Genomic DNA, 72,089 nt, shown 5'->3' on the forward strand with positions numbered 1-72,089 from the left:
TTGTGGGGTGGCAGGTGGGAGGATGTTGCTAAAAGGGGCAAAAGGAGGGGAGAGTCTGAGGGTGTGGGAGGAGATCCCTGCAGAGGATGATCTCTACGCAGATCTTGCAGGCTTCTAGGCCTGCCTTGGAGTGCTGATCCCATCCCTTGTTGCATCCCATCCCAGTCAGCTGATGGGTATCTGCATCCATGCACTAAACAAGCCTCTCCCTGAATGGGAGAAACTAAAGGCAGATTGGGAAATCCCAATTGACCTCCTGCCTCCAAACCCATCCCAAAACTGAACCAAAAATCCTACCCATTCATGTGCAAGAGTCATATGTTGCTGACAGCACCCAGCATTCTTATTTAACATCTTTGGGAAGAAATACATATCTCATAGAATCATGCAATGCAAAAGGAGACCATTCAGCCCATCAAGTCTGAAGAGACAATACCACCCAGGCCCTATCCCCACAACCCCATGCACTTACCTCAGCTAGCTCCCCTGACACTAAGGGGAAATTTAGCATGGCCAATCCACCTAATCCACACATCTTTGGACTGCGGGAGGAAAGCAGAGCACTTGGAGGAAACCCACGGGGAGACACAGGGAGAATGTGCAGATTCTACATCGACAGTGACCCTGAGCCGGGAATCGAAATCGGCTCCCTGGCACTGTGAGGAAGCAGTGTTAACCACTGTGCCACTGTGCCATCCCAATTCTCCTTGGAAGAATTCGGAATTAGGTGTATCTGACAGCAACTGTAGTTTGTGCTCAACTCTAGACCTCTGGAAGCATCTTAAAAGTGGGAAAGAAAGCATCAAAAGAGTCGTCCTTGAGACTGAAAAGAATTCAGGCAGCCACCTTTTATTTGTTTGATGCACACAATGCAACAGTATCATTTATGTCCAAACATAGCAGTATATCATGAAAATGCAATTGTGTTGGTTGTGCATGACCTCCTCCCTAGAAAAATACCAAAATTCTGGCTCTCCCCTCTCCTCGCCAAGAGTAACAAATCTTGACACATAAATGGAGTACATAGAACATAGAACATTACAGCGCAGAACAGGCCCTTTGGCCCACGATGTTGCGCTGACCAGTTAAAAAACAATGACCCTCTAACCTAAACCAAACCCTTTCCATCCAAAAACCTATCCACGGATCTCTTAAACGCCCCCAAACTAGGCGCATCCACAACTGCAGCAGGCAGGGCATTCCAATCCCTCACCACCCTCTGGGTAAAGAACCTACCCCTGACATCCGTCCTATAACTACCACCCCTTAATTTAAAGCTATGCCCCCTCGTGCTAGCTTTCTCCATCCGAGGAAAAAGGCTATCACTGTCCACCCTATCCAAACCTCTGATCATCTTATATGTTTCAATAAGGTCCCCTCGCAGCCGCCTTCTTTCTAAGGAAAACAACCTCAAATCCCTCAGTCTCTCCTCATAGGACCTCCCCTCCATACCAGGCAACATCCTGGTAAACCTCCTCTGCACCCTCTCCAAAGCCTCCATATCCTTCCTATAATGTGGGGACCAGAACTGCACACAATACTCCAAGTGCGGCCGCACCAGAGTTTTGTACAGTTGCAACATGATGCTGCGGCTCTTAAATTCAATCCCCCTACCAATAAACGCCAAGACACCGTATGCCTTCCTAACAACCCTATCTACTTGATTCCCAACTTTCAGGGATCTATGTACACATACACCTAGATCCCTCTGTTCATCCACACTATTCAGAGTCCTACCGTTAGCCCTATACTCTACACAACCATTATTCCTACCAAAGTGAATTACCTCACACTTTTCCGCATTAAACTCCATCCGCCACCTCTCGGCCCAGCTCTGCAACTTGACCAAGTCTCCCTGTAGACTAAGACACCCTTCCTCACTATCTACCATACCTCTGACTTTGCCTTGTCATGAAGTGAATAAGTCAGATGATACTGAAAAAAAACTACCCCTATTAAACTTTACAATAGTTTAAAAGTGCACAACTGTGTGCAATAAGAGACCACTGCCACAAATTTGACCTTCATGGATTCAGGTTAAAATCTCTATCCCTGATTTAACTCAACTGGTGGCTGAATGGATATACTTACTTTTCACGTGGACCATTTTCACTGCAGGAGTGCATGTAAGTTCCTTGAGTTCACTGTTCCTTCCCATTTTCCCTTTAGACCCCTGCACCTTTCCTTCATTTGAAAAGCTTTGCAAACAGTCACAGGTGTTATTGTATGCAGGAACTTGAGTTTGATCTCAAGTCATACTGTTTTGTGATTTAATATGTTGGCAGATTGGCCCACTGTGCATCAACAGATGTAATGGGGATTATTAAAGGAATCCAAGTTTTGTTGCATACTGCACAGTACATGTCTATTATCCATCAGTCCTTAGGTCCCTAGCTGCTCATTATTAAACTGGCATTGAAATTCTACTTGACTTCAGCACATAAATTATTGGCTGTTCTAATTACCAAGGAATTCAAAGTGCTTTAACAATATTCCTGTTTTCTAATTGATTTAATTTTGCTTTCTCTTTAGTGTAGTTTTTAAATGCCTTATATTCATGATGCTATATTGAATATCTTTTATTATTTAAGTGAGTGGCATAGTGGTTAGCACTGCTGCCTCACAGCACCAGGGTTGCAGATTCGAATCCCGGTTTAGGTCACTGTCTGCATGTGGGTTTCTTCTGAGTGCTCCAGTTTTCTCCCACAGTCTGAAAGATGTGCTGGTTAGGTGTATTAGCTAAATTCTCTCTCAGTGTACCTGAACAGATGCTGGAGTGCAGCGACTAGGGGATTTTCACAGTAACTTCATTGCAGTGTTAATTTAAGCCTACTTACACTAATAAATTAGTAACACTAATAAATAAGCTTTAAACTTTAACTATCCATGAAAATAGAGCCCAAGGTTACCACAATATACTTTCCAATGAGAAAGTTGGTCTAAATCATTTGTAACAACCCAACACTTCCCTCATTGCAGCCTTTAGTTATTTCTTGAATAATTCCAGCACCTTTTCCAGAAGTTTGCTTAAAGTGTTGCCCACTCTCTGTGTCAACAAGAATCTCCCGTTTCATTTTGTTACTTTGAGTTTACATGCCTTTACTATCAAGTAGTATTCTGGATTAACCTTTTCCATACTATTTATTATCTGACTTACCTCTACAAGATCAGCATTCAGTTGCCACTCCTGCAGGCTAAAGATTCCAGTACTCTCCAGTCTTTTCTCAGAATGCAGATCCCAATTGTGGGGATTATTTTGTTGATATTCTGTGCATCACCTCCAGTGCTTGAGTCTCAGAAACCAAGACTACTCACAGTTGATCTGCTCAGAACCTATACAGATTGACCATCATTTCCTTTGATTTGTAATTCAGTATTTTGGGTTATGAAGCAGATGCTGCTTTTCATTGACTGGGCACATGTTTAGTGTAAAGCCTTTTCTGGTCTTAATCTATTTCATCTTTAGCTATTTCTGCACCATTCATGAGGTATGCATGTTGACCATTTTCCCTTTCTATGTGCCTTACCTCATGTCTATCTGATAGAGCATGAAAACAATGGAAATGGAGTTAGCTCACATACTGTGGATTTTTAATTCCACACTTTACAAATTGAGACCCCAATGTGTTCCCCACCCAGAAGCAAGCCTGATTAGCAAGCTTGATGTTCAATCAGGCTGGGAGAACTTCCAAAGAGACTGGAGGATTAGCTCGGCCCAAACCTGAAGTGGGGTTCAATCACCAACTGAGGGAGGAGTGGGTCTGATTCTTCATATCCAGTGTAGGGAAAAGCAGAGCTTGTATGGGGGATGGCACACCTGCTCTGGATGATAAGGAATGTGTTAGAAGTATTTGCCTTCCTCTTGAGGCTGTCAAGTTTCATGGTTGTGTGTGGTTAAGTCTGCAAAGCTGGTTAAATCTGAAGTTTTCAGGTTCCTGAATATATTTATAATGCCAACCCACCTCCTGAGAACGGGAGGCCTGTCCAATGTCCTGCCTCAGTAAAAACTAGACGTGCATGGTTTAGAACCAGCTCCTAGGCGTGCTCAGACTTTTTGTTAACTCTCTACCCTTGTTCAGTCCTACTCACCCATGTTAAAATTCTCCAGATACTTCATTCCTGTGCTACCAATCCTACCACTGAAAGTAATCGTGTGATGTGGCTACACTCAATTCAAAATACATACATCCAAAAATAGGGAATTTTCCTTCTGGCTAGTCTTATAATCCACAGTCTTTCCTATGAATTGATGATATTTTATATGAATTTTTATAAGAAGTGGACTTTATCAGAAGGGCATAAGGAGTAGATGTGTATATCAATCTCACCACGTATTTTATTTAAGCTGAATATATTTTGCAATTATGTAAAATCATGTGAAAATCGTCTTTCTAATCCAGTCATTTTCTCCTTTTTTGAGCAGACCTACCATGACAGACATGAGACAGATGAATATACCAGTCACAAACCACGCCAACTTAGAAACATATCCTTTCCACCGTTCCTGGCCGTTTCTTCACTGTTGCTGGGTCAAAATCCTAGAATGCCCTCTGTACCAGCGCTGTGGATGCACCTACACCACATGGACTGTCGTGGTTCAAAAAAATGGGTTACCGTCTTCTCAAGACCTGTTAGGGATAGGCTATAAATGCTGGCCTTGCCTGTGACTCCCACGTCAGGAGAAGGAATAAGAGAAAACACTGGTGATACAATAGCTTTAATTAAATGTGTACAATGGCTCATGGAAAAGGATAATTGCAACTTGCACATGTGTATGTGTGCCATTGATATCTGTAATTTGCTGAAATATAATTTTTAATCTTCCACCATTTATGCAGCAAAAAGTAATCTTTCGGAGCCAGCTCAGTGGTCTTGATAACAGAGGATTTCTTACATCACAAAATTGAAAGATTGACCTTCCTTCTGGCATCTAAAATTGAGTAAAAGAAAACCCATCTCTGACTAAGTTTGAGAGTTGATGTCAAAATTCAATCTGGAAAGCGCATAGGAAAGAATTTGTGAGCTGCCTTGAATCCTGTATAAAAAAAAATGCAATGAGTAAATATTTTAAATTAATTTATTCTTTTGGGGGAAAAGGGAAAGCTAATATTGCAGCATAACTCAAATGTAACAAGCACCATTGAGAATGGTCATAGCAATGTGATGCAAATACTCTCTGACCCATATCTTCCAATCAAGATCAGAGCCCCCTATTTCTGACACTGAAAATGCACAAGTACCTGCCTCCAATTGTTCTAGGCAATCTTCCAGTGGGAGATCCTTCACATTCCTCCCAGCGCGGCCAAACTTGTAGAAAGCATTGCAGAGAAGCCATGATATCCTTTGCTGACACAAACTGCTGTATTTCCAATAAGTGAAAGGCTTAAATGCCCCAAAGTTGCTTTGAAAACAGCTACAGGAAGTAAGTATGGAAAGTAAGTGGGTATGGGAGTAGAGCAGGCAAAGAAGTAGAGTGGGTGAAATAAATGGGTAACGAGGTAGAGTGGGTAAGGTAAATGAGTGAGGGAGTCGAGTGAATAAGGGGATAGGGTGGGTAAGGCTGTAGGGTGGCAGGTGGGTAGGGTGGCAAGGTGATGGGTGGGTCCAGTGAGCAGGCTGGCAGGCGGATGAGAGTGTAGGTCAGGGCTAATCAGGTCAAAGCGTTTTGGAGCAGGTTGGGGGCTAATCAGGTCAGGTCAAGGCTAGTCAGGTTGGGTTCAGGAGAAAACGGGAGCTCAGGAATTGTCAGATGGTTGGCACTAGCTAGATAAGTTCAATGGCTAGTCAGGCTGGTTGGGGGGAGATAGGGCTCGGGAATCATCAGTGATTGGAGCTGCCTAGGTCAGTTCAGGGGCAAGTCGGGTGGGGAAATCAGTGATTGGGGGTTGTCAGTGTGGTAAGTCACGGGGGGAGGAGAAGTGGGGGGGGAGCCTTCAGTGTCAGTGATTGTGGAAGGTGAGTTGTTTAGTTACCAGGTGTTAGGCTAGGTTTGTTCCGTTTAGCAATTCCTAAGTAACTCTCCAGGTAAATACCGTGGAACTGTCTGAAGTTCCCAACTCAAACTCAAAGGTGAGGACATTTTCTGAGGGTCATGGGAAGCAGGAGAATTGCTTTTTGGAATTTCAAACTCCCCAGGCAATTCCCACAGAATCCTTGCATTGAGGCAACTGAGCATCTTCCTGATGTGTCCAGTTGCTGGCAATCCAGAGACCAGGCGATTTGGGCCTATGTTATTTGAATTGTTAGCCATTTAATTCCCCTGTACATTTATATAATACTTCCCATCATTGTGAACTCTCAATTAGGAATTATCAATAATCTCAAATACAGGACTGTGTCACTTAAGCAGACACCTGAACCCATTCACAAAATCCCTTTAACTACATGTGCTGTTTAAACATTCCAACATTGAATATATCTCATTGTTAATGATCCACAATGTGCTGATTATAAATTTTTATTTTTAAAAACGTTCTTTAACATGAGCCGAAACTGGTCTTTGAAAGGGGTACTAGTTTTCTGGCTGGAGGGCTTTTCATTTTAATAGACTTGCATTCTTTCCAGTAAACATAAATATTATCAGTGTGAGTAGATAGCTCATAAATTCATCTCCATGTATTCTGAAATTGTGCGCAAGATCTTATTGCAGAGATTACTCTATCTTCTATGTTTTCTTGCGTTTGTGTTCGTCAATGCGAGGATCGACAGTGCTGCAGGAATGAAATGTTTTTACTTTGCACATGTTAACAGCATCGAGCACAGCCAAGAAATATATGAAATGAACTAAATGCAATTAGCAGCTCTTTCTGCATTGTTATGACAGTGCACTTAGATTTTATACATACATACAAACAGACGCACACATACACAGTTACATACACAGATGCACACCGACACACACATTCAGTATTAATATAACTTTTGCATCTCTTACACAATTTGTTGTCATTCAAATTCACAAATTATACAAGATCTGAGAACAAGTTTCTGCTGTGGACTTGATACCGACCATTTCACTTTGGAGAAAATAAATATTTGTCCTTTCTGATTAAGCTAAATTAATTAAAGTTGTCCCTTAACCTTAAATTAATGGTTAAGGGACAACTTTCAATATACAACTTCCTAATAAAGTTTTAATAAGAAATATCTTTTAACCATTGCTCTATTAATTGCACCATTTCCCCAAAATGTCACTATTTGCAGCCTAGGACTTATTTTAGGTAGTGCTTAAATTCTATTTGAAACTAATGCTTCCTTTTTAGCAGCCTGTTATAAATTTAGGGATGATTTATTGAATTCTGACTTTGCTGGTCTCTGTCCTCAGACCTTGGACTGTTCTGTGACTATAACCACAGATCAAGGGAAGGAATGTGTAAACAAGAAACTTTAACATTCCATTTGGTTAATTGATCCCAAATGCTGTCTTATATTGACTACTAGCACATACACATTTTTCTCCATTTATTTATTTATGTTTCCTGATCAACAGCATTTACGAATCCTCGGTTGCTTGGTGTTGCCCAGCCGTCCATCCAAAAATATCTTGGAAGTAAATAAAGAAGCATCAGCACCCTTTTCTCTGTGTTCTTGTTCCTAGATTAAGTCTTTCCCTATCAACATAACAGCTGAACCAAAGAAGCCCTGACATGTGAATGCACAGAGACATGTAGGTTTGCCAACTCTGGTTGGTATTCCTGAAGGGTTCATCGCATAATCTCTTGCTCCAATCACCCCACTCAGTTAAACAGCTTTCTTGAAAAGCAAGCCCTTTCCTAGCTAATAAACAAAAGTGAAAAATGCACACGTTTTTAACACTTCAATGGTTTTTGCTCTTGAGATTCATGGAGATGAATATTTCATTCCTGAAGACTCCAGGGCAATCCAGGATGGTTGCGAACCCTAGAGACCAAAAAGGTCCAAAGAACTTATTTGGTTCAATTTAACATAGTGAAAATAAACACTTGAACAAATTCAAGTAATGTTGGTCTAATGAAAAATCTGCAGAATATCTAATGAATTAATTTTCTGATTCCAGATAAGTGCAAGAGGCATCATTTACTTATACATACACTGATATAATCATATTCATATTTTGCATTAAATATTGATCATTCTGTGCACAGTAATTCAGGTGCAATCTCTGGCTTTTCTGAAACTTGTCTGGAAGTACCAACAGGCATACATTCTAGAATGCCTGCCATCAGTGGCCATTGCCTCTGAATCCCTGAAGTCCTCATTAGAATGAAGCTGCCTCAAATTAGATCTACAAACTCAAACAATCTTTCATCTCTTTTGAATACTTGTGGAAGTATTTTTGTTTCCTGGTAACTTCTATTGTGTCCAGCATTCTGTGACTAAACCCGGGAGAGAACAAAGTAAACCAAGAGACAATTACTTTCCTGCATCATATTTTTAAAGAAAATCTGACAATTACTGCTATAAAGCTGCTTTTGACCATAAATAAAGATTTAAGTTTGATTTAGGATATATCCAAACTGACAGAGCCTGTGATCTGCACATGGATTGCTAAGATATATAACTAAGAACTAAGGAAACCACAAATGATTTTGCTGTGGCTTAAAACATATTATCTAAACCATTTTATCCATTATACCTATGAAGACAAATTTTCTTTACTGGGTCCTGAGTTCCCGTCTGTATACATTCATACTTTAACATTTTCAGTATAATGCAGGAAAGTAAATCATTGCTGCTTGAGAACAGCAGCTCCTTAAAAAAGACAACTTATAAACAACATTTTAAAAAATGCTCAACCTGAAATATTGTGAATGAAATAATACTGTAGCCCAAAGCTATTTATGTAGAGGAACATGTATTCAAAGCATGTTTATCTGCCTTTACCACATATGATTCCTGTCAAGGTGCACGATAATGCAGTATGACATTAACTTCTAATGCACTGCGTTTGTTACTGGCCGGCTCAGAGACTAGAGAACTTATTCCCATGGCTTCCAATTTTCTGTGACAGTGAGCATGGAATAAGAAGTCATTTTTTTAAAATCTCATAGCTTGATCTGCTTGTGTTTCGAGCTTTCTATGATACGTTTAACTTTAGCTCTTGCCCTGGTTAGGTCTTCAGTTTTGTGGGTCTTGCTGAATGCTAAAAATGTGACCATTTTGAAAATGCAGGGTACTGGAAACCTGTTAACATACAGCTAAGTCTTTGTTAACTAAATATTTTGATTGCAGTTTCACAATACAGTATCCAACCAACATAGCTTGAAAGTTCCAAGCTACAAAGGAATCCAGTGCTCATAAAGCAAAAGAACTGCAGGAGGTTTAAATAAGCCAGCATCTAATACCCTTAAACAATCAAATTAGTTTGTTTGTGTTAGAACTCAAATTGTCTGGAACATTTGCCAAACAAGCCCTTCAGACTCAATACATTATCACATTGTTTTTTGAAATATCTCAGTCGTGTAGACAATTGCATATGAAAATTTAATTGCTTAAAGGCATGATGGTTAACTGATGTTTATTCTCTATCTTTGCTGTTTGAAGACTGCAGCAGTGATCTGACAACCTAAAACAGGAATACAGTAAATAATGCTTTGTACTTTCTCTCCTCTGGCAGCTTACTGTTGATATCCTTAATATGGCTCTTTGAATGTTAACATTCAATGATAATTTGCTACCTCCTGTATATAGGAATATTGTAAGGTTAATGTGATGGAATTGATAATTCGTCATTTTATGCACTAATTTTGATATGATGTTAACAAGTCATTTTGGTCACCATTAGCAGCCCTGCATCCAACTGCTAGGTACCAAACTTTGAAATCCTCTCCCTGAACCTTACAGCCTCACCACCTCTCTCTGTCATCCTTTAAAACCCACCAAGCTTTTGGTCACTTATCCGCATATGCTACGTGGCTAGGCATTAAATTGTACCTGATAGCATTCCTCCAAAGTGCTTTAGAATGTTTTGCTTCTTTCAAGGCACTATATAAAGCAAATTGTTGTTACTGTTGTGAAAGTCCAGTGTGGAAAACATTTTAGCCTGATTCTGAGTGGACAGAGACCCACAAATTAAAATTTAGTGCAATTGCTGTGAAGTTGTTTAGAGAGACCAAGCAATAGCTATTGTGCAAAGTGGGAATACATCACACTGGTGTAATTGGACATGCTCTTCTAAACTGGGTCCAGATGCACATTATTGGACAGGCAGTAGGGAGCTGTATTCTTTATCACAACACCCTGAGCATTGGTGCTGACATTGGTTCCCGAAATGGAAAGTTATTGCACGAGCTAAAATTTTTGCTTCATGATCAGAAAATAACTGTTTTGGAACATGTCCCAAGGAGCTTCTCTGGGGGTCCTTTCCAAGATGAATGTGATGACCATTACTTTGGAATGATGGACATTGTAAATGTCTGCATTACAAACAAGGAAAGGAACTGGGACTGGGTTCAAAAGTACATTCCAAGACCAATATGTCTGACACATGTCATTTGATGATCCCAAGGTGTACAAAGAATACAAAAAAATTGAATGTAATTAAAGAGTATTGAGAGGGGGACAACAAGAAGTCTCATAAATATATACTGGAGTATCTAGTAAAATGAACAAAAATATCCAGCTGGATTGAAATCACTGCTGAACATTCAGAATGTTATCTGCGTTTAAAAGTTCAAATATTCTATTTGATATTTACTGTCCAAAGATAATGGAATCTATTTACATTCCACAATATACCAAAATATATATGTAGATGTATGGAATTTTTCCATGTTTTTTCACGAAGAATTTTTTTAAAAAGACTTTCATTGATCTATGGAGATAGGAACTTGTTCAAAGTTATTGAAATAAAGCTATACCTATCTTTTAGAAAACTGTCCAAGGTAAATAATTTTTGCTAATATACATTGAAGAGAAAAGTGACTTAAGTTTCTGAATGTTTTGCAATGTTCCTTGGCATAAGAAATGTCAGCAGAAATGTGTGCTTAAATTGTCATTTTAATTACTGACTGTGCCATGGACAAGGATATAATTTTAATTACCGATTATACCATGGACAATAACTTTTTTTTCAGTGAAATATCAAATGGTACTTTACGTCGCTTTGTTCCTAATGGAATTCTGGCAGGGACACTGATAAAGAACAGGCTGATTACTGACATATTGGTCTTCAAAGGTATTCAAAACTGCAAAGTGTACGATGTGCAACTTAAATCGAAGTGTTGCAATATTATGATCAGCGGTCACACAGAATAGACTTTCTTCTTAGCACATGCTGCTGGCCCCAGGCTGTATTTCACTGTCCAAATATTGCTCAACAATGGAATTCAGCATCCTGCAATTTCATTACGACCAAACTTCCGGTTATACCTAATTTGTTATTTTACACTTCTCTCTTCTATAACTCGCTTTTGTTACTAAGGATTGTTGTTTGAAATTAAAGCATTACCTTTTTTTCGCATTATTATCCAAACAACATGGCGGGACTGCAAAAGTGCAGCTTTGCAAGTAATTTAACTATTTCATAATTCATGCTTTATTTTACTTTTCTAAGCAAAATATTTGAATGCAATCATCCTCTTCATTGCATGCTAAATGTAAACAAACTTATTATTTCACACATTCGTGCATATGGGAAATTCAATTGCAAAATTAACATTCATTAGTTTTGCAGATGGGATATAGCCAGGGATGTATTAGGCTTGTAATTTGGTGGATGAATGGGGACATGTTGAACCAGTTTAAATTCTGCATGGCTGTAACACTTACTATGGTTAAACACGTCGCTTTCAAATGTAAAAAGGATTGCATAATAATTAGATTATCCCATGAGTGAAATTTCCGAACTGAAGTTCAACAATTTAAGAGGAGAACATATTGAATCTTCCGCCTCTAGTGACAGATTGACATTGACCCCACCTTGCCTCGATAAGAATGGAAAGAAATTTCACAGGTGCGATATCCTCTAATGCTTTATGTGAGAAAATGGGTCAGTTTACGGACTATGACCAATTTCATTACTGTATCCAAATTGACTCAAGTTGGCCAGAGACTCTGAGATGGGACAGGAAGTCGATTGTTAAAGTGCTGGAAATACATTGCCTGGTTTCTGAAATAATCAGACTACAGTCAGATTTAATTAATTAGATTAAAACTGGGGTATCAAGGAAAATGCAATTGGCATTTTAACCAGGCATGGTGCAGTCTAGAATGGTTCCTCTTCTTCGGAGAAGTCGGGCACGCAATCCTGAGAACAAATAAAGAAATGTTTATTGTATAATCGAGTTCACCATCTTAAAACATAATAGCTCATTATAGAATAACTGTGGAGGTAAATAGATATTGTATTACGATAAAGCCACAGAAAATACATGTGGGACACCTTCCTTGGTGTTTCTGCCTCCCTTTGGGCAATCCCATTGATCTAATCTTGCACCTGTTAAATAAATTGTATAAAGAGGTGATCGCGGGCTCCATAATTTTAACGCAACAATCCAGAAGCACATTTCACAATTTGCAACTGATGCACATCCACGCTCTTAAGTATTGAAGCGTGCTGTAAATTGGCAGACGATTATCTTTATAAGAACCCAGCATAAGGCGACCTCGACCTTAAATATATCGATGTTTTAAAACCTGTCGTTTTTAAACAAAATCTTGTCATTGCATGTACCTCTGATAACATCTTACATTTTCATTTCAAGTGAGGGCCAAGTGCAATTTGGGCTAAAGAGGCTGGTCGGATACTGCAAAGGAAGCCTGCTCTCTAAAGAATATGTGACCATTTTTAAAATAAAATACTTCAGCACAGCTAAAACATCCCTGGCATTTGCCAAATGTATTCGTTTCTTTCCAGCGATGGTAACAATAGTCACGAATTAATTGGGAGAGAGAGAAAAGACGTATGTTCCAGCTTTAAATGAACCATGGTCAGAATGATATTTGAGTCAACATAGTTGGACAAAAAAAAAGCTGCATTCAATGCCCAATTTGCAATGAAGTCTCAGATTTGTGTATAATGAATTCGAGTACTGTACTGTTAAGTAATCCTTCTCTGTTATATTGCATTCTGTGCCAAAATCTCAGCAATACAAATTGCATTTATTCAAGGCTTTCTATTAAGTTATAAAGCTTCACATTCGCACAAAATATCCCATTTTCCATTGTGATCGCTAATCCAAACAGATGTGATACAATTGCTTTTATTTGTGCCCAATCAGGAATATGTGAAAGGCGCAAACATGTTTGGAGGTGAAGTGATGCGCTGAATTAAACTACAGTTTAACTTTCCATGCTTGATTTTGTTTTCTTCCCCCTGCCCTAATCACTTGCTAAGTCAACAGTTATATGGAGGTCGTTGCAAAGCTAGAGGGCAGGACCAACGCATCTTAAAGCAACATTTTACAATGGATCTCAGACCCTATTCACTATCTGTCATGGAATCAATTAGCTAGACTCACAACACTATATTCAAATAACTTTTTTAAAAAATATATGTTTTTCTCGCTATAATGATGCTGACACTTCACCCCCGCCCCCCACCCCCACCACCACCACCACCCGTTCCCCCACTAACCCTACTTCAAATTTCATACGGCCATCTCATATCATTCTACTTGTCTTGCAATATCAAAATGCTTTAAAGTCCAGGAAATTTGACCTGGGCCTGAGCTGGAACTTCTGAGACAGGTACTCCAGTGAACGGCTGTGATGGAGGAGCGGCGTATGAGGTGTCAGCCACTTCTGTGAATGCATCGAATCTTACAATGCATATGCAAAGTTATTATTCTATTACACACTTTACCGCCGGCTTTTATTTTGGTCCCTAAACTCCTGGCATGAAGGATATGTTATATTTTCTCCTTACAGCTATTTCCATCACCGAAGAAGGAGGTAGTTAAATATTTCTGTCGGCTGCTTTTGATCATAAATCAGCGATTTGAATGATGCTGGCTTAGAATTAAAGGGTAAGCATAATATTTCAAATAAAGCAACGGGAATGGGGCGGGGGTGGGAGGGGGGGTGGAGGAGGTGGTGGTGGTGTGGTGCTTATCCATTTGACATAAATGCAAGGTTTGCCCGAAACAAGAAGTCAAAAGTAGCTCCGTTTGGAACAGACATACTTTAATTATCTCACGAAGCTGATTTCCTACACAACATAATTTCAGATTTTGGAGAGGGTGGGGGAAAAATTACTAATTAAATCTAGTATCCGAGGACTGGAGATGTTTGATAACTAAAATCTTCATCAGCAATTTATCTTCCTGCAGCATAAATTTGCTGCAAAGCTGTGCTTTCATAGCTCTGACGAGTCCTATTAATCTTCTTCACCAAGTTTTCGATAGGAGTCTAGAGCTATTTGCGCCATGTGATCTGCTAACATCTAAATTGTCATCTAGAAGGGCAGAAGGGAGCTTCCAGCTTGAGCTACTCCGCCTGCACGGTCCCAGGAAGAGCATAAATAACATAGAATGCCAGATCTATTTAATTCGAATTGATCAATACTTTAATATTACACGGAAATGTTACGTGTAATTTAAGTGTCATGGTGGGTGGGGGGTTGTGGAGGGACTCTTCAGGCTAGGTCACTTGATGCCCACAACATTATAGAGAAATGCAGAAACAAAACTTAGCTATTATGCACCATGGAGATTTATTGATCAACTAGTCCGTTTATGTGCCAACATATTAGCTGGAATAATTAGGAAGAGACAAGATTTCAGCAAGTAACTCTGGGCAATGGGATCAAGTAATTAAGTTGCTTGCATTAGGGAAGAATAAGGGGGGCTGTGGGTGGGAGCTCGCTCCTGGCCAGTCACTTCAGATAGCAGGACGTTTTGAGTCATTTTTTTTTAAATGACCAAAAATGGGGTTTGATAAATTTGCCTGTATCAGCGTATTGTTCCGTTTTGTTCACACTCTGTTATATAATGTCAAGAATCCCTTCCGATCCAATAGTTATTCGAAAATAAGTTGAACATGAAAAATATATGCCAAACTTTAAAGTGACTGATTTTGCATTTGGCATGTAAATAGTGTCAGGAATAGGTGGTTCACACAAACGCCTTTGTTGCTGAATTATAAACAAGCACCCACAGACATAATAAATTTGAATGTAAAGTTCTGATCAGATAGCTAACAGTCATTTTATGGAGATAGGAAATCACAGTGTAACCCTATTGCAATGTCACGCCACGGCAGAGTCAAACGTATCTCTTACTATTATCTCCCTTACGAACTACATCTACTTTGGTTGTAAAGAGGAGAGGGAAGGGGGAAAAGGAAGAGATAGAAAAATGCTGGCGTTCTGCCTAAAGAGAAATCATTGAAACAAATTAATCCTTCGCCGGTTAAATTGACATGGCAATCCATCATCTCAGAGCCAGCCTCTGAAAGCAATCTACTGGCTGCATGTTCTCAGATTGGCCCGGAGGGCACAGAGACAGATAGAGAAGGGGAAAGAAGGGGGGGGGGGGGGGGGGGGGGTGGTGGAGGAGGAGGGGTGGGGGTGAGCACGCCTGTAGCCTGCACCTTTAAATGAACAACAAAGTGTTTATGGAAGAAATGCGAGGACAATAAAAGAAACCTAAAAGTTAAAGCAGCACCCACGTCGGTGATTAATGGAAGTTAAAACGAACACTGAAACTGACTGTTCACAGAGGAAGACAAGATAGACAGCAGGTGAAATGTCTGCTCCCCACATCTTGTGTAAACAATATGGTACTTTGGTTAAAAAAAGTGACACTGTCCCAGAAGCGTTAATTAATAGCAAAACTGAAGTTTTTTTTTGAAAAAAATGAAGCGGTTAGGACATCTATCCATCTTTTAACACATAAAATAAGCATAGAATAATCATATTTCAAAATAAGCCATAAAATGTCAGTTATCTAAAAGCTGAATTGGAACCAGTTGCAAACAAGGGAAACCCCAACTGATTGACTAACAAATAGGAGTGAGGGGAGAATGCAAATCTAATTTCGCACCTATATTACTGCGGTCTTGTTGAATTTGGGGTGGGGTGGTCTGGAGGGGGTGGGGGAGACTAATCATTTGCTGTAATACTTTATTGACGGCTGGACCCAGGTTTAGCACAAACTTGTAAACGTCGCGCTAAGAGATCGCCGAATTCGAGAGGTGTGTGAAGTTGTGTGGCGAGGAAAGGCTATCCGGAGACGCGAGTAAAAGCCTTTAAACAATATATTAAGAGGAAAGCTGTAGAACCCTAGCGTTTCCCCAATAATTAAAGCGGACAGTGACAAATTGGTTTACATCGGTAATACAAATCGTGTCTGCAGCAGTCTAGAAGCAAGTACCAAAGTTTAAAAAAAACAGCTTTTCGTAGTAGTTTTTTTTGTTCTGAAGAAAAGTTGAATTCTCTGCGCTCCAAATAAATGTGCCTGTTTCTCTTGTCCAGCCAAGACCAGACTGGACATATATTCACGACACAAATGCCTCTATTAAATTCTATTTGCTCTCCGTCCCTAACCCCAAACTCAGTCCTTACAATATCCATCACTCTGTTACCCAAACTTTTACTTTCTCCGCCTCAAATCATCTTTCTGACACCCCCTGTTGACAGCTCTTGTTTCTTGTTTGTTTCTGGGGGTCGGTGAGTATCGATCCCATTGCTTCGCTACCTTTCAGCATCATTCATCCTTGCAGCGTGAGCGAGTGCAAAGTGCGTCGCAAGTTGGGGTCGGTTAAAGGAAGCATTCGAAATGGACTTGAAGTCAGAAATCTGCATGAGCTGCCAATTGCCATTTGTAACCTGGGTCGGAAAATGTGCGGTTCTTACTGTGAATCAGTGTATAAACATGCAATGTGTAAGGAAAGGCGAGAGGAATCTCTTGTGCAAACAATGATTGCAAAAAAAAACTACCCGACTAAACAAAAATCAGCAAAATTCACAACCTGCGATTTCACAAGAAATCAAACACTTGTCAACTATTTCTGAAATTCTAATAGCCCCGACCTCTACCCAGTTTTTAGCTAGTCTTGTCATTTAATCCTCTATTGTCTGGTATCCTCGCATCAGACCATATCCCAGGGAAGTTTATCACCAGAGAACTATATTATTTCCCCTCTCTCCAGCCAACGAAACGCCAGTGAGTTTCTAACAGGACCCTCTCCTGGTCTAAAGCTTTCCGCCTCCCCTTCAAACTCTATCAGATGTGTTTTACGTGTTCATTAGCCTGGTTAACCTTTGCTATATCTTGGGCCGGGATGGGTTAATCAGGGCAACACCGTGAGGCCTGGGGTCAGAGGCGACCATCTTGAGCTTGGAGTGTGGGATTTTTGCTTTAAGGTGAGGGTGCATGCATCCTCTCTTTCTCTCTCTCTCTCTCTCTCTCACACACACACACACACACACACTCTCTCTCTCTATCACTATCATCCTCTCCACCTGCAGCTCTCAGTTTATCTCCAGGGAGTGCAAAACAGGAGATGACACTCTACAAATCGCTAATTAGACTTTCCCAGATACCTCGGGATGCGGTTTGCCTTTTCGCTTCTATGCGGCTTTATAGCTAAATATAGATAGAAGCTTAATTTATTTAAAAATGTTAACACGCAGCTTTGCTTCGGCATCCTGCTGTTTTTTAAGTGTATCTATTTACATCAATGTTATGACACCTAGTATTTATCTGTGTATATGCATTGGAATGTATAGATATACTGTGTTCTTATATTTTTTCATCCTTTCCTTTTTTTTGTATTTACATTTCAGCCAAATGGTAGATGTTATTCACTAATACTGGAAGCTAACACTGACACCTCTTGTCCTTTCTCGTTCCTTTCCCATAATTTTCTATGGCAGTCTGCTTTTTTAAAATATATATCCTTAACACTGCACTTTCCCCACCGTCTGAAATCACCTCCTAATCAGTGTCTATCGATTTTCGCACCTCTTTTTATCCGGTTATCCCAGCATCTGAAACATGCCTTTAAAACCTCTCTCTCTTTACACACAGTGATTTACCCCCTTGCTCTCTGCTCACCAGCGGAAAAAAACAATCGATATGCCCGTGTTATTTGTGTGTGATCAGTAAATATTTGGTCTGGTGACATCTTCAGCTTTCCTCCCAATCGATACAGGACCCAATAGGAGGCGTGCTGCAATCTGTAGACAACTACTGTCTCCATGGTGTACCTTTCTAGCCCTTCTCGTTTTTTCTCTCTCTCTCTTTCTCTTCCTGCTCTTCTGTTAAGATCAATTTCTTCTTGACTCAACCCCTGAGTCACGCCCAGTATCCCTTTAATGCGACACGATTGTTAATAAGCTAGTTGTCTTGTTATCATCAACTTTCCATTCATAAAACGGAGTGACTTATTAAGTCTAGAGCGTACATAATCACTTAATAGCACAAGTATTGGCGCTAACCTGATTTCTCTAATGCCATGCATTCACAGGACACCCCGGCAATGCAATGTTGTGCTTATCTTCAACAATACCATACATTTTAAATCGGTGTTAGTTCTATTTTTCAGTTGCAGCAGAGTTCGCGCGTCGACCATCATTTGAGTGCCGATGCTTTCTAGAAGTGAAATCAATGAGACATTTTATGTTGAGTTTCAACGCTGCAGTGTTAACTTTTTTTTTAACTTATTGACAAGACTTGGGTTACAACCATTGCATCTGACCTTTTAAGTTTCAGCTATCCCTTCCCAATTAGACCACAATGTTATTTGCTTACATGTTAAGCGTACGCCGCTGGACTTCACCGCCGCCCCTACCCCCCTCCCCGCCACACACACACACACCCAGTTAACTTTAAAATGTATTTCTCTATACGATGCTTAATTGAAACCAAAAGGAAACGTTTTATTTGTTCGAATTGGACAAATTTCAGTTGTGCGCTGCAATTACTTGTTAAGCGGCGTCCTTACAATGCAACCACAAGTCCTTTGAGAAAGTGCATAAGTTATATATGTCTGCAGACATCAAACACCTAGGACATGTCCAGTTAGGTTTTTATTTAGCATCATTAACAATTAAAATAGGGTTTCATATACAGGAATGACTTATGTTCAAATGCACTTTAAATTGTTCTCCCTCGTTTAGGCATTTCACTTGCAGGTTTGCCTCTTATATACCACACAAAAAAAAATCAATACATTTCTGATGAGCAAAAGGCGTTTTAAAAACATATACAGATGTATCCATAGAAATGTCTATATCATGTTTAGGTTCTCTCACCTATTACTCCATTAAAAATGGTTGTATGGAAAAGTAGTGGAGCGGCTAATACTGGCAAGATCTGGAAGTGCACATATACTTAATGATTTAATTGCGGCAGATTCCTACCCTAGAATCCGGAGAGTGAGCAGTATTTAGCTGCAATCAGGCCAGAAATGTTGCACAAGATTTTTCTCTTGAAAGAGTGCCTATGTGTCCATTGAAGGGCGCTGATCCGAAAAGACAGAGCGGACAAATAAAAATCGATCTGAAGCGACCCTGGCCGTCCTTTTCACACGATTCACACACAATCCCCTCTCAACTCTGCCGAGACAAAGGCCCGAGGGCTGGGGGGGTGGGGGGGGGGTAGTGTTGTGGAGGAGAGATTCTCCACAAGCTACAGATACCCTTTCCAAAACGCGCAGATAATTTTACACTGGCCACAAACCACATTCTACATCAACAATTCTTCTCAAAACCTCAAAGCAATATTAGCTCTTAAGTCAGTGCGTTGATGGGGTAAAGCGGGGGGCGGGAGTGAGGTGGGGGGGGGAGCGGTTAAGCGTTGGAGAAAATCATCACCTTGGTAATTCTGAGGCTATGGCAAGTTTGCAGAAGGAATAAACTACAGACAAATAAACTTTGACAACAAGAAAGTTGCCCAAACTCCAGCGAGCACACGAGTCTATATTATTTGGGGATGTGTGTTTAAAACAAAAGATTTTAATTCAATTATTCCTCTCTCTCTTTCTCCATCTCTCTCTCCCCTTCCTCTTACTTAACTAACTCAGGGGCAAAGCATTTCTGGTTTGAGGCTGAGAGTTCCAAACTAGCTGCTGTACTCTTGCCTTCCACGTTTGCCTCTTTAAAAAAGGAATTAAAGGAAAGGGAATTTTAGTAAAGAGACGTGGAACTGATCTCAGCAAAAGAGTCAAAAATTGCTAAGAGTAATCGCTCTTGTATTGCTCGGGGGGTGCTTTGACCGCTCGCATTCCGGTGCACTTTGAATAGCTCGGGCAGCAACGCCAGTCCCATAAAGTTTACCACGAGATGGGGCGAAAGTTAAATTGCAAAATCGAAAGTGCTTCACTTGTTTCTGAGTATGCCAAATGCAAAGCTTCTCGCCAAAGGTTAGCCTTTTCTTTATATAAAAATATATATATCACAGTTTACACTATCGGTCGGGGCAAACAGATGACGGTCGATGGAATGAATGATTGTCTTCAATAGACAAATAGATCAGGTGAGGAGGAGACAAACCCTCCTTCTGTTCACCTGCCAGAAAAAAAAGAGATTCATCTCACTCAGTAATTTCCAACTCAGTTCCGCCAAGATTCACAACTTCCTGTGTCCAGAGAGGAGACTCGAACCCACCACGACGCAAATAATTTCGGACACTGAACAAAGACAATTGCAAGCAATGATGTTTGGTATGTTTTTAATAAATATATATGTATATATATATTACTTAGCTTGGGGGGGGGTTGTTTTTTTTTTCTTGATCAGGACATAATCGTTCTTAAACACCTGTATTTATTAATTAATCTATATTATTTTGACATCAAGCAGTTTAGAATTTCAACACTCGGAGGATATTCAATGTCCGTTCAAATAATTACATTTGGGGCTTTAATTCATTTGAGTTTTTTTTGCTTTCTCTGTCTGTCTTCGAAATGACATTAAATCAGGCTGGTGTTTTATATTTTTGCTCTGGCTATTTTTGACAATTGAGCGAACAGCCCTTGCGGTTCCGCGTAGTTGTGTGTATGTCTCCCAGCGCAATAGCCATCACCCGTCGGACATTCAATCGCACCCGCGTATGGGTCGCGGTATCTCCCCACTGTGTAATATTAGCATTAGACAACAGAAGGTCCCGCAACAATACGAATTCGCCAACTTAGAAATAAACGGGGGCTTCGAATCTTTCTGAAACGGCTTGCCCCGTCCTGGAGGTAGAAACCCAAAGCCTCTTTGCCCCTGCGTTTCAATGAATTAGATTTGTTTCCTCCCCCCCTCCCCATTCATTGTCAAATTGTAATAGTGTAATAGTGCTCTGATTTACAATGCTAGGCTGAGCTCATTTCTAAAACTTTTTAAAATAGATATGTAAAGCACAGAATCGCCGCAAATAAGAAATTAGCCATTACTACAATCAACAGATATAATATTTGAACTGGGCATTAGAAATTGGTACTCACCACTTTTCTATCTAGATCCACATACCCATCTGATGATTTGGGGGCAAAGGCGAATTTATTTATAGGGGGGTAGGAAGCAGCCGTCTTCGATTTAGCTTTACGGCGTTAGAAGAATCGCTTTAGAGAGAGAGGGAAGAAAAACAAATCTGTTACCAATCGGTTGTTTTGGAAAAGAAGTCTTAACGCCAACCATCTAAGTCAAGCAAGCGTCCGGGCAGATCTGGGTAAAATAAAAACACAAAGCGACGGAGATCAGCAGTCCCGCTCAGTAACGTCCGAGTCAATTAGAGCAAAATCCTAAAGAATTAATCACATTAAAGGTGCAGAAGTTTTTTTTTCGGGGTATAAAGGGCGCGTTGTGAGCGAAGAGGCGCCGCGATCCTTTTGAAAGGCTTTTCTCCTCTGGAGTTCTACAGCGACACTCCATACGCTAGGTGGCAGCCAGATACTGTACAAGATTTTGACAAATTCTCCAGCATATGCTGCGATTTAGCACTGTAAATTTTTCAGGAGCCCGCTGCACTGACAGCTCCCGGTGTCTATCAAAGTGCCACAAGTCACCGCTTCAAAACTGCAATGACTTTGAGATCACCGGGACACAATGGGAACCACTTTCCCTATTCATCGTGTTGCAATGTAGTGTGTGTGAGAGAGAGAGGGGAGAAAAACCAGGGCAAAATCACAGGGAACTCAAATTCAATAGATCTAGCTGGTTATCAGAGAACAACTGAGAAGTAAGTGGCAACCAGATCGTCTTATAAATAGGTTACTCTGGCCATGCTATGGTTGGCACCCAATGCAATATTCAATTAACCAAATACTATACGTTCCCTCATCTTTTTTTAAAAAAAAGAAATACATTTAAATGGCGGTTGCTGGTTTGCTCCAGAACAAATCCGAAGTTACTTCTGAAATTATTGCAACCTGTCCATTTGTAATAAAGAAAACAATGAGTACATTCTGTTCCAGAAAACCTACAAAATCCAATCTTGTGAGGCCGGGGAGGAGGAGGTGGGGAGGGGGAACTCACCTATACTGGCTTTATGCACATTTCACCAAATAACGTTGATATCCTGGCACGTTAGTTTAATTAGCAACATAAGATATTTCCTTCATATTTCTCAAAATTGACCGCATGTTGCATTTTGGATTGTTGAGTGTCAATGCTTCATATTATCTTTTCCTCTGACACTTTTTTTAAAAAATCAACTGTTACGTTTGAAAAGATGCATGCATTTTGCAAATTGCAATTGCTGAAGATGCTTTATGCTGAAGGGTTTTGCCCATTCTTTGCTAATGTGAGTGAGCGTGGTTTCTGTACGATTGCATCAAATGAGCATCAAGTCGAACTTGAGTTTATTCACCCTCCAAGTAACCAGATTAATAGTGCGTTATAGCTTTTTTTTTTAAAAAAAACACTTTATTAAATTGTAAACACATCACCAAGAGATTGCTCCCACAGACTATCGACATTCAGGCAAATTTCTGAAAGAAATTCAAAGCAGCAGAGAGGGGGAATAATTGTGCCGAGTAACGGTATTTGAAGTACTACCCTACTTGCACCTCAAATCGAACACCTGTTTAATGTCATCTTTCCCTGGACCCGTGTTCTTCCCTCGAATGTTCATAATTTCACATTTTATATGTTAACTGGCAGTCGTCGTTTAAGCGTGTAAATATTGGACCATTAAAAGTAACACGTACTTTTAGTTTTCCACAAGTGAATTGCGAAATGCACAGGGCTCCTCTAAAAATGTGCAGTAAAGTCCATCTTTTTAGAATGTTGGATACTGTGAAACTTGCGTCTGCAACTCGGCGCCAGCGAATTCTTAACACTTTGCAATTTCCTACAATAACACAATACGTATTCTTTTTTTCTCTCCAAACATCAGTTCATTTACATCTACTTACTTAGCTGTCTAGATAAATTTCGCAAATCACCCATTGCTACAATTAATTATAACCCTAAATGCGACCAGAACCTCCAAAAACCAATGAATATACCTGAGCCAGTATATTTCTCACGAACATAATAACATTTGTCAATTTTGCTCTGTTGAAACCATCACTTCTTAGTTAATTCTAGCAGCGCTACCAATAGACTAACCTCAACCAACCCGAGTGACTACTGGATGTAATGTGGTGTAAATGCAAAATAAAGACATTGGAAATTCGAATCTATGATCATTGAGGGGCATGAAGGGGGGAAAGCGTTATCGGGGCAGCCCGGTTCCAAAGATTCGCCGCTCTTCCACATTGTTTTGGGGGAATTTGAAGCGAAATTATTCATCAATCTGCATGCATCTCTGTGTATCTCTGTCTATGTGTTTCTATGCATCTAGCTAAGTGCACGCACACTTCAAAGCTGTTTCCACTTTTAAGTATTTCAAAGTAAACGTGATATTTATCCGTATTAATAATGGTTCATCAGATGAATGAGACCCTCTCTAACATTCATGGCTTCTCTCAGCCTACACACCTTCTGCAACCCGTACAGGAACAATTCTCCTTCATAAACCAGCCGTGGCTGATTTCTGACATGGTTGGTCCTTAATTTTATTTGGATACTTTCATTTTAAAAAAAATCTTGAAATAATCCTTGCCACACTTTCCCCAACAACTCCCGTCAGGACATCTCAATCAGTGCAAAAAAAAAGCCTCGCCGCCAATGTTCCATCTTTCAGCAGCAACTTTTGTCCTTGACCAGAAACTGATTTGTGAATAGTGTGTGTTTTATTCTCTGGTATTGATGGGGTGGGGGTGGTGATGGGGGTAGCATTTGTGTTCGAGAACCTGCTTGCTAAAGAACCTTGGGGGGGAAAGATATATATTTACCTATTTGCTCATACAAGCTATAGGGTGGATTCTTTATTAATATCAAGTTGGCATTGCAATATTCCACCTCCAATAAAAAAAGACGAGCTTATACATAATTGGGAGTATTCAGTGTGGTTGAGAATTTCTGCTTTATTGGATTATTTAATATACATGTTGTTAATTTGTGATAGCAATATTTTAAAAAAAAGAAAATTGAGTTATTGCCCATTTTATTAAAAAAATGAAGAAACAGGGTGTGGGGGGTAGGGTGGGAGTGGGCTGATGGGGAGGGAGGGAGGGAGGGGGAGAGAAATAGAAAACTTATTTTTTTCCCCCCAAGTAGACCTCTGCGCATGGATGTAATGTAAATTTGTTGGCGGCCAGGACGTGCTGGATAATAAGTAAGGCGACTGTCCAATGCGGTACAGGGGGCGGGCCAGATGTCCCAGCCCCCCGAACCTAAAGCTCTGACCAGTCGCCTTTGATTGTCAGTCGCCAGCAGCCGCCGCTTGGCTCCGTCACTCGGCAGCCCCATATAAGGAAAGCATCTCCATAGAAACGTGTCAGTTTCAATAGTCGTGTCAAAGTTCACTATATACAGCCATCCGCGCAGATTTCCCCTTTCAGAAAAATTACTCCGCAAGCCCGCTCGTTCAAATCGGATTCACTTCCAACCCCCCTTTTTGCATATTTGATCAGTTCGATTCTCTCTCCCTTCCCTTATTTTTCGCCTCCTCTCGCATGAGAGAGGTTCTATAGCTCCCCTTTTTTTTCCACGACGTCGACTCCTATTTTTTTTGTGTGTGTGTAGTCTCTCTCTTTTTTTTGCTGGCGAGTTGTTGAGTCTCTTCCTCTCTGTGTGTATGTGTGTGTATGTGTGCAGTTCCCCTACCAGTACGGCGAAGAATTTATGATCAGTTGATGGTCGGGCACTTCTACTCCGGATCGTGCATTTGCCTTCAAGAGTCGATCCCCCCTCTCTTTTTTCCTTCTTTTTAATCTTTTAACCTTTCGTTCCCCCCCTTCGTCCTTTTTTTATGGGTTTCCTGAATGGCTGACTGCGTGCTGCCCTGGTACTGGCCCCCCGACACTCGCTTCTTCTCTGCCGATCGGATTTGAGCTCCTACTCTTTCTCCCTCTCCCTCCCCCTCTCTTTCTCTTTCTCTCTTTCTCTTTCTCTCTCTCTCTCCCCCCTCTCTCTCCTTCTCTCCCTCCCTCTCTGTATTTTTTTTGGGGGGGGTTGTTGTCAGCTAATCGACTCTTCCTCCTTCGTTTTGTTCCTGATCTGACGATTCCAAGACAAGACAGGTTTTGTTTTGTCTGATAACACTCTTGCCCCGAGATATGGCAATGGTAGTTAGTACGTGGCGAGACCCGCAGGACGACGTGGCCGGAGCGCAGGGCACACAGCCACCCCCGCCTCAGCAAGGACCGCAACCGCCTTCTGGAGCACCCCTTACCCCGCAGACCCCAGGGCAGCCGGGAGCCCCGGGCACCCCGGCCCAGTCCAACCAGCAGAACCAGCAACAAGGCGAGAAACAGCAGCAGCATATCGAGTGTGTGGTGTGTGGCGACAAATCGAGCGGCAAACACTACGGCCAGTTCACCTGCGAAGGTTGCAAGAGTTTCTTTAAGAGAAGTGTGCGCAGAAACTTGACGTACACATGTCGTGCCAACAGGAACTGCCCCATAGACCAACACCACCGCAATCAGTGTCAGTACTGCCGCCTGAAAAAATGCCTGAAAGTCGGCATGAGACGGGAAGGTATTGAGAATTCATTTATTTCCAAATGTTTGCGCTTACTCTAAACCAGCAACCCACCCTTTCCAACCCCAACCCACCCACCCACTCCCACCCTGGCAGAAAGGGAGCTGAACTGCTCAGACTTAATTCTGTAAAGTTGTAGTGTGTGTGCTCCCTGGCATGCCAGTTAAAATCAATTGAGTCTGTACTTTAGAGGGTGCCTCTGGTTGAGAAAGTCCTCTAAGTATTCTTTGCAAATGATTTTGATCTGTGTGTGTGTGTGTGTGTGTGTGTGTTGTCTGGGGGGAGAGAGAAAGAGAAAACTGTATGTGTGTGTGTGAAAGAGAAGGGGGTCTTTTGAAAATAGTAAGATGCTGAAAGAAGTGTGCTTTGATTGTAATCTATATTGAAAAAATGTGTTATGTTACCCACGAAACTTCACACGAAAAGAGAGGAGGGTGTGAATAATGTCCTGTGCAAGTTGGAACAGTTTGCAGAGTGAAGTCCAGATAGGGAAATAAATCAGCCATTGTTGTAAAAAAAAGATTCAATCAGTTTTTTAACACACGCTGTAGGGAAATGACATAGCAAAATGGCATGGCAGTGTTCGGTTTAAAATATGCCGGCTAGCTTTAATACACACAGCTTCACGTTGTACAGCCGGTGGGAGATTTTTTTTGTCTTTAAAAAATGATAGTGTATGCAGTAGTTATTGTTGTTGTAAAATGGCTCAGGGGTGTGTATTGTATGCAAACTGTCTGACAATATGGTAAGATGCAGGTTTTAATATCTGTAGTTTGTTCTTTTCGCACTGCAGCAGTCCAAAGGGGAAGAATGCCACCTACACAACCGACTCCTGGCCAGTTCGCCTTGACAAACGGAGACCCACTCAACTGCCATTCCTATTTATCGGGATATATCTCCCTGTTACTGCGGGCGGAGCCATACCCGACCTCCCGCTACGGCAGTCAATGCATGCAACCGAACAATATCATGGGCATTGAAAACATTTGTGAACTGGCCGCTCGGCTGCTCTTCAGCGCGGTGGAATGGGCGAGGAATATCCCTTTCTTCCCGGATCTTCAGATCACAGACCAGGTAGCTCTACTGAGGCTGACCTGGAGTGAGTTGTTTGTTCTGAACGCTGCCCAGTGCTCCATGCCTCTCCATGTGGCTCCTCTCTTGGCCGCCGCCGGGCTGCACGCGTCCCCTATGTCTGCAGATAGGGTCGTAGCCTTCATGGATCACATAAGGATCTTCCAGGAGCAGGTCGAGAAACTCAAGGCTTTGCATGTCGACTCGGCAGAGTACAGCTGCTTAAAGGCCATCGTCCTTTTCACTTCAGGTAGGCGAATATTCATTCTAAAATATGGCTGATCTGTAATCAGAACAGCCATGATATCAGGTCAGAATGAGCATACAGTCAATTACTAAGCTCTGATCTCACTGTAGTGTCATGTACCCTTTATATAACATCTATATTATTATAAACATGGCTCCATGTTTTAGCACTATGTAAGTTTTAAAATATAATTGAAACAATTACTTAAAAAAACACATTTAATCACGATTAAAGGTTTCATCTCAAATAGAGTTACTACAAAATTTCCAATGTTTCGCATGAGATCCCATCCCACTAATATTATTTTAAAAATAAGTGCAAATGAAGACCAGGGATGGTGATGAAAATATTGTTATATTTTGTCATTTTGCAAAAAAATTCAGTTTGAGTTGAATACGCTTTCATATAGTGTGCAAAATTGCTGCATTTAACTTCGAACAGTAGCGCAATCATTCATCTGGGGTTGGGATAAAGCGTCCAGGGGTTGATATCAGGAAACAGAAATGTTCAGTTTCTGTGGGAAAGCGGCTCACAATCCTTCCCTTGTTGTGTTAGGGTGATCTGGGTATCCAGAGGACTCTCTGGACCCCTTCCAGTGCTCGGGTCGTGACCCGAGCTTCCTTTTCTATATTATTACTTCACACATAAAAAAAACCATGCTTTTCCAAAATGTCCTTTTTTAAAAAACCAAACTAATCAAATTAGAAGCGAACATTTAGTTAGAGGGAAAAAAATATCCAGGCGGCTGAGCTTAAGTGGGGGTGACGTGTTGTGTGTTTGCTTTAAGTTATCACATGCCAGTTTTTGTGAAGTACTATTTTTCTTAGTCTTTTTTTTATACTTGAATTACTAACCGACTTGGAAACACTTTTAAATGTTATGCGGTTTATTTTGTTTGTTCAGTCTACTTGATCCTACTCAACCAAGAGCAATCGATGACATTACCATAGCAGTTAATTTATTACTATTTGTGAAATGTCAGGCCTTGTGTGCAGTCAAGCAAACTCACTGTTTTGTGAGCACTTTGCTATTACATGCTGTTGGGGGGTGGATATACATACGCATAAATATACAACGCTACATGCCAGAGATAGTAAAATCTGGTTTAAGTTTAGGAAACCCCCAAAAAAGTGAAATGTGGTTGTGAATGGTTGCTGTATCTGTGCATTGTGTTTTCTTTGATGACTATAATAATATGCGTCTGTTGGGCTGGGTCTAGAACATTGCAAGATGCAATGGCTAGGTCAGGTCATAACCTATGCTCTCTAATTAAAGGTCCTATGCACGTATGGGTGTAATTTATTTAATCCTGCACTTTTTTTCTCTAATATATTTCTTTTTATTTCACTTCTCCCTTCGTGCCTAATTTCCTTAATGAAGATGCTTGTGGCTTATCTGATGTGGCCCATATAGAAAGCTTACAGGAGAAATCGCAATGTGCTCTGGAGGAATATGTTCGAAGCCAATATCCGAACCAACCGACCCGCTTTGGGAAGCTTTTACTTCGTCTCCCTTCTCTGCGCACCGTTTCATCCTCTGTCATCGAGCAATTATTCTTCGTCCGCTTGGTAGGTAAAACCCCCATAGAAACCCTGATCCGTGATATGTTACTATCCGGGAGCAGCTTCAACTGGCCTTACATGTCGATTCAATAAATAGGGAAGGGGAGGGCAAAAGAAAAGGCAAGTGACATTATTTTGCAAATTCCTTCTCGTAAGGGAGGAAATAAAAGGCTGTTACAAGTTTACCTATGTGACACACAAAAAAATGAAGAGAGGGAAGAGAAAAAAAGGACTGTGGATTTCAATGACTGTACAAGAACTTTAAAAAAAAACGCATTCAGAAACTCTCCTGTGTCGTTCAGAACAACTTGCTACTTATCATTTTTGTAACAAAAGGAAATTAGTCTTTTATTTTGGTTTATTTTGTAAACTTTTGAGAAATATCGATATAAAGATAAGTGCATTTAAACAAGAATTTCAAAATTAGGAGGAAAGAAAGAAACATTTTCCAAATTATTATAAATTGTCCTGTGTCTATGTATCTATAGCTGTTTTGTATTTTTCCTGGTTTCAAACCAGTCTCCTCTGTGATTCTCTACTAATAATTTTGATATAACCATTGCTTCTTATCAGATACGGTGTATCACGTAAATATGTTCTGCAAGAATTAAAACTGAATCCACTAAAAAAGTTAGACGAAAGGTTTTATCGACAGGATTGAAACTTAATGCTGGAAACGCACTTATAGTGTTAACTCATAAGACGTTTAATTTGGGGGAAATGGACTGCAGACCTGTATTAAATGATACACACTTGTAATTTTAAAAAATCCATTGTTGAAAACTGGTTAATATTGACATGTTCGGGGGGCGGGGGGGGGGGAGGAGTACTTTGTGGGTATATTTCTGAAAGCAAAAATCTTTTATGTGTCCAAGACACAGTACAATTTTGTTTCATTAAATTTAAGAAATTTTTAGTGATCTGAATGTGGCTCCATTTAGTTCCTGTTGCAGTATAGAGTCCGACCAGGCTCCAAAAATTAAAAAAGCGCCTGTTTGTATATTTCCAGCCCATTTGTAACAATTATCAACCCATTGCCCTTTTAAAGGAAAAGTAATGCCACAATTTCTTTTCTTGGATTCAGCATGGAACTCTATGTCGGCACTTACTATTTGACATGTGGTTAATTAAGTATCTAGAGTTTACAAGTCGTGTATACAAGCTGAAGGTTTTTTTTAAGTGCAACATTTCTGTACTGTAAAGAGTTATGATCGGATTGTTTGGTCAGTCTTGTGTGTTATATTCAAGAAAAAAAATGAAAGTATTCGGAGATTATAATATTATTTGATATATGGAACTTTTTCGCTGTTACAACTGTATGTTCACCCAAGGGAAAAAAAAATCTCATTACAATGGTCAAACATCGCAGTTTACTGGAGTCATTACAATTCGTGGATTATTTGTCTTATTTACTCAATATACCTGTATGGTTTACTACCACTGTCTGTAGTAGTGGACAAACCACATGCTCTTTCGATGAAAGGATAAACCGTGGACTCATGCTGCTCATTGTCTTTTGGGTTTAGCAGTGACACCTCAAAGATACAGTCAAAAAATCCCCAATACGAAACGCCGTTCCCCCTCCTCTTTTAAATTCAAAATGCCATAGGGATTTTGACCACCGACCCTTATTTAGTTCTAACTTAAGTGCCTGTGCAACCAATGTACATTAGACAGGTGTTAGGAAGCATGGATCATTATGTGTTTTAATGGTCAAGATTTTGTTTTGAAGCTTATTGTGTCTAAAGTTCACGCACAGAACACACTTAAACAAGCAATTGCTACTAGGAACAGTGTTGATTGTAAATAAAATATATTAAATGAGATTTATTCATAAAAAAGTATGTCTGGAAAAATGTGGTTGCCAATTTTTGTTATTGGAAGTTCTTCAAACTGAGGATGATGTGACTGACGTTTGATGTGTAGCACTATAAGTGAGCCTGATTTAATGTATATACATATAAATTCATTTGAATTTTTATATATGGGAATAGACTGTGAGAGCATGGCCACAGGTCGCTAACACATTTTACATTTGTTACATACATGTAAATGTTGGATTGTATAGAGGATATACATTTTGGCGAATGTTTGCCTTCAGTGCTCCCATATACCCTTGTATTAAAAACAAAACAAAAAAAAAACAACAGAGCGAGCTGGTTTGAGTTGGCCAAGCCATTTGTTCTAAGCTTTTCTGGTAGTGCTGCTACCTACCTACACTGCAGTGTGAAAACTTGCATTTTGTCCCTTTTTTTAAAAAAAAGACAAAAAAAAACTTTTTTGTGTGTGTGGCTGTCCGGCCACATACTACATCATGTTGTGGTTACACACAAAAAGAATCATTTTGTATAGTTGATGGAACAGTGATCTTTACCTGTTATAGAGACAGATCTGGACCAGAAATGATGTATGGTTGTGATTATTAACACGTTTGCAGCTGACCCACGTTTTTTTACTTCAGGGTATTGCTCCGCTGTTCTAACTTATAGATCGAGCCTTCTCAGATGTTTTTTTTATTGCAAGTAATATGTGTATGGAGTTACTCCGCCAGACTCCTGTTTGTGTTAGCTATTGTATACAGCGTTTTTGTTGTAAATTGTTATTGGTATTAAATTATAATTTATGGCTTTGAATCAAAGGCTCTCACTGTTTTATTCCCTATTTTCTTAATTTAAATATTGATAAGCGGGAGGCCTTGACCATAACCAGATATGATGCAGCATGGTATCTAAGAATCTCTGTACAGTAAAGTTTTTCAACTGCAGATCGCTTGATTGCCTATTCTACAATTTAGATTAGCCTAGTTTATAAATACTGATACCCTAAATCCGTCCCCACCCACCCCCCTCACTCAAAAAGTTACCCCCCAATCTAGCTGCTTTAGAACAATGAAATTAACCCGGGGGTGAAACTGACAAAAGGGATTGAAATTGACGAGCTTGTCCTTTAACTGGCGAGATCTGAGGCTGTTGAAATATGGTGACGCTCGCCCTGAAGTGTCCATTTATTTTTCCCGCGGCCTTTTTTTATCTGATCTTACCTCGCGTTTCTGTGCGAGGGGTTAAAAAGAAACCAGCCAAACATGATCTGCAAGCTTGTATGGCTCCGGCGTGCCGCCCCCCTTCTCTCTCTCTCTCTCTCTGTCTTTCTCTCTCAACACACTTTTTTTTCACAGAGAGTGGAGGGAGGTCTGTGCAATATGACTTCACTCGGCTCCCTCAGTAATCCAAGCGATCTCCCTTTAACCGCTAATGATCAAAATTGTGAGGGGTGAGGGGAGATCAGATCATGTTTTACAACGCGGCTTGGTGATATTTAAACTGCAACAATAACACACACACAAAAAAAAGCCCAATTAAGCGGATACAACTCAATATTACACCATCTGCACTGCACCAAATCCAGTGCGATTTCTGAAGGTTGCTTTAGAAAGGGACGCGGGTGGCGTTGTGTTAGAAAGTTTTTTTTTGTGTGTGTGCAGCCTTCCTCCTTGTGTGTTTAATGGGAGTTTTATTTTTTTCTTCTGGGGGAGGGGGATGGGGTGGGGTAGGTGGGGGTTTATTTGTAATCGGAGACGGAGCGTGTGAAAGAATGTGTTCAGTCGGCCGGGTTCTCAGTATCGCTGTTCGCAAACCCAACATGGCGGCGTGTAATATGCTGCTGTTTGCAGGCAAGCCCTAATAAGAAACACATTTCAAATCCCCCCCCAGCCCCCCCTTTTTTTGGTGCCATTTGTGTACAGAGCGGCTGCAATAAAACTATTAACAGCAGGATAGGTGTATCAGCCTTATCTATTTATTTATTCCTTTGCAATCGTAAACCAGAATGGTGGTGGGGGTTGTGTGAGAGATGAGGAATCTCGGGTCTGGAAGTGTAGTTGTTTCTGGAGCCGACCAGATTTTTATTCCTCGCAGTCCTGGAGATATATGTATATATATAAAAGGCCCCGCGTTTCATGCGAACCCATTGTGGGTCTGGCATTTAAATATGCAAAAACAACACACACACACACACACACACATACACAAATCGCCTGCCTTTCAATTCAATCGTCTGTTTTTTTTTTAACCAGGGTGCAGTGTATGGGCTTGTACACAGTACCGCAAAATAATAACGCATATTTGCATAGATAGTTGTCTCATGAATGATCTATTTACATTGCTGGACTCCCCACCGCCCCCCCCCCCAACTCCCCCCACCACCTCCCTGCAGAACGTGCTCCTCAATTTATCCGTCTCAAGTCTCCCTCTCTCACCGTCGCGAAGACTGAATGGGTTAAAATTCAGGCTTGTTCGGCTTTTAATGGTGCCAGGACAAAGCTAACCACAAACAACACAAAAAAACGCAAGTGTTCTGACAAAAGTCTGAATTGGCCGCGCCATCGACCTGAGGGGGGAGATGTATTAAACAGCTTCCGAGACGCAGAAACCTTCAGAATCTTTAAACTCCCTGTGAGCATTTATTTACTTAAAACTGGTCTGAAAAGTTCCCTCAAGATGATTCTGCACCCCTCTCCGCCTCCTCCTCCCCACCCCCCCAACCATTTTCTCGAATTTCAAAGCTTCCCTACTGTGTTGTTGGTCTAATTAATGGTGAGACGCAACTAAAGCTAATTACTCAATAATTTTAAAGTAGTTAATTCTGGGCGTTGGGTGTAACAGGATTCGAGGTTGCCGAAGACAAAGTTTGATCGTTATGTGTGGCTGTTAATCCCATCCGATATAAATGTATTTAATGGCTAGATTGTTACTTAAAACTCAGACCATGAGAAGCCGGTGGAGTTATATATTTATATAGGGGTAGAAAACATAAAGCACAAAGCACAATATTGAAGAGATGTGATTTTTTGCAAAATTTGTGTTGTGCATCTTCCATTCATTTTAATGCCGCTTGCAACTCATAAGATGATTGTCACTACACTTGAAGGGACTAGGATCCAATTTTGCAGCAATTTCTATCATGGTTCTAGGGGGCTGATTCCAGTTGACAACGCGTGTGCTTGGTTTGAACTCTATAATTTGCACTTATGTCCCCGTATTAGGAGCGTACAGCGAACTAATGAGCGCTTGCTTAGCCGAATGTCAGCTTTATTTATTTTCTTCTGCAAGAAAGTTTGAGAAAGAGCCGAGGGTTTGCACGCCGTCGCAGCGTTCCGTGGGTACAGCACCGGATAACTCCATGCACACACACATACATACACTATCCACACACTTTTGTCTTCAAGGAAGGAATATTTATTTTTTTAAAAACAAGAAGGGAAATGTCATCTTGAATGGCGCAGCGTTCTGTCACTTATTGCACTGGTGAAATGGAAGTATAATCAATAATAGAACCGTGTAAGCATGAAACTGCGCACACACACATACTTTTAACTAGTCGGAGTATATGTTGACTTTAAAACGGTATGTAAAACATTGATATTGCGGCGGGAAACTGTCTGGATTTTAAATAAAGTGCGATTCGCCATGAAACCCTGTTGCAGCGAGTGACAACACAGACAGACTTCAATACGTTACACACAAGGTTTTTTTTTCATTCCTCCCCCACCCCTCGCCAGGAGGTTGTTCATCGTAAGCAGTTTTTACCTTTTGAGGGAAGGTAATATAAATTTCTTGTCAAGAGAAGTGTTATTGATTACATTGTGAGCACACGCGGATTTTTTTTATTGTTGCCTTCTGTGTAGAACATGTTGAAGTCTGGAGTAAGTTTTTTTTGCGGGGGGGGGGGGGGGGGTGCTGGAGGCGGTGTGGGGTATGAAGACATATTTAACCGGGAGACGCCAAACTGCATTATAAGAGGAATATTAGGCGCTCCTATTCCAGGCGTTTTATCTGGGCACTCAGACGCTATCCCAGCTGAGGTGTGTGATTGAAAACGATTATCCTGTCATGCCAAAAAAATGCTGTTCATTCATTTCCATTTGAGATATATATATATATTCAGTTTGATATGGCGAAGTAGGACAAACCGATTACTACTAACTTGCGCCTTTGATGCTTCGTTTCTAAGTTTCTGTAATTAGGCGCCCCACGCGCTTTCCAAAGTCATTTAATAAATGTCTATTAAAGCGCTACAAAAACGGGATAAATTTACTGTAGATGCCGCCTTACAGGAAATAAATGCTAATGATGGATTTACCACCAGGGATTCGCCTTCAGCTCAAGCCGGCTGATGTTCGGAGCCCAGTCCCACTAAAACTCAAAAGCTTCCACACTATTTATTTTCGGTTCAAATTGACATTTCTTGGGAGGGAGAATTAATTTATTGACAGCCCCGGCCGAATAATGTTGCCCTTCACCCACAATCTTTACTTCTGCCATTTTTCTTCATAAACGCGTGATTTGCGAATTCCTTTGTGCAAACTTTTACAGGCTTCATTGAGATGTCTATGTTCTGCATGTCTGTCAAGTTATCTCTATGCACACAAAGAGAATGCTTCTAAATGGACTTAGTGCTCAGCGTGTGTGCTCGCTAAATGTTAGAAAATTGTGCCATCTACCCGTTATTCACAGAATTGTCACTTAAGACCTACTTCGAGTTTCAACCACAAGTTAAACACGACAGGGAGAAGAATGATTGTAAGTGGGGGAAAAGGCTATATTATCTTAATGCCTGCACTCAGACAGAAGTTAACCCTGTTACTCAATTCTCTCCCCCCACCCCCACCCCTACGCCCCCTCCCCGTTTCTCATAATTACTAATCTTCACCTTATTAAAATCTGTCCTATGTTACCCACCTGTTAGACACAAGTCTCAAGATTTCGGAAGGTTCCCTGTCATGGTCACTGTTTGTGGGCCATGTCAATTTCCGCAGATGCCAATATTTGACCACACATAGAGGGCCAGAGAAAGAGGAAACACTGGCCTATTTTGCTCCAACTTTTATCATGGGACATCCCTGGCTTTGTAGCCTGGGGCCGGATCCTATCTGCAGAAATCAAGTCTGGTATCATAGATGGTGGAAAAGTGTGGAGAAGGGATATGCAGAAATCGTGCACAACCCCACACACACATGGATGGGGATTCGTAGGCTGTGAGGGGGATTACATTGACTGCTCAACAAATAGGAAGTTAAAGAAACCATCCACACATTAGTAGAACGTGTTTGTCCGTTTCTTTGTTTTTTTGTGTGTGTTTATTTCCAGATATATTTCTACTTCCATTTAATTGACGGGGAGGGAAACTCCATTATGGGGCGATTGCTATTAAACAGCTATACTCGTTTTTACAGGAACTGGTGTCAACACACACTCACACACACACACACATGGGGGGAACAAGACATTACTAACGAAGCCAGTTTTGTAACTTTACTCTTGCGCCTATGGTTTGGCTGCAAACACAATTTGAGGACGCCGGGAGCCTCACCAACTAACTGCCCGGTATAGCCGCACGGTGCCTCCAAGTTTTAAATGAAATAACAGGGAGTTAATCATTAAATAGACACCCGGGTCTGGATGGGGACTTGCAAGCAGAGGATCATTTTCTGTCTGTTTATCATTGATGGGCGAGAGAGTGCGGATGCTTGGGAAATGTAACCTGGGCTGTTAACAGAAGTCGCTGGTTGGTTTGCAGCTCCGTGCTAAAGATGAGGTTGATTATATCATTGCCACGCCGCATAAATGAGACGTCTGAGAGACCAGGATCAACCATCGATCCCTTCCTATGTAACGAAAGGACGGGTTAACTTTCACTCATTAGCATGTCCCATTGCACGACAGCTAACACATCTGTTCCTTGCTTATTTTTAAAAAAAGCTTTCCCCCCATCACAAATAGCGAATCTTATCTACGTTCTCCCCCCTTTTTGTCTTTGGTGATTCGTAAACAGACACACACACATAAACAACAAGCCACCCAATCAATTTCCCCTTTATCTTCACTGATTTTTTTCTTAATTCCTCCCCCACCCGATTTCCCCCTCTTGTTGTTTACTATCTCCTTTTTTTGTTTTCTTTTCTGCCCCCTCCCCCTTTCCCCCCCCCCTCCCCCGTTTCTCCGCCGCCCAACTATATTTCGTCAACTTCTAATAACCCCGTTCCTCTCTCTCCATCCCGGAGCCGTGGTGCATTTGTTTGTTCTGGGAAGTAGGCGAGATTTAGCCGACACCGAAGTGGCAAAGTTCAGAATGAGGGAGAGGGAGAGGGAGAGGGAGAGAGAGAGAAAAAAACTCCAACCATGAACAAAAGGATGCCTAGGCTTGGAAACTATAGCAGGGATATGAAAACCGCAGTCTCGACTGGTGTATGTATGCGTGTGTGCGTGTGTCTGTGTGTGTCTGCATGTGTGTGTGTGTGTGTGTGTGTGTGGGTCTGCGTGGATTTTAAAGGTTCCTTTGAACTGCCTTTGTGCTGAGTGGGCGCTGCTTTTGCCAATGCAAGTCACGGTCGTACGAACTTTGTGTTAACCTCTTATGTCGAATGATTCTTTTCATTCGGAAAGCCATAAATCTCATTCCGTAACTCCTTTTGTGCGACACGCTACGACTTAGTAAGCCAAGTGTGCGTTCAACAACAACAGAAAGTGAAAAAAAACTAAAAAAAAAAGTTGCGACCGATATCAAAAAAAGTATAAACTTTTTTCAAAAAAAAAGCACAGATTCCAGTGTAAAGTGCGGAACTGGCTGCTCACAGGAAGGGGATCCTGGAAGCGATCGGACTGGAAGCGGAGCACACACATAACACAGTAAGCACGCTATTTTCTAAAAAGCTCCTTCAAGGTTTACAGGGGAGACGGTGATTTATCATTCCGAAACGGGTCATTATTTTGGTGAATTTCAAGTAGTTAGAACCTGCTGTGATTTGAGCCGAGTGGGTAGAAACGGAGCGAAGGGCTGAGGGGAGGGGGTGGGCAGGAGAGAGGGAGGGAGGGAAGGGGGTTATATATAGGAGAGAGAAAAATACATAAATAAATGGTCATTTGAAAAGGATACGAACTGAACAACGACACGCACACGCAAAAAAAAGAATATTTTAGCTTAAGTTAATGTCGGACTGTCAGCATTTGGGGGTTGGTAGGGATGGGGTGGTGGGGGGGGGGAAGGGCCTGTAAATATTGTGCATGCGCGAGAAAGAATGAGTGTGGAGAGAGAGAGAGAGAGAGAGAAAGTTTAATATTAAAGCATCTGGCCCGCTCAAAAGTGTCCGATTCCAAAATGGAAATGTCAGCAGTGCATTAAACAATGACTGGTCATTCCCGTACTGTGATGAGTTTGTGTGTGTTATACTTGTAAGTGAGTCCTACTTGATTGTCGGTTTGTTTTAGGGTTTTTTAAAATTTAAACCTTTATCAGTAAGTTCTCCGTGGCGACTGCCCGTTCCTTCTTGACGTTTGGGAACCTATTTCAATTCGCAGAACTTGTAGTCATAAAATGCTCTTTAAACAGCGTGTCGTGCATCCGTTGCGGCGTGAGGTATTGCAATTAGCATCAATGTTTTCTTTTCCCTCCCTTTCTCTTTCTCTCTGTTTCCTCCCCCCGCGCCCCCCCCCCCCACCGCCCACCCCCGCAACACACATCTCTCTTCACCTTTGCTTCCTTCCTCTTTTTTTTCCTACCTGCGAACGCTCCATTACTAATGCTTTCTCCCAATCGACTCTTGCAAACCCCCTACCTCCCCCCACCCCCCCGCACACACCACTCAACACACCCACCTCACCACCCACCCCCGCCCTTGTTGAATCTTTCTATCACTCGGCATCATTGCGGGACAGCTGTGCTTATCACTACCGGTACAGGAGGATTCATTCGTCTTCGGCTGTTCCACTCAGAGTGTTATTAATTGCCTTTACAATGCTGGTGACTTTTAACTATTGAGAAAGTTGTGAATTAACGCGTTCCTGCAAATATTTCTAATTTGTCAACACTGATTGATTTGATGAGTACTCCAGTAGTCTAGATAATGTTGCAACTCGTAGACTGACCGGGTGACTGTGTGGCAGGCTGGTAGTGTCCTATTATGAAAAAACTTAATGACACAAATGTATTCTTTTTTTTGTGTTGTTAGTGGCATTATCAGCACAACCTTTTGATAAGGAACGATTGCATGGCTAAAATTTCCATCGTGCCATAATGTAAAATGCCAGTTTATTCGGTGCTCCTGTCTGTAACAGAGTGTTACAGTACAGTAGCTATGAATTTCGATATGCATTTGTTCACATAGACACTCACGCAGACCGTTCACACGACACCCATCTTGATCAATGTAAGTTCCTATATGTATATATTTTTTTAAAAAGGGACAAGAAAAAAATATCCTAGGTGTAGTATAGCAGCGTTGATGCTTGAATACGGCATGTAGAACACCTGGAAGTCAAGAGAATACTGTTAAACTTCGACCTCTGGTCCTTTGGTTTTTTTTCTGCTGGGATAAAGCCGGAGAGAGAGTGGTTTGAGTCGTCTCAAAGGATGGTTAAAAAGCCTGAAAGAATAGCACGCTCAGATGATGAACTTACTGCCAGTGTTAAGCCTTTAAGCCCTTTGGCGCATTCTGACACATTGCTATTGGAAAACAGTAACCAAGATTTGCAAAGTTCTCTCATTCTATGAACACCCATTGTTTCATTTCATTTCCACCGCTTTCACTAGATTCTAGCCAACCTTATATAACATATATGTGTATGTATGGGTATAAAAAAATCAAACGCATCCATTTGGGCTCCTTATTCCTTCAGAGCTAAATGCAAGAAACTTTTAGCTCGCACGAATTTGGTTCATCTACTAGCTTAAGGAGAAACGAGCAGCAGGCTATTTTATTTACCTTATCAACCTTCATATTAGGAGCACAAACGTGCTTGTGCGAGACAAACTTTCGACAGAAATTAAATTTAAATGGAAGTTGCAACCCCTATGAGACCTTATATATATATATGAGGAATTCAATCTGCCGAGTATTGTCACCCGCCTTTAAATAGGTTGTATTTGTGTGCACGAAACCTTTGTCTGGATTTGGGAGCAACGCTTTTCAAGCAGACCTAGCGATAGTTCAGGGTCACTGGCAATTTACTGTCCCATTACTTGAAAGCATAGCCCCCCCACCCCTCCCAAACTATTCAAGAAATAAGAAAATTGGAACGGCTGCTAAATACTTACCTTGACGTTTTCCTCTCACACAACCCCGTTTAAGAATTCGGTTTATTTAAACGGAAATATATTGAGGCACATCAGGCACATTGCACGTCCCCATTATGAATGGAATATTTTGCCATGTCACAAAGCATAACTCGCACAGAAAGCACCCCGGCAGCAAACATTTGGCGAGGCGTTTTAAAAGTAGGAATCCTTGCAAGAAAGATGACACAAAACGCTCTTTTAGCGACTTGCTAGTGCAATGGACTGCATTATATGTACTTCATGTCTAAATGGCTGAATGACACATCTCAACAGTGAGGAGAAGTCGGCTCTGCTATCATGCACTGGTCTAAATAATGCCCTGATTGATCGAGGCAAATTTATTTATTACTAACAGCATAACCTTAAATACATAACAACAGCCTGGAGGACTCATGTTCCTCCGAATAATCTGATTCGTTCTGTTCTTCCCTCGCTAAACGTGGTTTGAAAAGAATGTTACATTTCTGTCAATTGTCTTAGAAATCAACGCAAAAAGAATCCACACCTCAGAACCAGCAGAAAGTCTAAACTTCTAATATCATTAGCTGGGGGAGACAGAATGAGGCATCATATGGCGATATAGTAAGTAGTTAATCCTTGCAGCATCTCCTCAAATTTGATTATTAAATCGGTGGCCAGCAATAATTTATTTACAGAGTGACTCACACATCTTGTATATTGATGACATATCCTTCAACCACATCTGCTCGCTGCCTTCCAATAACACGCGGAATCTGTAAAACATTTAGAAAAAAAAGTCACACCGAAGTCTTCGCAGATTTCATCTTTTGTAGATTGTATAATCTTCAGCTAAATCTTTGCCAAATTATGCAGAATATTTATTAGAAAGCACACGCCAGGCCGTGTAAAGTGTGGAAGTAGATCTGCTGGTACCATGATGGTGGAATCACAATTAAAGTCGTTTCTTACTTCCACGTACTAATTGAAAATTGTATGTTAAGTGGGACAATCAAATGAGGCTGAAATGATATCTGCCGTTCTCCCGAATTATATAAAAAAAAGGCTTATGTTACAATGAAGTACCCAATTAATTTGGTACGTTTAACAGATATTATCCCTCCCTCCCCAAAAAACATCACCAACATAGCGTATCTAAATAACCATCGGGGTGCAGAATAAGAAACACACACAATCATTGAAATCATAGCATGCTCTTGCTGACTGGGAGTCCATCTAATACATTACTGTAGGGCAATACTTAAAACATTTAGCCTCCCAGTATTACTTATCGCAGCTTCAGCTGGGCATGCTGACTTTGGAGCTCGGGCAGGGTACTATTTATGTGTTTGTTTGCAGTCATTTATTTAGCAATAAAACTCTGATTCGATTGTTAGGCGGATCAGTTTATTGTATCAATACTTCACCCAGGCACGATTTCTAAGCGATTAAAAAATGGCTGCTGTGTAGCAGGTTATCAACTGCCGCCATTCCGTGGACGCGGATAAGTGGGACTATTTATTGCGAGCCTTAATAAATAATTTCGGCTGGTATTGTTAAGTATTGCGATTAATCGTTTTTGGATAACATTAGGAGGGGGGAAAAATAACTGCGTTGGGTTGAAAGTTGGTAGAATAACATGTTTCCGCCGAGCAGTTAAAACAATCTCATTTACTGGCTTTTATAATATTGCTGATATATCGGGGAAATAGCCTGGGTGCGTTATTTGCTTTAATAAATTGCCCGCACTGGACAGCTAACCCAAGTGGACTGGCGTACATAGTCCCAACACAATCAATGATAGCGGAGATAGATTTACTATCCCCAGCGCACACTGATCTTAGATACTGCATGCATTAAATATTATCAAGTGGGATGATATTTGCACTATATATATATGATATACATACACTACGTATATCTGGAATATCTTTTGGATTGATCCGATACCTCCGCTCCTTTCCCAACGTGGCGTTCAATAGACACACATACCTTAGTGCTTTGTGTGTTTGTGTGTGTGTGTGTGTGTGTATGTGCATGTTGTTTTTCTATATAATAAGGCCCTTTTTTTAAAATTCTGATTTTTTTCTCTCTCCCTCTCTCCCCGAAGATCCGACGATTAAAGCAAGCTGAGAGTGAGTAGATTAAATCGGATCTTGAGATTGGAATCCTGGCCTAGCACGTGACTCTGAACAATTGCATTTATTATAATATCAGAACAATCGAACATAGAGCAAGACTTATTAAAATATCCAACATACTGCCTTCATTTGAATGGAGACAGGACAAATTGCGGAGATCGGGTGCGACTATAATGCGCGATTAATACTGCACGTTATTACAGCGCATTGTTCAATATATTAATAAAGTAACATGCCTGCATGTTTATGTTAGACCCAGATACGTGCCTGCTGTGGCACGGTACAAACTGGTGGTAGTCAGGAAATTTGCAACATATTTGCAGCAGCTTTAATAAGCAGTGCCACACTTTTACAGTTGGCATCTTCTGAAACGGGAAGGTGAGGGGGATTGATTTGTATAGCGGTGTATTTGATAAATATGTCTTCCCAAATGGGTTCAGTGTTACTTGCTGTTGCAGCCTGTCTCGAGGCAGTGATCCGCAAGCATCTTTGCAGTGGTCCCAAGTTGTTCAAATGCACCAGATTATTCCGTTGAATACTTTCCGAATTAGAAGTCTATTGCAGGGGCAAGTGTTCCTAAGCAAAAATTCATACTAGCGCGCGAAATCTATTCAAGATTTGCTGACTCAAACTGCAGTGAGACTCGCATTAGTGCAACAAAGTGGCCTGATCAGTCTAATAAGGAACTGGACCAGAATCATTTCCTCCGAGATAAATAACATCTAAAAAGATGACCAGAAAGTAGTCCCGCCCTCTGTTCATCATTACCAATGTTTCCACACTCTCCCAACACTTAGACATGAATTCAAATACTCCTTTTCAATAAAACGATGGACGATGATTTACAACCTGCACAGCCACGTCCGGCCAGATTTAATAAGTCCCCAACTTTAATAAGTGTCGATTTTGCAATGAATTCAGTTCCGCCTTTTTAATTTTCCAAATTGTCAAAAATAAAATCTCTTGATCCCGCAGTATGGAATATCACACGAATTGTTAGGAAACTCGATGCACACACACAAAAAGGCCTGACTTATATTCTCTATCTGGTATTTTAAAAATGACAAATGTCTTGTCAAATGTAGAAAATCTATTCCATCTGGATCTCCACAATTACTCATTCAGTGAAATGCGGCTGGAAAGGACTGACGGCGCGTCACATAAAATAAATTTGTAATGTAATAGCAAAAACGTAGGGATAATTTGCTGCTAATCGTTTTGTAGCATGGTGCCGGAGAGGAAATCAGCTGGATAAAGAGTGAGACCGGGTTTGAAAAGAAGAGGAAAAAGTTTATAATTAGCATTGAGATATAAAGCATCATATTTTTTTAAAAAAAATCTTTATGTTGGAGTGCTATGTGTTTCTTGTTTAATAGTCCAGGGAGAGTTGGATAAGTGCCTGACCACTGAATTAATAATGGCTAGTTTCTAGGCTGCCTGTTCTGTTGGAGCCGGGTTTTATACTGTAATCATTAGCAGCCCCTCTGGCTACATGTTTTGCATCGGTGTAACACTATGACACAGTTGTAATACAAACTCCTCAGTCTTGCTTTGCATTTTGTGGCAGGAAGTTTAACAGCAGCAGAATTCACCCCTCACATTCTTGTCTAAAGGTAGTCATAAAAAAACAGCGACGGGCTACAATAATCGTAGGCGAAAAAGAAAAAAAATGCTGATAATTTTGAGCAAGCATCTACATGTATCATCCTTGAGTTTGTTTGCAGGGATGAATTGAACCATTACTCAATGGGGGAATTATTATTTTTTCTCAATATTCATTTTTATTTCATTTAATATAGATTGCCAGTAGAATTCATTGGCATTGCATAACTTTGTCACCAACAGATAAACCTTTAAGTTTCCGAGAAAAAACAATACTGAATTTACGACTCAATGGGGAAAATCTTATTATTTTTCCAATATTCATTTTATATCGTTTAATATAGATTGCTAATTGGATTAATTGACATTTATAACTTTGCCATCAACAGATAGACCGCTAAATCTCAGAGCAAAACAATACTGAGTTCACGACTCAATGGGAAAAAAAATATTTTTTCCAATATTCATTTTTATATCGGCTAATATGATTGCTAATGGGATTAACTGGCATTGTATAACTTTGCCATCAACTACTAAGTCTCCGAGCAAAACAATATTTTAATGTGAGCGGCTCGGGATCAGCACGTCAAAAAGGATGCTGTTGTTGGTGTCTAATAAAAGGTTCAATAATTTAATGAAAAGTTACAAAGGGTAACGATGTGTGTGTCATGTCTGAAAGACTGTTTGATCTGCTCCCTGCTTTTGGAGTGCACATCCCACGAATGACAGCGGGGTGGCGCTAATATCTGTGGTTTTCCTGCTGTCCTTCCAATACAATCAGACACAAAAGAATTTTACATTATTCAATTTGTTTGGGGGTCCATGAAATGTGACAAAATCCCACATAGATTTTGTGCATCTTTGCAAAACAGAATTCTGCCCAGATCCACATAATTTAACCATTACACAACTCCCGTAGGTCAGTGATCATTGCAGTGAATACTTTGGCAGATTAAAAGTTTTATTTTTTCCCCCCCAGCCATAGATGGAATAAGTAAAACTGATGCCTTTTTTTCACGAAGAGATTTCTTTAATTTTGATCCTTCTTTAGACGAACTGTGGAGCCTCTGAACTCAGTCAGATTACATTTTTAACTGTTTTGCTTGAATAAATATCAAAGAATAGAAACGGCACCTCTCTCCTTTAGCATAACTGCCCACATCCTTTACATGTAATGATTGCATTTACATGTTTGCCCTTTTTAAGTTAACCAAAATAATCTCAGCTATAAAATGTTGGAGACAAAGACACATTAAACGGTAAGGCAGGCCATTTGAAAAAAATAGTGTTGGTAGTTTCAATGTGAAATGATTTTTAGTTCTACAAGTTTATCAAATAGAAAAGTATCTGTTTATAATATAGTAGCGAAATGACCACAGTACATTAATTCCACCCCTCCCCCCTTCCTTACCTTCCCCACACAAAAAAAAACATACTTTAGGACCTGGCGTTTTATCTGGTTAATGGCACCTTCTTCGAAAACGAAATATTTATACGGTGTCGCTTGTTACATTTTGTTTATTACGGCGGGACATGGGTAAAGCCGGGCAGGTGAAAGTTAAGGGACTAAAAGACTGTGAAATAATTGGAGCCTGTCGTAGCTGCCTACTCGTACATACGATTTTTGTTGATAAACTGTACTCGATTTATAAACTCTTGAGTTAACAGAAGATGCTGGGATCCTCATAACCAACAAAATAAAACCATATGTATTGTTTTTTTTACAGCTAGCATTTATTTATTGTTCACCCTCGTCTGTCGGGCACGATTAATCACCAATAAACGTGAAACACTTTAGCTATGAGCACAGTTTCTCGCATTGAAGAATCGTTTGATTTCAGACGGAATCCGTACAGTCATAAAATGAAACCTAGCCAGGCATTGTGCTTTGCGACGATATCGGGAGTTAGAATTTTGCAATAGAGTGGCGCTGACAGATGTAAAATTGCCGCCCGACCACTTTCTTTAAAAACCCTTAGCCGTGTGGTCATGTTATCTGTTTTAGTTTATATGCTATAATGATGGATCTTCAGGGGAAACTATTAGAGTTATTACCAAGTCAGGTACTAGGAGGCGCTGGTTCCTGAACAGAATTATGTGCTTTAAAAAAAAAGCCCAGTTCTTTGTCTAGGTGATATGTGTCGAAGGTAATATCAAATTCCAAAATTAAATTATTTCGAACGAAAAACTAGCGTACGTCTAATTGTAAAAAAAAATACCGCACCGTCTGCTGTTATTCAAAGACCTCTTGGTTGCAAAATTAAATTACATACATTTAAACACAGACTTTTATCAAAATGTCTTTGCTAAATTGCATGAGCCTGTTTAGGAAATGCAAACATATCAAACCTTTTTTTTAAAAAAAGAATGAAGTATGTACACGCTATCACGAATTAAAAGCGAGAAAGACAGATATCTTTCTTTTAAGCTTGACAGGACAAAATGAACCGAAACCTATTCATTGGTGCCCCAATTTCGTTGAATATCATACGTCGAGAATGTTGTTTGTCTTGTGAAATTAAAAGTGACATTCTACCATTAAAATTTCTGAAATGTAATAAGTGAAGTCGTACCAGGGATTCGTCCAGGGCCCTGATAGATAAACCTGGAAAAGACAGAGGGGCTAATCAATGAAAGTATGTTTTCTCCACGACGTTTGTGGGGGGACTGATGGATTGTAATTGAAAAAAGAGCTGATGTAAAAGTGGGCACCAATCTAACCATCCCAAATGAATATCAGACAGTCAACACGGAACTAATGCTACTATTAAACTTCTGACCATTTCACATCAGGATGATAACGATGATAATTAGAATACTTTTCTCTTTTTTGACACACGCAAGAGAATATATAAAAACAACTAATTCGCATATAACGCGTTCACACGTTAAAATTAAGAGGAAAGTGATGAACTTGTGTGCAGTTTTGAACTCGACGGTGCTGACTTGAGATAATTAATATGAAATTACAGGAAAAAAAAGTTAGTAGAAAATTGCAGGCGGCAAATTTATCGTGCAAATTTGATTACAGATTTGCTCAGGCGCCGAAATAATAGTTTACAGAAAAGTAATTTCCCGCATACAAATTAAAATTTCATTTGTTGCGTTGGAATAGATTGCAGGTATGTTTCAAGGATGGGGCCGTTGTCATAAATTAATGATCAATCTACTCGCGATCTGCTATGGCCTGTGTTCTGAGCGTCAATTTCACCGAGGCTTATAGCCCTCGGTGTTTTTTTCCCCCCTAATTTCCTGTTTTCTTATAATCTTTGCACTCGTCAGGTTGCCACCGCCGCCGCATCAATATAATAACGTCCAGAGCAAATCAATTTGTTCTTTGCATTTTGTTCCCTTTTGAAAGCTGACTCCAGGTTACAAAACAGGTTATTTTTCTCTGCAGATTTCAAGAAAAATGGACAAACGAGGTGTTGCATGTTCCCTCCGTGAAATTAGGTCTCGGTTTAGATAATTTTACATCACTAATGTGTGAAAAGGTAAAGTGCTCAGAAGGCATATTTAATCATCGTATTGCATCCTAATTTTAAACACCAGAATCCAGTACTGACATTATCTTTTAATGAATCGTTACAGGGTTTAAAAGCAAAAAAAACATTCTTATCATAAATATTTTTCATTGCAATAAAGGGAGAGATTTGACCAAATGCGTTAAAATATTTCCGCAGTGCAAACATAATAATTCTACTCATTATATAACGGTTATCTTGTCAAATGAGGTGTATTGACATGAAATGTGCATCCTCCCGCTGTCTACAATGGAATAAAATGTTGCGAGAGCCGATTCACGCAAGATTTGCTCGCATTTTAATTTCATATGAAACTACCGATTGTGATTGTGTTAGATTTGTAAGTTTTTATTCTTGAAGTTTTCTTAGCCGAGTTGTCTATTGATATATCTTTCAAAAATGGCCTTGACGATAAGGTCAATTGGATGACGGCTTGGGAAATCATTTTTTGCACGTTGATAATTAAAACAGGAAAGTTGCCGTGTAGGCAATGGTTGTCTTTTCTTTAAATTCTTTCCCCCTATATTCTGGTCAACTGATATAACGTTTCCCCCCAAAAATCTGAACAATTAAAGCAACCATGTTATTTTAGGATATTTATGGTGCTAACCTTCGATAAAATAAACTCCTGCCCACAGTTAATGTGGTCTCTCTGAATCAGTGTTAGTTTAGTTTATTTATTTATGTCACAAGTAGGCTTACATTAACACTGCAATGAAATTACTGTGAAAATCTGTTGCCTTTGTTTCATTACTTGAAATTTCTGACGGACAGTATGAAAACTAGTCTTAGTATTGCGACATGCTGTACAAATATGTGAATTTGGAGTTCAGTACAATAGTGTTTACAGAAGTTGTGGAACAATCAGTGTCTGCTGAGAGAACCCCGTCAAATCAATTTATGAAATGGCCTGTGGTTGTCTGTATTTTTATGTTGTGCTGAGGCTACCGGGTTGGCATCAGTAGGAGAGCACAAGTTTAAAATCATGTTTCTTGAGTAGACTTTTAGAAGGTTTGCTTTAGCACAATCGATGGCTGCAGTACAATAGACATCCTTTGTTTAACGGAGACTTTAAAGTGTCTTGGAAACGTGCAGCCGGTATGCATGAGAACTGCTTAGAACATGGAGAGTTCCTGCAAAGCACCTGTTGAGCATCACATTAGACAAGTTCACTGCCGAATGTATTAATTCTAGAGACCCAAACGTCTTTCCACTTACCTAGCTTTTTAATGATTCCCTAGCTGCGCAAGATAAGGGAATATATGTTGCTGTCGTTTTTAACTAATATTGATTGGGATGTGAATCTAAATGTCTGCGTTCATCGAATATATATATACTTTTTTATATTTGCTGCTACCTGGTGTCAAAAAAGCTCAGTTCATCTCGAACGAATGTGTAGTGTACATTTCGCGAAATTTGGGCGGCATCTTCGCAAACCGAATGCATCATTTCAATGCAATCGAACTAAATATTGAAGGCACTTAACAACTTAAGACACCCTTGGCATTTTACTTAACAAGTTACTGTTTATGCACTTCCCGCCCCCTTGCCTCTCTAAATAGTCCAAAATATATCAGCACTTTTAAGTGTCAACAATGTGGAATAGCTGTCAGGGTAGACACTATAAGCATCGCCTGCTGATTTTAAGGGGAATTCGAACCTAATCGACAATTCGCATTGTTGTCAGTTCAAACATTTTAATAATACACCTCCACAGATGGCACTGTTACAGGTGCTTGGGAACTCAGGCTGCTGCGCTTGGGAGGGACAGTTTCAAGTGGATGTTGAGTGGCCTGAAACGAAATTGCCTTTAAGTTGTGGGTGAAGAAGATATTGCGCCAGGGTACTTCTTAACCAAAACAACAAAAAAAAACACGTTGATTAAAATTGTTTTATCCTAGCATCGTGGTTTGAGGAATTTTTATTAAAAAAAAGCATAATGCATGCAGAAGGCACGCCCGCAACGGATTTACTGTAGCATTGATTTACTGTCCATCCACCTCCACCTCCCACCCCCCAGCCGCCTCCCCTTACCCCCTACCTCGCTTCCTAAAAGGCGAGCTCCACAGGGGATGAATTTGGGGAGTTTTGTTTTACCCTACATGAGAAATCTCGAGGCTCAAGTGATTTGAGGCAAGATGCACAAATCCAATTAAACTCTACCACAAGTTTATCACATTCCCAAGATCTTAATGACTAGGAAGGGAGATTAAAATAGGAAAAGTTCATATATTACGCGAGATATTTCAGTTCAACCTAAAAAAAGACTTGTGTCTGTAACGCATATCATAGAGGATTGCTGCAAGATACTGCAACATAAGACTACGGTAGTTATTCTAACACAATTAGGTGTGTAATGCTATGTTTTCCAAACCCACATATCTCCATAACATATAGCAAACCTAACATAAATTAAATGCTACACTATAACGTGGATCCTCCCAGCCTCTGAAAATATAGAAAATATTGAAATATCATAGGATTTTAACAATGGGAATACTTGACTAAACTTAAGCCATTCATACAGTTTACTGCACTACACCAAAACCATAGAGTAACTTATATCAAGGATCGGTGCCCACTAAGATTTGAGTCATTGCTCTGCACAGTTCACAGTTATGAAATTTTCATCGAATCTTAAAGGAGCAAATTGTTCAACCTTGATGCGAAATCTGTCAAAAGTTTACATCAAAGACTATACATTATTCAGTTACCAGAGAAACTGTCTCCTCAGATAAGAATATCTCAATGACTACAACACAAAGGTAACGATTGCAAGGGAGGGAAAAAAAAAACAAAATAAGATTTCTAAAAAGGAGCCATTCGGTCTATTTCTTTGAAGGATTTCTATGTGGGATCACGACGAAGTTCTCAATCGGGGAAGCCTGAAGTTCGCTGAACTCGGTAGCTATAAGTAAACAAGTTGTCAGATTGGAATAATCTCTCTTCTTTGGGGTTCTGAGAACATTTCGGCCTCACATTCTTAGATGTAGCTAAATCTACTTTCTCCTCGAGCCGATAGTGGCGTACTTCATGTCTTGGACAATAATGTGGCAATTGTTGAAGTTTTGTGACCCATAAAATTTCGGGGTTAGTATTCCGGCTATGGCATGTAATTATGCAAAACACTTACCATAAAGACTTGCCATTCGATCTAATGACATAGTCTACGGTCCAAAACTCTGTGTGTGTGTGTGTGTGTGTGTATATTGGGGTTGGGTAGGGAAGGGATAGTGGTGGCGGCGGGTGGTGGGGTGCGTGGGGGGAGAAAGTTGCCTCCCTCATCCCCCTCCACCACCTCCTCCTCCCCTCCATGAAACAGCGCATTAAGTCTACCTGCAAAGTTAAAAGCTGCAGTGAAGATAATCCAGGCAGCTTCCCTTGCCCTTTCTTATCCTCATGCTAGATGCACAATATCAGCCTGCACAAATATGTATCTCTGAGCCTCCCCTGCTTATTTTGATTTAATGACAGTTATTGATAGCAACGAGGGATCAGTGCCTGGCATGCATCTCTCTGTCTGGGCTGACGGGACATTGACAAGTGCATTGTGAAGGGGACCTGACAGTTGGGATTGAATTAGTTGCATTTGTTCAAAATTTGAGGAATCGATAATCAGGAAATCAAAGGAGCAGCTACGACATCCAACAGAAACAAGGCTGGAAATCGCTGATTACTTAGTAGAACTTTCTTTCATCATCAAGGCAAAAAACAAAGACTAATGTGTTAAATGTAACCCGACAAGCTGAAACAAGTGTAGCTTATTGACAATGCGGGGGTGGGCTGGGGGTGGGGGAGGGTGGGGGGGGGGCTGCACATTCCAGAATTTTGAGAGCTGTTATAATTATCATCTAAACAGGGACAAATAAAAACAGACATAGTTTCACTTTCTGTAGTTTGTTGTCGATTTCCCATTTTACTGTTTCATCTTTTATTTCCCTTAAGGAAGTACAAGGATTCTGGAAGCTTTGCCTCAGAATTTTATTGATCAGAAATTTGAAAAGAAACCTCTCGGGTAGTTATAGGGCAGGGGTTGTGTTTCAGATTTCAGAAGTAAGGGCTCTGCAGTGGGTGCCTTTAATGATGAAGGCATATCAACCAAACTTTTTTTTAGCTGTGCAGGTGGAACAGGACACATATCTGACTTGCATTTCAAAACTTTTTAATAGATTTCTTTTATTCAATCCGAAATATCTTCATAAGGTTATGCTAGCATGTGAGAATTGTGTTTGCAACATTGCTTGTTACCCCTATAACAGTGACGGGAATTCTGCGACTGAAAACTTTTGACTTGTTTTACAAAACTTCCCTTAATACCAAATGATGCAATCGCACCTTAATTAATCAATCCGATATAAGTGAAATCAAATGGGTTATATGGCATTTTGCAGCTACCCTTGCTCACACACAACGATACCATTAATTTCAACCCCATATAATTGTTTCTTTTTCTCACAGATCCTAGAGCTGTGCCATGTTTGTCCCCATACAGGAGCAGCCCATTCATAATGTGGGCGCGAACCGAGAAAGGTATTTTATTTAGCGAAGAAAATACTGCCAGGGACACAGAGAGAGAGAGAGAAAGAGAGAGAGAGGCAGAAGAGGCTGGCTCTCAGGGGTCAGGCAGCCAGAGATTGCTTCTGGAGATCTTTCAAATTTCACACGTTTGAAGGCTTATAGGGTTTACTGATTCGCATTTCAAAACAAGATCAGTGGATTCGTAATCAAAAAATTGAGGTCTGTAACTGGGCTGCATTTTGATGCACAGAGATGTCTTGTAGGGCGAGTTGGAAAGCACTGTTCTGACACGTCTCTGATCGCTGGGATGACGGGTCTCTCCGAGAAAAGAGGAGATTGCTGGTTGTCTTGTTGCCACTCTGCCATCAAAGCCCGAGTGGACGGAAATTGGGAATCAAATTAAGCCCGTGGAGAGTTTTTTTTTGAAAAAAACACGAGTTGCTCATGAGGCTGGTCGCGGGATTTTTCCACGCGTGCATTTTTTTTTTGCTTTGCTTTCTCAGAAGAAGGCAGAGATTTAAAAAAAAAATCCAGCGCAGTTTCAAATAAGTGACGTTTAAAGGAAACGTCTCCCTTTTCCAGTGACATTATGGAGGTTAAATCAATGACGTCATCAGCTCAAAGGAAAGTTTGCTACAAAAAAAAGCCAAAGACCCAAAATAATAATATCAGGAATATTAAAAATGAACGCCCTCTGCCAAGATATAAAAATTAATGCCTTATTAAAATGAAAGGGAAGATCATTACCATTCCCAAACCTTGCGATGCCTGCGGGTTTATCCTATCGAGTTAGCTACTATTATTTCCCCATGTTAACGAAAATAGTTGGTTTTCTAATAGCCTCCGGCGATATCTTTTCTGTTGAAGAATTTTTTAAAAAAAGTTTAAAGTTGGACAACATGTATTGGCGTACAGAATGAAGAGGCGATTGGATTGCCATTTATTTTAGCATTCTGAAACTAAAAGATTTGTGTAAAAAATATCACTTTGAAGGCGAATAATTTGGGAGGGAGGGGGCGGGCATAAGCCAATCTTCCATACATCATCATTGGTGATGGATATCTATTGCTATTACCTTAATAATGACTTCTCGTAAAATAAAATTCTGCGGGGCGTTGTAGATATGAAGGTTTTTAATCACGCTTCAGAGAACCTATGTGGGCGTTCTCTCCACGAAATAAACTAACGACGTGTTTTGGGAAAAGGGAAGAAACGAGATTCATTTTCTTAATTAGTGAGAGGTCACAAGTCAAAGAAGTTTTTTTGGGGGGGGAGGGTAGATTTAAACCCAAGTCTCTTTTTGATGCATTTCATGTGGTATGATGATACTGTAACTAAAGTGCGGGTTTAATAGATATAGGAGTGAGGACCTCAGCATAAACCCCCTTTCAATTGGTTCGGTTTTTTTTGTACTCTGGTAAATCAATAAAGCTGTGGCTAAATGTTACCCTTTCCTGGGAGACTTTTTTAAATATAAGGTATACTGCTGAAAATTGAAAGGTAGTTTGAAGAGAAAAAAAGGGGAGGGGTGATCGGTAAGATAACGAAAGAGGGTGTGGAGAAATAAAGGTAACATTAAATAAGGCAACTTGAGATGCATGCTATCCAAGGAGGATAATGTGGAACAAATGGGCATTAACATCAGTGTAAACACTAAGAACAGGATGAGAAATGATCGCAGCGTGGGGAGAGGAAAACGGCTGAGCAAGAAAAATGTGTTCAAAAGTGTACCACAATAAACAGGAAGAATAGAAACAGGGACGACAAAGAACTTACGCAATAAGCAAAAATGGAGGGGAGGGGAAGAGTTGGCAGACGAGAGAAAGTGTGAATCTGAGGAAAGTAAGATAGAAGGGACGAGAGATAAAGGCCTATTCTGATTGATGACCAGTTTTTGTAGCTGACATTACCATTAAATTATTGCCCAGTATCCTAGTTGTGTTGTCTGTGGCGAACCTCTACCACAAGCTGCTTAATTTTTTTCTAATAGTCTTACGCCTGGCTGCCTTTAGTGGCTCGCTATTAATCAGCGAAAGACTCTACGTCCAGGAAGAAAAGCATTTGCGCCGCACGTGTTTGACAGTGTAGGATAGTCTGCACTCAACCATTTACACAACAAATTATTCTTATCAGATGCACTTTATATTTCAATAAAATTTCACGCAGAAAATATACTGCTTTGGAGTTCAAAGAATAAACAGTCTGATCGGGGGGAAGCACAAACCGGTCTGCCTGTCTCGTTTTTATGTACAAATCATAGCCAATCAAACCTCTGAGTCGGAAGCTAACGGGGCGTATTCATCTCATGTAACCTCGGTGATATTAGTTCACTTGAATTCACCTCGAAAAGAAAGTGCTCTCCACTCTCAGACTGGCATGCAGTAATTTTATTAGAGTACTTTTAACCCATCTAAGTTTCTAGATTCTCCGCATGGCTAGGGCGTTCAAAGGAGCGTGGCTGAGGTGTATTTTTTTTGTTGTTTGTGGCGGGGTGCATCAGCGGCGTGTACCATCTCACGGATGCTAACAGTTAACCATTAATTGGAACTTTCGCCAATCGAAACATAGCGCACTTTTTGAAATCCTTCGCCCCTTCTTATATGAGGCTATTTATATATTTCACATCAGTGCTTTTAGGTTGATCCTGAGACTGTACGATGGGATTGACATTCACTTTTCAGTTGAGTCAGATGATAACAATTATTGATTAGTCCCTCTGAGCCCCCAATTGTGGGTTCAGTCATGTCTTTAGGTGACGACTCTTCTTAGAAGTTTGCAGACCACGAATGAAATAAGTAAATGCCAGAATCAGTCGTCTATGTATCTTTTTTGTTGCCGAATATTTGTTTTTGAATTCGATTTGTTCTAAAGGTAATGACATTGGGATTTCTCAGGGGAATCAATAATTAGCTCTGCACTTAAATGGTAGTTCATTAATGTGATAAAGAAGACAGCAAATTATAAGGTATCGGTTTCTATATCCCTTGCTTTCACGATATTCTTTAAATAATTCAAATTGTTCACAACTTATATGCCAACTCTGGGTTTCCAGGATTAGATATTATAGCAATTTTCACCATTTGCATCGATTGGACACAATACTTGAGGGGGCTTGAGAGCGACTTGGGTTTTTTTTACGTAGCAAAGGCAGTATTAGTCCATCTCGAGGAGCTAGTCTCGACCTAATTAGACTCTCTGTATAAGCTGCAGTTTAACTCCAACCGTGATTGAAGGCACGGCTCAGATGATCTATGCTTCAGTCGTGTTAAAATTGACCTGAACAGCAAGCAACTGGTTAAAAAAAACATTTAAAAAAAATTCGTAAGTAAAGAGAAAATCTGCCCTGGGTTGGATATTTCCCAGAACGGGGACAATGAAAAAAAAAGAAGAAACTTGCAAGCAGAATGGTACACTGACTATAAAAACCACTAGATATATATCAAGGTAAAATAATTGAAAGCGGGAGAAATGCCACAGAGAGCGATCAAGACGAGATGAGAGAGAGGAGAGGGGAAAAAAAAGAGAATTAACATATCTCCATCAACAAGAAATGAGGACAGCAAATGAAAAGTAAATGTTTCAGCGCAGAAGACCGGCAGCTTAGTAGGAAACGTCCAATCAAAAGTGTAACATATACCTTGATGTTTCTACTTCATTACATCGCTGGTTTATCTGGTTATTTAACACAATGACCACCCCCCCCCCCCCCCCTCCAAAGTGACCAACTGACAGAACATCTAGGGTTACCTATCGAATTAAAAGGCATCAGATTTGTTTGCTGCAAAAGGCTCTTTTTTTTTGGGTGGGGGGGGGCGGAGACGGGGGCGTGGGTGTTTTTGGAAATGGAACCTAACCTAGCCATTGACACGGCTGTTGCAGTCCCATACCTTATTTGGTAGGTTAGCATTTTCACAGATCCGAATTTATGAGTTCTAAAGTTCAGCATTAGATTGAAGGCTGATTTTGATGGTTTGGGTACCTGCCCCTTCTTTTGGGGGTAGGAGTGCCCGAATAGGGCTCATTTCGATTTGAAGGCGTTTGGCCACTTGTAGTTCAGATTGGTAAGAGTTGGTGGACCATGAAATCTGAGGAAGTGGAATAAAAAGGTGTGTGCGTCGTGGGGGCGGGGGGGGGGGGGAGGGTGGAGGAATCAACAACGCTTTTGGAAAAATCATGATAAGATCTGTTTACATATTCCAAGCATCGGGGTATGAGTATCTCAGATTAACACATCATGATGCAGTCCCTGTAATTCAAATGTGACTATTAAACGTCAGTCACAATTGATGTGTTTTGGAGGTTATATATAAACAAGCAACGTGCCATTCTTAACAAAACAAGAGGTTTTGCTTATTTTCCACCTAGCAGCTTTGAGTTGGAGCGATTTTAACGGTAACGGCAGCACATGTACATTCGCCGCCTGGGTTGAAATGACAGTGTAGTCAGAATTCTCCCAGCCAGGGCTGGAGTGAGTTTGGGTATTGTCAAGAGCTTCTAAGCTTAAGGACAAGGATAGACCAATTCAAGCAGAAGTCCATGTAATGCTTGGTGCAATTCGAATACAAAGTGAAGGTAAAGAAGGTCTCCTTCATAGGGCCAGCAGCGAGATGTACTTTGAGGCGAAATTAGAGAGAAAATAGCTAACATAAAAATGTCACTCGAGTTCGAAAAAAAAGGATATATAGAATCACCGGACGCCTGGTAGCCTTGAAACTAGGAATATCTCTGAAGCGACCAACCTTAAAGATTCGGTTGGCAATGTGATTAGAGTGAAAAATGCAAATATAGAGAGAGAAATGGTTGATTCCTCTGTATCTGGCGAAGTTACAAACTGCGATGGAGGTTTGGCACACCTCGACACATGTCCGGATTGCAGCCAGGGAGAAGGAAAATCGTGGACGTGTAGGAATCGCGTAATTTCTCCAGCTCATCTGTGCCGATTTCATGATGGAATTCCGCCCCCACCCCGCCCTCCCCCAACCCCGCCGTGGATAGGAAGCAAGCCAAATATTCCCAATAAAAAGAAAGGTGCTTAAATAGAGCAATACAGCGTGGAAACAGGCACTTCGGCCCAACCAGGTCTATGATGCCTTCCCAGCTAGTCCCAATTGCCCGCGTATGGCCCCTATCCCTCGAAGAGTAACTGGTGAAAATATCATGCAAGATTATTTCAGGCTTGATATCCACTTTCCAGCACCGTGTAAGGGTAGGAATAGATGCGGTTAGCGGGCTGGGAATTGAACAGGACAGTAGCGCCTTTGGCGGGGTACTTCATTCCAGGCGAGTTGGATTTTCAAGCTTTTCAAAACTTTGGACATCACCGAGTTTCTAGAAATCTACAGGTCTGACAGAGCAGATTCAATATGTTGCATCCTTCTTGTAGTGGGGGAGCGAAGACAGGCTGCTGGAGGGAATTATTCACCTCCTGGCCTGATATGGCTTATATGGCCACAGCTAATTATTGAACGGCCACATCTGGAAGTATTACTTCTGAAAGTTTAGTGATTGTTGTTGTGTGTTGCAGACATTTGCAAGGGGCGGCAGGGTGGCACAGTGGTTAGCATTGCTGCCTCACAGTGCTAGCGACCCGGGTTCAACTGCAGCCTTGGGTTACTGTCTGTGTGGAGTCTGCACACACTCTCCCTATATGCATGGGTTTCCTCCCATAGTCCAAAGATATTCAGGTTAGATGGATTTGGCATGCTACATTGCCCCTTAGTTTCCAAAGATTAGGTGAATTAGCCAGGGCAAATGCATGGGGTTTTGCGACAGCGGAGATGACCTGGACAAAATGCTCTTTTGGGGAGTCAGTGCAGCCTCGACGGTCGGAATGACCTCCTTCTGCATTGTAAGGATTCTATGGCGAAGAAAGACAAATAGCAAAGGGAGAAGCGGGCGGCTTTTTCATTAAAGCAAAAAATGCTGGAATCTGAAACAAAACCAGAAAATACAGGAAAGAACATAAGAACATAAGAAATAGGAGCAGGAGTAGGCCATCCAGCCCCTCGAGCCTGCCCCGCCATTCAATAAGATCATGGCTGATCTGTCGTGGCTCAGTTCCACATTCCCGCCCTCTCCCCATAACCCTTAATCCCCTTGCCTATCAAAAACCTATCAACCGGCGTCTTAAAAATATTGAGCGAGGTAGCCTCCACCACTTCAACGGGCAGAGAGTTCCAGAGATTCACCACCCTTTGAGTGAAGAAGTTCCTCCTCAACTCCGTTCTAAACCGCCCCCCCTCCTTTATCCTGAGGCTGTGCCCTCTAGTCCTACTGTCCTTTCTGAGCGGGTAGAGCCTCTCCACCTCTATCCTATCCATCCCATTCAACATCTTATACGTCGCAATGAGATCTCCATTGGAGATCTCAGCAGGTCTGACAGCACCTGTGGAGAGAGAACAGAGCCATGGATGACTCTTCCTCAGGGCTGACGTTTTCACTGTGCCCAATGCAGGTGTCAATCTGAGCGTACGCTAACACCGCAGTTATACTCCAAGTTTAGACGAGATGCAAAGCTAATACCCTGGATGTGTCACTGCCGGCTGGGCTAAGATCCGCTACACCGGAGATCTAGGTGTCTCCTTGGACAGACCTGGACCGTTTATATTTTTAACATTGGCAAGCGCATCTGCTTCCTCCTAACATGGGAAGCTTTGAACCATCCGCTGGTAAAGTTTCCAACAGATCTAACAGCCACCCCCTTCGAAAATGCACCTTACAGTGGTTCGAAGTTACACTGCAACCAATGCAAAATCCAAACAACTCTTCCCCAGTACCCTCCAGTGTTAGCGTACCGAGGAAGCAGATATCTCACCTGCCATTGAGTTCTAAGACCGTTCACCCTTTTGAGCAACGATGCTAAAATAACAGTATAGCCAAGTTATCGTGGTGACAACTAAATTCTTCAAATTACAAATTTATACCTTATTCATGCTGAAAGATTGCAGGACACCTTTGTTAGTTATCAATGGAACTAGTTAATAGTCAACGATGAACTTTGTGTTTTTTGAATATGATATGTGGACGTATTGGAATATGATATGTAGAGAACTATCGGATCTGCAAACGACAACAAAAAAAAGATAGTTACAAAGATTGGAGGAAAGACCAGTCCAGAGTTCGATTAGAAAATGCCAATTATATGCTTTAGTTAAGCATCTATAAATTGTTAATGAATTGACAATGGTTCATTTGCACTCTTCAGATGTTAATCCTATGAAGGCTGACTGAGTGATAGCATTCTTCACAGGCTATGGATTCACGCTCTACTCCTGGTCTTGAATATATAATTTAAGATGATGTTCCAATGCAGTATTGAGGAATGATTGCCCCCCGGCCCCCCAAAGAGCAGCCTTTCAAATTGGAAATAATTCTGATGGTCTTGTCTGTCAGTTCGGGCGCATGTGAATGATCCCATTCACTACTTGAAGAAGAACAGAGATTTTTTTTCCCCCGTGGTGAACTGGTCAACACGCGCCCCTCAGCCAAAACGGATTAACTGGTCATTTGTCTTATTTGCTGTTTCTGTGATATTAGTGTGCACAAATTGGTTGTTGCAATTCTCTCCTCCGCAACAGCGTTTGTACTTCATCGAATAATTAATTGACCGTGAAACAGCTCAAGGCACACTGAGAACGTCACCACAGGTTGTTTAATTTCTCTTAGTTTATTTGAGATAACTTTTAATTAGGCCTCATGGAACCTAGCAAGGACATTTCTCACGCTGTTCGTAAGAATACAACTTCACTTTTTTTTCTAGATTCAGCTATGAGGATCATTTGTGGAGGTTTAAGATTGTTCTCCTTGGAGATGAGAAGGTCAGGAAGAGTTCTGATCGAGATGTTCAAAATAATTAGTGGCTGGACAGCGTAGATAGAGAAAAAGAATTGCTCCCGCGCAGGGCAAACATTTAAAGTGATCTGCAAAGTAAGCAAATTTGATGTGAAATCAAACGGGTGGTTCAGGTCTGGAAGTGTGGTGGATGCAGATTCAATCAAGGCGTTCAAAAGGGTGACCAGTTGATTACTTGATGTATTAGTGTCAGAGGTAGGCTTACATTAACATTGCAGTGAAATTACCGAGGAAGTCCCCGAGAAACAATGTGAAGGGCAATGGCAGTTAATCATTATGTTTCTTCGGCGAGCCGGTACAGACTCGATGGGCCAAATGGCCTACCTTCTGAGCCGTAACAATTTTGTGATCGATTCTGTAATTTAAAGAATGACGATTGGTATTTCAGTTCAGGTGCCTACTTTAGCCAGTATCTGTACAGTGATGTTTTTCAGAGGAACCGTGGCTGGTGTATTGCCACACTCTACACTCTACTCTTCAACTAGCAGAGGCCAGCAAATGATTTGTAATTGCTATCAATCTGACAGTGTACCCGCGAGTTTTCATGTTCTCTTGGAGAGGACAAGGAAGTCCCTGCGTATCATCGTTGGGGTAACACCTGTGTATAAGGGGATGGGGAAGCCCCTTATAATGAGGCACGGGATAGACTCCATGCATTGCCATGTAACTGTGCTGTATCCAGCTCATCTTAGATCTGAATTCTGTCGCATGTACGCATTGTTTCCACCAAAGTGCAGTGTGTTAAGTCTCATGTAAAATTACACTGTACTGGTGCGAACACCTGTGCACTGTTGCTCAGACAGTTTCTGTGAAAAGAAAAACAATGTTTCAATGACCAAAACTTTGAAGTAGTTTCTTTCTCCAGAGACACTGTCTGACCTGCTGAGCATTTTCAACATTTCTTGTTTGGATTAAAACTTAGCATTAATGATAGTATTTTACTTTGGTAGCACTGTATGCTTGTAACGTTTGTTATATTAAATAAAAAACATATTTTTAAGTTTTGGCCTGTTATCATTTTGTTGGAAGAAATGGGAACATGCTTTCACATCTGGTTTGTTAAAAATCTACTTAGGGCCAACAGAGGCTGACTTTACGCTGGGTTGGAGTTCAATATCCTGCGTAAAGTCCAAAAAGTATACGAACGCCGATCGGACATCATAGAATTCTACAATGTAGAAGGAGGCCATTCGGCTCATTGCGTCTGCACCGACCACAATCCAACTCACGCCCTATCCCCATAATCTCATGCATTTACCCACGCTGGTCCCCCTGACACTAAGGGACAATTTAGCATGGCTAATCAACCTAACCCGCATATCTTTAGACTGTGAGAGGAAACTGGAGCACCCGGAGGGACCCCGCGCAGACATGGGGAGAATGGGCAATCTCCCGCACAGACAGTGGTGACCCGAGGCTGGAACTGAACCTGGGTCCCTGTGAGGCAACAGTACTAACCACTGTGCCACCCATAGGTTCAGACGTTTCATATTATTACACTTGAATCAGATCAATGCCTAAATCCCAAATCACACTGCTGGTCTCAGGCCATATATACTGGAAGGAGATTGGTCTGAAAGTGATGGCAATTGATATTTAATTTCGTAAATGTTTTCCATTTCCTTTTTTGCCAATTTCTATTCAGAGGCACCTTGGTTGTGTGAGTTGGTGAGTGAATTGCCGGGCGCCACAGTAGCCCCGATCACAGGAGTGCGAGGAACATTCACATGCCATCTGTGGTGTTGCTGAAAAGCGGTTCGCTCATCAGGTGCTGCTGAAGGCAAATGCGGTAAATTGCATTCGCGTCAGCCACAGAACCTCAGCACCTTCTTACCTCAGCACCTGAGGTATAGGCTGTAACATCAAATAGTTTGCCCTCAAAAGATAAGGGGACATAACGAGTATGTCATTTCCTGAATTGTTGGCTAATTTTGCGGGTAATAAACATATAGTTCATGGCGATAAAATGAGCGAAACCATTTGCGTGCATACCTTGCGACCACTCCCGCACCCGGAATTACCTCACAAACATCAAGATGCTCTGACAATATTGAGTCAGCACCGAGATGTTGAAGATGTCGCCAGGAATTAATCCACCAAAATCTCCAAGTTCAATAAAGAGGTGAATATGTCAAAACTTTCATAGCCGGAGCCCTTGTGGAAATGAGAAAACTTGAACTTCTCATAGAATCCCTGCAGTGCAGAATGAGGTCATTCGGCCCATTGAGTCTGCACCGACCACAATCCCACCCAAGCCCTATCGCCATAACCTCACATACTTACCCTACTAATCCCCTGACACTAGGGGACAATTTAGCATGGCCAATCAACCTAACCCGCGCGCATTTTTTTCGGAGTTTTTTTAAAAAATGTTGATGCCGGTATAGAACATTCTTCCGCACTTCACCCTTCTGTAACGTTAACGATTGAGTCAAGGTATATGTGTCCCTTCATGTTTAGAGAACTCTGGAAGGTCAGTGCCTCACCCGAAAACTGCTCCTTCAGTGGTGTCAGCAACAGTGTGCCAGGAAAGGAAAGGACAGAGCCACAGCTATTCAGCATTACTTTTAATTATCCTAAGATATTTGAATTGAGAATTGCAATATACAATTTGTACGTATACATCAATTTCATAGCTGTTAATACAATACAATATTTTATGTTGACATGCAAGTCGTATGGTCCTAACATTGATCTGTAGTTTTTTTTCCCACAGACAAGTGCATAGAATCATAGAACGAAATTTCCCTAAACACTAGTGTAAATGCAGGAATGCCATATTATGACTCTGTAATTTATTTCACTGTGTCGTTATAAATCACTGTTCCCCATTGTACATTCTCTAGCCCACGACCCAAAAAACAAATCGTAATCCCAATTATTAAGAGCAGAAATTGGGGCTTATTTAACTCTTTCAAACTTGAAGAATAACTTGTGCCCGTCGAAGGATACAGTTCACATTGCATGTAATTATTTCTGAGGTTACAGAATTGAGTGAACTGTTTACTCATCTACCGAATAGTGCAAATGATGCACTCAAAAAGGGCTATTCCTGACATATACAGGCCATGGAGGTGCATTGCATAGGCTACTCTCAGTTATATTGGTAACAAATATGCTACAATTGTGTAGAAGAGGGGAATTGTCCATACTTCTCATCACTGCTCGCTACTGAGTTTCCTGCAACCAAGTACGCACGTTTGGACGCCGCGTGAGGGCTTAACCTGGTGCGGTAACCCCCGAGGTTGTGTCCAATGCCAGCAATCGCCCTTAAGGCTCCCGTCTGAATCGCGGCCACTTGGGTGAAGTAACGAGGGAAACGTGAGGTTCATGGAACCACATCCCAACAAGAATGCCTTCAACAGTGGAGACAATTAGAGAGAAACAGAAGAACAAAATATGTAGGTGTTTTAGCCCCGAAAGAATGAATGTTTGCACTTTAGCGCACTTGATATGTGCACCTCTTAGGCACAGTCCTTCGAAAAGTGTAGACATCACTTATAGGGTTAGTATGTGAGCACTGTAGCACCGAGCAGATAACCGAAACTGCAAACTAATTTATGCAAAAATGGCAAGAGGATGATTGACAGTTTAAGGGTAATCACCTTTCATTCAATTAAAAATATGTACATTTTTCACATGATTTATTTTGCAGTAACTACCTCTTGTGCAAACTCGTCAGATTTAGAAAAAAAAGTGTCAGTATAATGCAACAGCTTACTGTTACGTTGTGGTAGTCTTTTCCCCAAGTCTATTTCACCGATTTTTTTTAGATTGCACTTTTCAGCCGACGAATAGAGATTGTAGTTCTCCAAGCGAAAAATAAAAATAACTTCTGAGCACTGGAAATCAACGCCCCAATATTTAGGGGAACATTTGCGGACAGGTTTGAAGTTTTGCACATGAATACAAAAAGTCCAATGAAAGTTGCACTGTTGTTTTAAGAACACATATCCGACATAAAGACAGAAAATGGGCATCAATTTTATGTAGAAGTTTATTGAATTATCCATTTCAGGCTTAATACTAGACATTCCACGACTCCCCCCCCCCACCCCCTGCCCTCCACGCCCCCCATTCCTCACCCAGCCCCCATTCCCAGTCGTTTATTGCATCAGGCATCAGACCATAACTTTATGAAAAGGGTAGCTACAACTCCAATTGTCGCACACTGTCAAGTCTTTCATTTTTTTTTGGGGGGGGGGCGGTGGTGGTTTAACCCCCCGGGGGTTAAAACAACTTTACTGCTGTCTCGCTACACCGTCGCTCAAAGAGTTCAGGGACAATATAAACTCCCCGGCACAAATAGAATCCATATATAAATAACAAATAAATAACAAAGGCGGAGAAGATGTTGCCACTTTAATAAGCAATCCTCCATCGGTGAACAAACCATATTAAAACCTTTCGATGAAAATGTGGGCGATAGAATGTATTTATATTAAGTGAGTTTTAGGGCCACGGGATAAAATAGGAGATTTGTAAACAAAGCTTCACTGGAAAACAGTCTGATTTTTAAAAACGTATTCTTGCATAAAGTCCTTTCAGATGACAATAACATTTATTAACTTGTAAGTGAGAACATTTGCCTTCAAATTTCAGCTTTCCAGTCAACAGGTTGAAATTTCACTTTGAAGGAGCCTCGGAGAAGTTGAGACAGGGTAGACAATAATATTGGACGCATGAGTTGAGAGAAGCAAGGCAACAAATGAGATCCACTTATTTTTGTCAACAGAAGTTTCCCCTCTCACGTCATCATTAATTGCCACATGTTCCAGCACGTTTTTTGGGGTTTCTTTGCTTCAGCGCTTCCTTAAAGGCTGGCAGTATCTCCAGCAGGCACCGGGGACATGGAGCCAGGCTAAGGCTGTGATCTGAGATCTGTGCCACGGCAGAAAGCTATAACAATATAAGTCTGTTGGACATGCCGGTTGGGCTGTCAGTTTTAATTTGTGCATGACCTAGTGGCCGAAAAATGGGATAGAAGTGGCAAAAAGTGGGACTGAAAGCTAGTATTATTGCTTTGACAGCTTCACTCATCTAGAAGTAATGCAAAATGCAATTTATATTTATACTCCCTGACCTCCTGCTCCAAGGGGAAAGTATCTAATGAAGGGCCACGAAGGCAGGGGAGAAGCAGCCTTAAGTTCAGCTGGAATTTGTCTACATTGTTATTCTTCAACTGTTTAATTACAGTCCCAACGTAAATCAAACATCGAAGAGGGCAATGGAGCCTGAAGTCTTGCCATTGTTTTTTCTGGGAGCTTGGGTAGGACAGGAAGGAATAGGGAGTCCCAGGGATGTTCTGCAGGATGTCTGCTCAAACTCTTTATTAGATAAATGTTCAAGAAACACTCCCGGCGTTTGTTTTTCCCTCGGGACCCAGTCACTGAACTGTGTTGACTTTTCACCGTGATACCAATGGCCAAACGTTAGATATGCTGGAGTAGCGCCAAAGAGGGGTTTGGGTTCACACCAAAGCAAATGCAATCGTGTCTTCTAGTTTTCTGCACACTGAATACGATCTGCAAGATATTGTGTCTGCTGTCATCATATGTCTCTCTTTTTTATTCTTTCTCCCTTTTAATCCACAGACCCGTGCTTCTGCTAGTCCAGTAATCCCGTGGCATGTGGCTGATGACATCACATGATGTTCATTGCCGGCAACATCAAGTCCCCCTTACAACTGTCATTTAATGCTGCAACCGAATGAAAAATGACTGTGAGACTCTCTGGCTCCCAGAAGTGACCTTGAGTATTATTAGAATGACCTCCCATCGGTTTGACCAGAAGACCTTTGATATCTGCATGGAAGAAAATATACGAGTGAGATGCCTCGTCTACCAATGGAAAAAAGGACAATAATCAGCGAGAGCAATGCACAAGCTAACTCTTAAGTTGCAACTCATTGCTACCAACATAAAGGAGCGACCACTGTGCAAAACCTGACTCTACTGTTCTGAGAGTTATATCTTTAATGGGCATCATTAGTTTCTGACATAATTTAAAAAGCCCCGGGCTTGTGAAGGATATATTATATCTATATGTATATAATGTATGTACATACATGTATATGCATCTACATACAAGTCAAATATATCTATTTCTAATGTATATACATACATATATATCTATATAAATATATATCTATTTCTAATGTAAATCCAAAAATAATGTGTACACATGCATATATATCTATATATAAATCTTTATATATATATATATCTATTGTTGAATGTATGTCTATATATAATGGATATACATATATATGTATAAATCTATTTATCTATTTCTAATGTATAATGCATATAATGTATATACATATATAGCTATATATTCTTCTATATATATTTCTAATGTATGTCTATCTATAGTGTATACACATACTATATCGTCTCTGTCATTAGAAACGAACCTAGTCGTCAACAATAGTTTTACCTCCTCGCATGGAACATTTCATTACAGGTTATGACAAGTCATGTAGGGGCAGGAAGGAACCAGCAAGTGGGAGCACATGTTTTGAATGGTTAGTTCAGTGAGCAGACTTCCCTTGATCAAAAATTATAGGTAAGTCGAATTCCTTGATGTAATCAGCTTTTCTCCACTCAATCACGCAGTCTCTGCCATCCCTAAACAAACTCTAAATACTAGCCTGCTCTAATCAGCTCACACACTCGAAGCACGCTTCATGACTAATACGATATCCTGCAAACAAATTAATGAGGCCTGATTACGGGAGAGAAGGTTAGCTTCTCTGCTCTACTTTCACCCCCCGTGTCGTTCATCTTTCCCCGTCAGCCTCTTACTTCCATCTCTTCACATTTCATTAAAGTCTCTACCCACCCACCACCACCGCTCCCCCCCCCCCGCAAAAAAAACCTTTTCCAAATTCCACCTCGCCTCCTTCCTCGCTAATCCTCTTTCGCCTTTTTGTGTCTGTTTAGGTGGACTCTTTCTATCTCAGTCCCCGCCCCCACGTCCAGTTTTCACTTTGCCTTACCCAATATCATCGCGCCCTGCACCTCAGCTATACAGCAATGAGGGGTTAATAAGCTCCTATCCCTATATAGTGTCCCTTTCAACTGCTCATCCCACGCAAAATACAAATTGATTGAGATCTTGTTATGCTACAGAAGTGTGTACACCAACGCACAGCTCCCTGCCACACGGTGCACCTGTCCGGGAACTTGGCATGAGTAAAAGTTCTCAAATCAGGTAAAATACCAATTCCATTGAATCAGCCAGGGGCTAGCAACTCCTTGTAGACTGGTATCATTACACAATCAAGGCCGGTAAAACACAGGGACATTGTGCCTGCACTTAGCTACAATTAGTGAGGTGAAGGGGGGTACCCCATCCATACATCTGTATGAGTGGAGAGAGATATATTGTCGCATCTCTCCAACCCGCACACCAACGCCCCCCCCCCCCCCCACACACACACACACAAAACACTAGGCAATCTGCTCACTTCCCATCCATCCTGAAATTAATACGGATATTGTCATGTGCAGATTATGACCGTGGGATACTTGAGCTAATGCCTTTTCTCCTCTGCGCATTCGTCAATATGATAAAATGTTTCCTTTGCAATTGGAATGTTGTCGCGTCGAGATTGTAAGGTGCTGAATTATGTGTGGCACGTAAGATGGAAAGATAGATACTTCAAAGGCGGCAGATTTAGTGCAATCAAATAACGATGTCGTCCCATTGTCATCTTCTCGGTGTCTCTCTGTGGCAAAAACTGAAAGCTAAATAAAAAATAAATATGCTTCGGTGATGCAACATCACGCCTGGCCTCTTATTTAGCATTACAGCTATATTCTCTGGGCATATAGAATACGTTATATAGATTGTTTAAAACGCATATCTTTGAGTATTTCAATAAGGGCCGGGTTTCTGGGGAACGGCCATAGCCGTTTCTGTAAATCGTATTCATGGAAAAATCACTAAAATTGCTTGGAGTAATAAGCAAAGGGAAATCATTGGTTAAAAATTTCGCAATAATCGGGATTAAAGCATCACTGCTCTTCTGATGATGTTACGAAAACTTTACTGCAAAGAAGGTTTCTGAGACCTGTTAATTAGAACACCTTGAGATTTATTTCATCCCTTCCCCTTAATCCGCTACGAAACCAAGAGAATGGAATTCACAGCAAGTGTCTCAATGGCTTTAATTTTGCGTGTGTTTTGCTCTCTGATTCATCATTTGCGACCTCTTAGTGCTCCAAAATGGAAGCAGAAATAGTTCCCAACGAGCGGTGACACAGATAGACGTAATATTCCTGTTGGGTAATTCCACCCACAACGTACAGTTCGAACAACTTTCTTGTTTTTTTTATTCTTGCGGATGTTCCCTGCAGGGGGAATAAGACAAATTGAACTAAAATGTGCTTGACTGAAGGGGTGAGCAGCGTAGGAATGCTTGGCTGAACACAGGCATCCTTTTCTGCATCCTAATGTATGATGCAGAAGCGTAACAACTTATTTCTGTGCATTTGATCAGAGCAAGGGTTTTCTTCAGTCAACACGAAGGTTTAAGCTTTAAGTTCATTTATTAGTGTCACAAGTAGGCTTACATTAAGATTGCAATGAAGTTACTGGAAAATCCCCTAGGTAACAAACCTTTTGGGTAACTGGAAAGCATAATTCGGACCCTCCCCCCCCGCCCCCCCCCACACCGCCCCACCCCCATTAGACATAGCGCTATTTTGGGGACCAGGAATGGGTTCACCTGCTGAGAACAAAACAGGTCTCAATAATGAAGGGTAACACTAAAATTCAGCGCAGGTGTAACTTGAAGTACAATGAATATAGGACATCCAGAACTTGAGTGTGTCTAATGGGTCACTTCAGGTGATTTCTCGCTCATTTGATATATCAAGTGACGTTATTTATTACGACGAAGAACAAAGAAAATTACAGCACAGGAACAGGCCCTTCGGCCCTCCAAGCCTGCAGCGACCATGCTGCCAGTCTAAAACTAAAACTCCCGACCTTTCCGGGGATCATATCTTTCTATTTCCATCCTAATCCTGTGTTTGTCAAGACGCCCCTTAAAAGTTCCTCCAGAAAATCTTATTTCTCTTTATCTTTGCTTCTCACTAACCCCCCCCCCCCCCCCACCCCCACTATAAAATGAAGCCTGCTTCCAGTCGCTAACTAGCTCAGAAATGTGTGCTCCCTGATTTTCGCCAGGTTCCCAAAACCGATAGGGCGTTTGGAGGCTCTCTAAAAAGAGATACATTTTTAAAAATATCGTTAGACGTTATCTGTCGCACGAATCAAAGTTTTGGAAAAATATATTCATTCATGTTTATATAGGTTTCATTGCAGTAGACATTTTCGACTGGAGTGGAAGCAGTGATTTTCACTAATGGCTGCTTTTTGCAGCTCCTGTATTTACACAGACGGGTTCCAATGCATTTATTTTGATTTAATTCCATTCTCTTGTGTTCAATTGAGCTATGTATAAACACACAGCATCAGCCAATAGATAGTATACGTACCCCCATATAATAAATACAAGCAATGCCTTCTGCATTACCTGTGTGTAAATGTTGTCAAGCAAGAAAATAGATGACTATTTTGCCGAATAAGTGGATCTGTGATAACTTTCAGGATAGAATTGTTTTATTTTGGTTACCTACTGGGAGTCGATAACCTTCGTCTTCTAAAGTGCGAGAGAGATGAGAAGTAAACCCCTTTTCAATGGTCTAACTGTAAAATTATATGCTGCAGATTACAGTCTCACCGACTCTTACACTCGACTGCACGCATCCAGTGCATATTTTGTATTCAAACAATTTGAAACATTTCCCTTAATTTAAGGTTTATCAGACATGGTTTATTACAGAATCGAAAGAGTTTTCTCTCCCCCCCCACCCCTCTCTGCTAATTCACGCTTTAGCAGACGACCCTTTCAGAAGCAAATAGAAGTAGTTCAAGGTGATTGATGACAGTGTTTATTCTGGCCGAGATTTATTGCAGCGACGTGTTAGCAGAGAGACGAAAGGTAACATTCAGCAGGAAACCTTCTGAGGAAGTTCTAGGGGACAGGAGTGGAATTTAAGATCCGTGCCTTTCACCCCGTTCTGCACAGAGTCTGGTCTTTCAACATTGGGAGGGTCATTTCGAAACATACTCCAATGTAGGACTGGAACGCTTAGCTTATGCCAGTTCTTGTAATGATTAATAATAAAAGTCGTATGTGATAAATGCACATTTCCGACACAAATCTAGGGGGACATTGGGAGCATTCTGAGATCTATTGTGATCCTGCGCTCAATGCATTACTAAAGCCAACACAAAAAAATTCAACTATTACGAGAAGAAAACCAACTGATATTATTACGGCATCCTTTTCCAAGTATTCAGCTTTTTTTTTACACTATTCCAAAGTGCATCTTATACTTCTTTTATCTAATTTCTGTGGCAGCAATGGACACAATACTCTGCCTAGAATAGGAACACCTAATGCAAACCGAAAGCACAAATGATCAATGAAAATGCCCATCTTTCGGTTCTAATCGTAGGTCAAAGAAATAGGAACTTATTTCAAATTGGACATTAGCATGTTATGCCTGCAAAATCCATTATGGAACCCAGAAACAGAGAGAAGGTGCTGGCCACCTGACTAACTGCATCTCCATCAAATCATTTCATATTCTTTACGAAACTTGACAAAATGGAAGAAATATGACATTTGAATTATTAAACAGAGCCCATTTGACTTTTAACCTGCTGTTTTCAGGAAGCGAAATTTCCGGTGTATTTATCTTGATACACATTACAAAGGCTGCTGGGCTGTTGAGTTGGGGGAAAAAAATCAGAGGCAGAACGAGGAGTCGGGGCTCGAGAGAAGGTCTGCATGGGAACGGGTCATTTGTCACAGAGAGAGAGAAAAAAAAATCGATAAATTAGATAGAATGATGGATAAAAAGGCTGTAAATGGAAGCGAGGAAAGACAGACAGCAAGCGGGGTCTGGCTGAATCAAGCTGGCGCAACAGGCGACCAAACCCGATATGGAAAGGCCCTGTTAACTGTGCGAGAATATTTGGAAAACGCTACCTAACAGGTGTTAACACGTAACCAGGTTTCAACTCTGAATGTTATACAGAATAATGTAATAATTTCTTGACTAATGACACACGGTTAAGCTGATAGCAAGAAATTCTATTCTGTCTTTTAATGGTGTCATGGCTTAATGCTGGGTTTAATATGTTCAGTGCGGTATTCTTCGCGAAAAGTGATGACATCCAGCCGAAATTAATAAACACAAAATAATTGGCATACATCACATTCTCGCCATCTGAAATAACAATCAAAAATGTAGTTTTCCACGCCAGTTATGTTTTGCTTTGGGTCCAAGAACTGTAATTGCTGGTTAGAATGATATTTTTAAATGAATCCTATCTTCATCTTTACATTTTGCCTTACTGCCACATGGGCAGATGGAAGATGTCAGTTTCAAGGTCCAATTGTTCTGGGATATAGATGCGTGCAATTCTATCGCTTAATGTGCACCGGTAGAGTTAACTATCTCTCACTTCGTCCACATGTCTGCATAGGTATACACCGCCCCAGTCTAGAGTCAATCCATTATTGGCAAGTATTGCATTATTTCGATTCAAATTCACTGCTAGGCGGCCTAACCAACGATTTGGCATAAGTGTCTGCAGAAATATATCAGAGACTTGTTGGCCGGGTGTAATCATTCATCAGATTACCTGTGCTTTGTTATCCTTACTGATTCCTAAACGCGCGGGCGAGAGCGTCCCCCCGCCCCCCCACCCCCTTTACAATATTAACTGCAATTAAAAAGAAACAGTTTAACTGTATTATCGAAGCGAAAAGGACACAATTAGCGAATGGGCGCGCAGCAGAGGGGAAAATTCTGAGTAATTGAATAAACCAAAATCTTGGGTGATAGAGCAGTCAAAAGTGGCCGCGCTGACAGCAGAGCTATGAGGCAAGTGATGGATACCATTGTTCTAATTTGACCCTCCATTAACACCAGTTCTCAGCAGCTGTATTATGTCAGAAATTCCCATCGACATACAGAGGTTGTCACTAATTTTCTCAGTACACTCAGTCCTCGATGCGGCGCTCAATCCTATCTCAAATAAATGGGTGGAGAATATGACCCAAAAAAACTGCTCCCCAATCTCAGCAGCCTATTACCGTCGCCAAAAAAAACGCATTGTTGTGCAGGTGTCGGTAATTTGGTGCTTATCTCTAAAATGTTTATGCAGCTCTGTCCATTAATACTGGAAATGTTATTAATATTAATTAACAAATAAAATGAACCATTTTGGGCCCAGTGAATAGCCGCATCTTCTAATTGGACTTAAAGGGAGAAAAAAGTTGACCTACTAGTGACAGACACAGGTTTGAGGGTGACATTTCATTGTGTAGCACCATGTGAAAGAAATAAAAAGGGACCCGTCAATTTAATGCAAGGACCAAAAGTGCATATTGTTGCTAAGAGACGGGGATGCCGCTGAACTTCCATCAGAAGCTCTGCTCCGACCTTATGCAAATAGAACTGCAAACTCTTTGTGGAT

General features: G+C 40.9%; 1 protein-coding gene and 1 long non-coding RNA gene across 5 annotated transcripts; one reads left to right on the forward strand and one right to left on the reverse strand.

Annotated features, from left to right (window-relative positions):
- Positions 1-5,065: 5,065 nt before the first annotated feature.
- Positions 5,066-24,177, reverse strand: LOC145359633 (uncharacterized). Of its 2 annotated transcripts, XR_013889608.1 has the most exons (4): positions 21,668-24,177; positions 21,355-21,471; positions 18,362-18,515; positions 5,066-12,226 (listed from the first exon to the last, which is right to left on the reverse strand). It is a non-coding gene; the product is annotated as an uncharacterized LOC145359633 (long non-coding RNA). The 2 variants fall into 2 exon arrangements; XR_013889607.1 differs by having other exon boundaries at positions 21,355-24,177.
- nr2f2 (nuclear receptor subfamily 2, group F, member 2) lies at positions 20,467-29,636 on the forward strand. 3 transcript variants are annotated; one of them, XM_080214333.1, is made up of 3 exons: positions 20,467-20,586; positions 26,733-27,260; positions 28,638-29,636. In XM_080214333.1, exons 1-3 carry the CDS (start codon positions 20,577-20,579, stop codon positions 28,910-28,912), a joined length of 813 nt encoding a protein of 270 aa, XP_080070459.1. In that variant the 5' UTR covers positions 20,467-20,576; the 3' UTR covers positions 28,913-29,636. The 3 variants fall into 3 exon arrangements, with proteins under 3 accessions (XP_080070459.1, XP_080070457.1, XP_080070458.1); XM_080214331.1 differs by lacking the exon at positions 20,467-20,586 and adding an exon at positions 24,517-25,936 and having other exon boundaries at positions 26,712-27,260; XM_080214332.1 differs by lacking the exon at positions 20,467-20,586 and adding an exon at positions 24,518-25,936.
- The last annotated feature ends 42,453 nt before the right edge of the window (positions 29,637-72,089 follow it).

The sequence above is a fragment of the Carcharhinus amblyrhynchos genome, chromosome 28 (genome assembly GCF_965287045.1).
Source record: "Carcharhinus amblyrhynchos chromosome 28, sCarAmb.v2.hapA, whole genome shotgun sequence".
Taxonomy (NCBI): Eukaryota; Metazoa; Chordata; class Chondrichthyes; order Carcharhiniformes; family Carcharhinidae; genus Carcharhinus; species Carcharhinus amblyrhynchos.

What these genes read in the sequence shown, in the direction of transcription:
- nr2f2 (XM_080214331.1), top strand. Translation starts at nt 25,516, where the DNA reads ATGGCAATGGTAGTTAGTACGTGGCGAGACCCGCAGGACGACGTGGCC. An exon ending in AGTCGGCATGAGACGGGAAG is followed by an intron (nt 25,937 to 26,711) that starts GTATTGAGAATT and finishes TAATATCTGTAG; the next exon opens with TTTGTTCTTTTCGCACTGCA. An exon ending in CATCGTCCTTTTCACTTCAG is followed by an intron (nt 27,261 to 28,637) that starts GTAGGCGAATAT and finishes TCCTTAATGAAG; the next exon opens with ATGCTTGTGGCTTATCTGAT.